Genomic DNA, 66419 nt, shown 5'->3' with positions numbered 1-66419 from the left:
CACCTGCTTCTAACATCTGTTCCTTAACAGCTTTCTGCACTGCTTGAAACCAACTGGCACCATCAGATTTGCATCAGATGAGTCCTGCATACCCCCACGCACATTTCAATATCAATCAGCGGGGAGAGTAGACACCAAATATTACAAACTTCCTCCAAGATAAGAGCTCAACCCCCTCCGTTAATCCCTCAGGCCTGTGTTCAATCAAGAAGGGAGCTGGAGAGAAGAGATAAGACTTTTACAGCCTCATATTTCTAGGTCAATTCTGGCACATTGATGTGGCACCAGATCAGCCTTTAGACCTTCACTTCAGCACTAAGGGTTAATATTTGGAATCACTGCATGCCAGTGGGTTAACTCTATAGGTGCTGTCCCCCAAGACTGAGCGTGGCACTCTGTTGGCTTTTGGGTGGCGGCTGCATCTTGCCCGTTTCCTGGGTCTCTTGAGGGTGCTGCGTTGCGGTGCTCTCCCTGGTGTCTGGGGCGGCGCAGCCCCGGCGCGGTCCGTCGCTCCGTGCCCAGCGACGCGGTTCGGGGCGTGAGGGCCTCCGGGGTGCCCCGTGGTTCCCTCTTCCCTCCCCCTTCCTCCCCCTTGCCGCCTCTCCTCCCCGGCTGTCCTCCGTCTCCCTGTCCCTTCTCTCTCATCACCCTTCCTCCTCCTCCGTCTCCCTGTCCCTTCTCCCTCGTTATCCTTCCCCCTCCTCCCCCTCTCTCTGCTGCCCTGCCACTGCCCCTTGCCCTTCTTGTCATCTCTTGTTCGATTAGGGGGATGTCGTTGATAGTTGTCAACTGTGGGCATGTGAAGCCCTTTGAGACTCTTTTGTGATTAAGGGCTATAAATAAACTTGACCTGACTTGATTATTTTTATTCATTAAAATTTTCTGTGGTTGTTAACATACTTCTCCGAGGTCAGTCATATTTTCAGGGCCTTTAAATGTGTCAGCACACACCTGCATCCATTTAAAGTTCCATGGATTAACAACAAATTCCAGATGTTCTAGTCAGCTTTTCAATTTTGTTTTTGATTGAGAGCTGAATCCTGAAAATTTTGTGGTGACACTAACTTCTATTTTGAACAGTTCATTATTCTCTTCACCTTGTCTCAAGCAATAATCACAGCTTAAGTAAAGTGAAAACAGCACCAAAGCATGTTGCTGCCACCACCATGCTTCCCTGTATGCAGGCTTGGGGAGTAATAGAATACATGTACCGCTGTTACGTAATCAGATTACAGGTTACAGGAAAAAACATGTAATCAAATTATAGGAACATTTGGTAAAACTGGGGATTACTTCAATGGATTACAATTTCTACAATGAGAGAAAGTGCGAAAGAGAGCAAGGGCGAGAGAGAGAGAGCAAGCGAGAGAGCGCGCGTGCACGCCCGCATGAGTGGGACCATTGCTGCATGTCGGGGAGGTGGGGACGAACGAACTGACTAGTCGTGCCCTCCACATGTGAGCAGTTTGAAAAAGTTTCATGGACCAATTCACTATTTAAACATCATACACAACATATACACAGCTAAACTTGTGACTTGGATAAAAGTTCATTTTGCAGTTGTCACGCATCGTCATCCTAATTGGATGAATGTATCTATCTATTGAAAGATATTATAACATTTATGCCCCCACCAACAAAGAAACTGCAAATGCTACCACCAGCAGAGGGACGAGGTGCGGCCATCCCCTGATCAGCACTCCACCTGCTCGGGCTGCCACCTGATGGAGAGCAGAGGTTCCTGGCGCCACCTGATGCCACAATGACTGCACCCTGAACTCATATACAAATGTGATAAAAGAAAACTGCTCTACTACCCAATGCACACAATGACTGCACCCTGAACTCACATGCAAAAGTCTTAAATGAAAAACTGCTCCAATGCACACAATGCTCTGCACAAGCTTCCTTAAAGCATTCCTGCATCCCGAACTGTCCTGGGAAAAACTGCTCCACTACGCTGGTGACTCAGCCCCCACCAACAATGTTTCCTTGAGTTAGTGATACCAGACCATATGATGTGATACTGACTGTTTACACTGCACTCTATATTTTTGACAGATATAAGGAGATAACATTTACAGTAAAACATTTCGTAAAAATAACGAACTGATTGACAACACTATATACACACAGATTTATTACATTTTAAAAACGTTTGATGTCTATTTTGATTTGATCTGATTTGTTTATCTCTGTCTATTTTAAAACAGTCAGCTTTTTGGACAAACATCAACAAGGGGGACTAGCAAGCTTAATGATAACATTAAAACTAAGGGCAACTTTATGTATTAATAATATTTGATGGATTGGCTGAAAACTGAAATTCTTTGTAAAATTCATTGGCTTAAGCTACAATATTTTTATAGTACAAAAGATAATACAGGTAAATTTCGTCTGGTTTCAGAAATTGAAAACAGCTTATGTGAATAAAGATAAGATAAAAAAATTTTCAATCTTAATTATTATATTCTTATTGAATTTAGTCTTTTAATATTTTCCAAATTTTCTTTTGAAATTTGAATAGTTGGTTGGGACGCATGGTCGAATTTACTGGTTAAATGTAAAATTTTCCCCTCTTTCTAAACAAAAAGCAAGCAAAATTTGTTTACTGCAAAACTTTATATATTAGTCTGAAAAATTCTCTAAAGCGATCTTTTTTCAGATGGGGGAATTATTGGTCGGTCTGGGTATATCAGATGGGGGAATTATTGGTCGGTCTGGGTATATTGCGAAGGACACAAACAGTCCATGTTGAATTAAATAAATATAAAATTAAAAGTTAGTCTCAATGCGATAATTATAGATAGTCCGTGAGAATGAATTTTACAGGAGGACAATTGGGGATTTCCTTGACCATGGAGAAGGAGTAAGTTTTGGCAGAGACGGCGAAAATAAGGTGAATATGTTCCATTTCTATTTTTTCCCTGGGGCCCTGGGGTTAGATGTTATTTTTTGATTTTATTTGTTGGCGAAAGTTGCATTTATTTAATGGCTGGAAGCACATTCATACCATATCTATAACAATAAATATTATAATAAAATATTATAATAAAACATTTCAATAATCATTATATTCTGTAAACAAAATTGGCCTCGTCAGATTTGAACTGGCTAAAGATTTTCATTTTTTGCATTTATGAATGTGCTTAGGTCATTAAAGTCAGCCGAAGGCTGGATCCTAATTGAATGTCACAACAAACAGAATTTTTTCCCACAGGAAAGGCCTACAGAACTTTACTAACATTTACTAACTCCTAACTAATAACACTACCAAAATGCTCTTTCAAAAAGAAAGGATGTGAATAAATGTTTATTAGTGACTAAATGAAAATATTTTGCACCCAGATGAGGTGATGAAAAGGTCAATCTAGTCCAGTCCACGGGGCACCTGGTTCCACATCTTGCCTATTAGACCAGCAGGAGGTCCGCCCTCTACTCAACCCCCACCTTCAGGAGCCAGCCACCAGCGGGAGCCAACTGAGAAACCAATCAACTGCTCCAGCCACCTGACGAATCAACAGAGAAACCAGTCAGCTGCTCCAGTGACCAGACGAGCCAGCTGAGAGGCCATTCAACTGCTTCCAGTTTCCACCAGACGACCTGAGGATTACCCAATGGAGATAGGAGGAATGTGTCCCTTTTCCGGGGCGTTCCACAAAGAATGAGTCACACCTTGGGCCCGGTGATCATCTCTGGCAGTTGATGTGGGTTCTAAAAAGGCTGAAGGATCCACCCATCCATCCATTCCCTTGACCGCTTGTCCTCACAAGGATTGTGAGGGTACTGGAGCCTATCCCAACTGGCTTCGGGCAGTAGGCGGGGTGCAACCTGAACAGGTTGCCAGCCAATCACAAAGCTGAAGGACTCGGTTTAAAAAAGCAAACGTCAACAAAAACTTCCCTAGCCCAAACGACTACAAGTCTTCAATCGCGTCTCCAATTGCACGTACATAATGACACTCTTTCTCATATTGACTGTCATGTGCCAATTTGCTATTTCTGGGATCCCCCACCACAATTTTAACATAATCACAACACATTGTCTTCATATATGATATGCTTATTTTACTGAGAAAAAAAACAAAACAAACAAAAAAAAAATCTTTTAATGAATCACATTGTTTTGACATATGACTGACCTCCTCTCCTGCTAAAAAGAATGTTTTTTTCCCCCTTTTATTCTACTGTTGCACCTGCCATTGTGATGATGCAAATCCTGCGGGAATCCTTTGGTAAAAATGTTTAAATATTTAGTTATTGGGCTTTATTTTAAATAAGCCCAAAGGGCGGACTGAAAGATATTATAACATTTTTAATACCTAATTTCATATATCAACCATTGTTACACATTATTAACATTCCAATTCTTTATATTAACCTTGTCGAGATGTTTTGTGTCCTTAGTAGAGCAGAAGGTGTTGATCTCGGTATAATTTGACCTTAAACTGGGTCATACTATTTAGTCTAAAAAGTTCCTTTTCAGCGTTTTGTGCGAAAACACATTTAGCCCTTGAACTAGAATTTGTCTCAAAAACACCCAACTGACCTTGTTTACGCCTTCTGCTCATGGAAAAGTACTCAGAGATATGTTTTGTCTACAAATAAAAGAGAGGAGGTCCTAAAATTATAAAAGCCGTTTGACACCCGGAAGAGGTACATTTGACGCTCTGAATCCCACGATGTTTAAGTGATGATAGAGGCTGTTATTTGTCCAGAGATTCTCTGTTTTTTAATAAATCATTTTTGCAAAGGTGTATTTTTCTTACATTAAATCTATCTTCATTTTTGGAACACGTAAAGAGGACAAAATTCACTTATTCCTCTTCACTATCTATCTATCTATCTATCTATCTATCTATCTATCTATCTATCTATCTAGCTATCTATCTATCTATCTATCTGTCTGTCTGTCTGTCTGTCTGTCTTAACTGTGAGGTGTGGTTGCTTTCATTGACAGTTCAAAAACAGCATATGGCCTTCATTCAATCAATCAATCAATCAATCAATCAATCAATCAATCAATCAATCAATCAATCAATCAATCAACCAATCACTCACTCACTCACTCAATCAATCAATCAATCAATCAACCTATCTATAGCCTTTATGCTTTTTAATTACACAATTTTTGCTATTTGTATGCTGCCCGGGTCCCTATCACCCGCAAATAACAGGGGCACATTGTATAGAACATATATTGTGGTGATATAAATTTTTAGTTTGTCTTCATGAACATACTCGCTATTGGAGAAATTCAAAATTAATCCAAAGTAAGCAAGTTACATTACTTTAATATGGTACTTGGATTACGTTACTAACTACATTTTTTAGCAGGTAACTTGTAACTGTAACGAAATACAGTTGTGTTACCGCCAAACATACTGTGCTTTTTGAAATTAGGGTAAAAAAGATTAGCGTAACACATTTGTGAAATGTTATAGTCTGATGAAATAAATACATAAATGAGATTGCGTAGTTTTATTTCTAACATTAAAATATATGTTTAAATTCCGTGTAAAATAAGTACAGTTCAGTCACCTCTCTCTACTACAGCGCTATCTGCACACATGCGCCTCTGTTTCTGTGTTTGTTGGAAGAGAGAGAGAGCGAGAGAGAGACCCTGCTATTGGCTGAGCTTTATGTGAGCGGGTGGGGCTTGTGGGCGAGGCAGTGATGGTTCTGCATGCCTCACCGTTCAGAAATACCTCAGTGGCGATCTGCTTACCGGTCACCGGATGATGAATAAACACTGAACCAAAGACTGTTTAAGACAGAAGCGTACACTTTGCTCCAACTCAAGCACAGTGTTCCATGCTGGGAAAAATCTGATTTTGAAGGCAGCCTCTTGGTTCCATGCTCTACAGTTTTAGTCAATCTGGTCTGCTGCGGTACCAACACACGTGCGGTTGTGCCTCTCAGTCAGGGGGACAGTTTTATATTTGTGCACAATGTCTGGATTGTAAACAATGCAGCCAGTTCCTGAAAGAGTGATTTTAAGGATTTGAACGGGATCTATGAAGCAAATACATTTTATGGACTAACCAAAAGGAGCAATACTGGGAGTGCAATCGTTAAACTACAGACAACGGTGAGTAAGTTTTATTATTTTAATTATTGTATTTCATTGTAACAGGTAACGGGGCTGCCTCTATTCTAATTTTAGTTAAGAAAATTTTGCTCACATTTTCAGAACATACAAAAGTCTGTTTGGATTTGGTTGACTTTGACGTATGAGCTATGATTGTGTGTGTAGGTCAGTTACAGTATGTACAGTACGAGGAGCCGAGAGGGTGATGAGGATTACCTCACAAACCAATCAGATGTTCTCAGAGTCACTATTCATTTTAAATGATTTTACACACTACTGAAATATTTTTGCTCACACACACACAAATGAAACACTCATATTGCCACTCATATCCACTCTTGAAGTGCTCTAAGCTCATACACTACCGGAATGCTTTCATACACAGGGCTGAATTTCAGTGTATGAAATGTGTATGAACTGAGTATGAGCGGATTTAAATCTGTAAAGGTGATTAATAGAACGTATGTGGAATGTCACATGACAAAACCGTAAGGGAGGCTGGCGGACTTCCTATGTGCGCAGGGATAAATACAATAACAATAGGCTGATGTCATGATGGTTTGAACCCAAATTGGGTATAGTATTGCTGATGTCTTTGGACACCAGTTCAATACACATTATTTATACATATGATCTATGTAAACACTATGGGCTGACTAATTAAAGCAACACTTTTTAACCTGCAAAAAATATGTTCATATCTCTTCTGATTAAACATCTAATTACTAGTTAATTAGTGCCTTTGTCATGGCCTGAAGTGGTCTGTATCACTTTTACTATCACTAAGCAACTTTGAGGAGGATGGCAGGACTCCCCACAGAAAAAACTACAAATGTGGACTGCGTTACAGCATACGTCACTTACCCCTTTCCCCATCCGTTAGGGTTAGGGTTAGATTTGAACATCTAAGTGCAATTGCTGCTGCCGTGACAAAAACAGGAAAACAACCGCAAAGTTTTGTCTGAGACAAAAAAGAAAAAGAAAAAAAGGATGCTACCCAGATAAAAGGATAGTCAATATTCAACATTAGCCCGGCTTTCACTTGCTGACGAGAGCTGAAAAACAATGCCATACACTGGTCCTCATGGGAAATATGGTCTTCCTACAGGCAAAACACTATGTGCATATGGTGTTGCCATAATCAACAAAAACTGAAAGTTCCTTGGAGTTGCTTGAATGAGCTGATATTGGCTCTTTTAAAATCAGCCACATTTTTCCTTAAAAACAACAAAAAAACAAAAACACATTACTACATTAGCAAGATAAAAACATGATTTTTAATGTTTTAATGTAAAATTCCTCTGCACCAAAAAATTAATTGGCAAAGTACTTATGATATACTCTAACTCACCCATAATCCTGAACACGATAAACAGTTGAAAATTAGTGAACACATGGGAACATTTCAATTGTGGCCCTTTTGTATTTATCTGACCTGTCACTGAGAACTGGGTAGCAGAAGTGTTGTACTCAACTTTCTTAATGACTATTATCTGGTGATTACACAATTTGCCCAGTTCCTCCTCCACGAGTCATTGTTTTGATCCCTCTTTCTGCTCAGATTTCTCTTGCTGTTGTGAGATGTAAGAATAAGAAGTAAATAATGTGTTTGACGAAGCAGAAGGAGACTTGAATGGGAGGCATGCTATTTGTCACAGATTAAGCAACACATGGATGCAGTTTTGTGTTTAATGGAAATTGTTGCCAGAGGATTAAATGCAATATTCTGCAGTTTTGTCTGTGTGTCTTATTTTGCTAGTTTTCCTTGCTGGTGCTGCCCTGTAACATGCTAAATTACTGATGATGTAATAACGCCTGAAAATAAAATTTTCACTTAACTCAATGAAAACCCAATAATGTAATAATTTAACCAATAATGTAATAAAAAATCCTGACTCATATTGTAATAACATTTTTAACGATACTGTAATACCTTATGACATTATTGCGTATTTATTACATTTTCAGGTGGATCTTTTTTTCTCAAAACTGATTATGTAAAAGTTGACCGATCATGTAATAATACATATGTTATGTTCATTTTTCAGTCCAAGGTTGTACATTTTGTGGTTTGAGAATCTAAGACTGTTGGATTTGAAACAACAGAATGACTCGGTTAAAGGGCAGACCTTGAGTACAATACAGCCATATGCAGATACTCATAGACTTCCTGGACCTGCTGACTGGGTGATGGACGTACCTCCTTTGGAGACTAGAATTCCAGCTCAGATATATATACAGAAGCTTCTAAGCAGCACTGGAGACCCCAGGTATCACTTGGCTAAACGTACCTCTTTACATTTCCCCAACAAATCGCTACTGCATGAAAGCAAGTCAATGAAACTTTATTTGTTTATTTATGATACCTACATACACATTAAGTGACACCTGACATACATACAGACCCCACTCATAAATGCTTATTACAGTATATCACTTTTAATCAGTGAGATGTCAAGTGAAATAGTGGTCAGTTATAACTATTAATATATTATGAGATTTACTTACCGGTAAATACATATTAAATTATCTTGAGAACTGAAAGAGCAATGCTATACTAAGTTGAAATTCTGCATGTGATGTGATTGCGCAGGAGAAACAATTCTAGAAATAGTCTAGTCATATAATGTTACCAGATGTCTTAAGTGCCATAGTGTAAAACTGGAAGCTCAAACCAGGATATATTTTTTCAATCTGCATTTTATTAACAAACATATTATTGATGTAAACAATGTATTGCAATGAACAATGGTTGATTACTGTAACTTGCGTAACCAGTTACATAACAGTTTCAAAAGTAACAATGAAACGTATAACATGCAAACCCCAGACAGTCATGTAACGGAATGTTTCCGTCAAAGGAGCCAAGAAAAAATGAAAGTACAGCTTCACAAAAACAAAACAACAAACAAACACACACCAGAGAGGGAATGAACTGGTGTGTCCTTCTTCAGCCATGTTCTGCCCCTTTGTGTTTTTTCTTTGGTCTCAATTTGCAAATTTTGTTTCCCGATGTTTATGCTGTTTGCCTTTATGGTTACTGTTTTCCCTTTGATCACCTTGTGTCCCATCTATTTCCAGTATATATCTTTTACTTGATATTTACCAGAACCAGGGGTGAAAGTGGGCCAGAACGGTCCGGTATAACGTTCCGGTTAAAGATTTGGGACCGGAATGATCCTGAACAGTGTTTTAGTCCCGAAAATATGATGGCAACTGTCAAAACCCCTTGTAAAATAACCTGCCAGGCTGACACACAAGAAGAAAACAATCTACTAATGTCAGATTTACATACACAACAAGTCACCAAAAGCAGAGGGAGCATTTAGGCGGCACGATTGCATTTAGACAATTTAGCGCGGATGGGCGCGAAAGTGTGTAAGGCGGCGCGGAGGACACGTTTGGGGTGGTGGGAGGACACGGTGTGGTGCGGCTAAAATCACATATTCGCCAAAGTTGAAAAATGTTATATGTTAGAATGTTGAAATATGTCCTACATCGGCTTTGGGAATGGACTATGTCACACACAGCGTCCTGTCTGTTGTCACCTGGAGCACAACAACACGGGCAGCCATTTACCCCCGTAAAAAAAAAAATTGTATCCCCTCCTGCAGGCACAATGCTTTTTTTTCAATAAATACATGAAAGCACGCGTGTTTTCAGTTTTAGAAACAATGTTTTAAAACAAGAAAAAAATATTCATCGCAGAAAAGCAAAAGAAATGCAAGCACTTGCGCTGCAGTGTAGTCGGCGTGATGCATCATATGACAGCTCTGCCACGCCGGCTACGCCCAGGAACATCAGCTGATAAGACACGTCACAACTGTCAGTTTGAGAGCTTCTGAGGAAGGCGACTAGCCTCGGAATAGCCGGATTAATTTGTGCTTCACTCGAGGGAGTTCTCCACAATATCAGTCTGGGATTGCTCCGCGTTGATTTGCTCGGTAAAGGCAGGCATGCTGTACAGCTGTTTGGAAGAAACAGAATCGTCTACCTAACGTTTGTCTCAACCAATCATGGCAAAGGATGAAAATGTCGTCACCGACATGCGACTGTTGTGACTAGTTGATATCATGGCGTTGAGTTTATGTTGTCGGTTTTGCAATGTGGATATGCAGATACAAGAGACTAATTCAGCGAGAACAGAATTATTTGCAGTGTCCACGCATTCGTCCACCGGTGTGGCTATGTTCGGTTTGTTTCTTCCCACGGCTTTGGCGCTTCTTGTTTTCGTCACAGCTGCCTATCCCGCCCCCCAAATACAATCTTGCTCTGTGATTGGTCCGAACCACCAGTGGTTTGTATCGGTGGAAATCAATGGGAGCGGTACAAGATGGATTCTCGGGAGTTTGTGAACTCATAAATACCGCGAGAATACATCTTGCGAGAGCAAGGCTGGAAGGCCGCAATCGTCGCCAAAACTAGTCAAGGTAAAACACAACCTTTTTTTGTCTTGAAAAACGAAAAACCATTGGATTACAGTAAACTCTAGGTTTATTCAATGACCCAACGTACAAAAGAATTCCCCCTATATTTTGGTGTGAATGTAGCATAAAGTGCTTCTGAATTGTTCCTGTATGCTTGTGTAGCGTTAGTGTAATCCTTTCCCACCGATATCTATTATTTATTTATCCCCCGGAAACACCCACTACCATGGGCGGGCCATAGGGGTCCGTGCCCGCCCATCAAGATGATTGTGCACCCCCATTTGAGGCATGGATCTCTAAAATGGTTCTCCTTTTTTATTATTATATTTTTCATTCATTCTGTTTCACACTCTTATGTCCGAGTGTCAGTAAACGCAACACAGGTCTCGCGGGCGGTGGAGGAAGTACTTTATGTTAGTGTTGGCTCCTTGTGTTCATTGCTGCTATTGACCTTTTGCACATGACGTCACAGCCCTCATGGGAACGCCCCCTCCGGGATGCTGCACGGCAAAAGAGCTACTTGCCTGTATTGTAACCATTGAATCTCGTACAGCGTAAAGTCCTTTATCTAATTGATTATCTCGTAAAATGGTCATATCTTGCTGTGCAGTTGGTTGTACAGACAGACAAAAGAGTAAACCAAATGTTGCTTTTCATCACATACCTTCTTTTTTTTTTTTTAAGAGAGAGCTCAGTGTTGTTCATTCGGTAATCTTACAGATTCGACATGTCATCATCATTGCTCTCTCTCTTTTTCTCTTTTTTTTCTTCTCTTTCTTTTTTTGTATGTGCGTGAGTATGCGCGTGAGTATGTGCATGTGCGGTGTGTAAGTGTGTGCGTGTGAGTGTGTACTCATTAATTCACCTAAAACCTATTAAAGATCCCATACCGTTCACCTAAACCGAATACTTCAGAATCCAGCTAGAGTCGTGAGGTTGTCAGGAGACCCAGGGAAGGATCAAAGAAAAGAAAGGAAAGTGAAATCCAGCACCGACCAGACACCAGGCGTCCCGTAACCCTAACCCTAACCCCCGGCAGGTCTGATAGGCAAGATGTGGAACCAGGTGCCCCCCGTGGACTGGACCATATTGACCTTTTCATCACCTCATCTGGGTGCAGAATATTTTCATTTAGTCACTAATAATATACATATTCACATCCCTTCTTTTTGAATGAGCATCTGGTAGTTTTATTAGTTTGGAGTTAGTAAATGTTAGTGGAGTTCTGTAGGCCTGTCCTGTGGGAAAAAATTCTGTTTGTTGTGACATTCAATTAGAATACAGCCTTTGGCTGACTTTAATGACCTAAGCACATTCATTAATGTAAAAATGAAAATCTAAGCCAATTCAAATCTGACGAGGCCAATTTTGTTTACAGAGTGTAATGATTATTGGAATGTTTTATTATAATATTTACTGTTATAGATATGGCATGAATGTGCTTCCAGCCATTAAATAAATGCAACTTTCGCCTACAAATAAAATCAAAAAATAACATCTAACCCTAGGGCCCCAGGGAAAAATAGAAATGGAACATATTCACCTTATTTTCGCCGTCTCTGCCAAAACTTACTCCTTCTCCATGGTCAAGGAAATCCCCAATTGTCCTCCTGTAAAATTCATTCTCACGGACTATCTATAATTATCACATTAAGACTAACTTTTAATTTTATATTTATTTAATTCAACATGGACTGTTTGAGTCCTTCGCGACGATATACCCAGACCGACCAATAATTCCCCCATCTGAAAAAAATCGACTTAGAGAATTTTTCAGACTCTAATAATATACTGTTCTGCAGTAAATAAATTTTGCTTGCTTTTTGTTTAAAAAGAGGGGAAAATTTTACATTTAACCAGTAAATTCGACAATGCGCCCCAAGCAACTATTCACATTTCAAAAGAAAATTTGGAAAATATTAAAAGACTAAATTCAATAAGTGTAAAATATAATAATTAAGATTGACATAAATTTTATCTTATCTTTATTCACATTAGCTGTTTTCGATTTCTGAAACCACACAAAATTTACCTGAATTATCTTTTGTACTATAAAAATATTGTAGCTTAAGCCAATGAATTTTACAAAGAATCTCAGTTTTCAGCCAATCCATCAATTATTATTAATACATAAAGTTGCCCTTAATTTCAATATTTTACCATTAAGCTTGCTAGTCCCCCTTTTGTTGATGTTTGTCCAAAAAGCTGACTGTTTTAAAATAGACAGAGATAAACAAATCAGATCAAATCAAAATAAACATCAAAAGTTTTAAAATATAATAAATCTGTGTGTATAGAGTGTTGTCAATCAGTTCGTTATATTTACGAAATGTTTTACTGTAAATGTTATCACCTTATATCTGTCAAAAATATAGAGTGCAGTGTAAACAGTCAGTATCACATCATATGGTCTGGTATCACTAACTCAAGGAAACATTGTTGGTGGGGGCTGAGTCACCAGCGTAGTGGAGCAGTTTTTCCCAGGACAGTTCGGGATGCAGGAATGCTTTAAGGAAGCTTGTGCAGAGCATTGTGTGCATTGGAGCAGTTTTTCATTTAAGACTTTCGCATGTGAGTTCAGGGTGCAGTCATTGTGGAAACTTTCCACCAGGTGGCGCCAGGAACCTCTGCTGTCCATCTGTTGGTGGCAGGCACAGCAGGTGGATTGCTGATCAGGGGATGGCCGCACCACGTCCCTCTGCAGGTGGTAGCATTTGCGGTTTCTTTGTTGGTGGGGGTTTTGTTTTAATGACATCTGTGTCCCGCTTGTATCGGTCCAGTTGACCTTGTTTTGAAATAATGATTTTTAATTAAAAAAAATAAATAATAAAAAATATAAAAATATTAAAACAATAAAAGTTTATAATTAAATAATTGCTAATTATATTTCAATATTTGTTATGGTTTACAATATTTAATTTAATATGTTTTCATAAATAAGACTTAAGATAAGAAAGGATAGCTTTGCTCTAAAAATTTACGAATATAATACAGAGTCAATTAACCAGTGTGTAGTTTTCAATTAATATTTCTCAATGGAGGCCGCAGCCCGCCTAGTCAGCCTTTGGTCAAACATCAAAGCAGAAATGATTTTTTAATTACATAGCACCTCAAATTATGTCAAAATGTGATTCTTCCAGATGGTTTCCCCCATGGAATCCAGTCTTCCAGGACTCGCAAGGCCTGCTCCAAACTCTGAAATGGGACTTCAAATGTCGAATTCAAAGGTTAAATACATTCAGGAGAGATTAAAATTATTCTTCTACTTATAAACATGGGAAAAGCCCCTTTTTTTAAATTATAATATATTAATTCACCCCCCGGACCGGAATATGGCATTTGTTGGGAATTGGAATTCTCTCTTTAATGGGTGTGGCTCCTGATTCTGAAAAGATATTCAAAATTAAATAATGTTCTCGCACACAAGAAAAACTATGAAGGAAATACAATCAACTTATAACAAAACATTCTACATTAGTTGCCATTCAAATTATTTGTTTTTTAATTAATTATTATTATCATTCTTATTAAAATGCAGAGTGTGTAGACTTACATATTTTATATAACAAACAATCCCCCAAAAATTTAAATATATATATTCTCATTAAACTTTAAAAGCAGATTTAATTAACACACATACAAACGCAACAATGACACATTTAACAACGTGTCTTTTATAGAAAAAAATTGTATTCTCTATTTGTAAAGGTTTTAAGGCTGTTACCAATTTTAATTTGGAAAAAGGGTGACATCTGGCGGTCAGCTAGAGTCATAGCAATTATATTAAGTCTCCTCTATTTTCAAAATATGCACACCTTTATTGAAAACTTACTCTGTCCCTTCCTTTACCATTCATATACATGCTATCTTATCTGTTCTCCTCCATTAAGACCTACTCTTCCCTTCTATTTCAACATTACGCAAACCACCTTTTCACAATATCCTGCACATTAAAATCAAATGTCTCCTCCATTTTATGTGTTGTTATTCGTTCGATTTGTATTAGGTCGCTATATTATCGCATGTGCTGTGATGCCAGATCATCAACATTAATCGTTTGGAGATGTTATTGAGGGCCTTAGAAAATCAGTTACGGCCACAATTTATGTAATGTCGTCTAATTTATTTAACGTAGACCATGACGCCGCGGTTTTAGTGTTAGAAATTTTATTAGTAATTTTACCGTCTAATTAATTCATCCCGTTCAGCGTTTATTAAACGGTTTCATTTATTTTATTACGTAAATTCAAAATTATACGAGCTGTCTGTACGAAACCATCGAAAGTCAATATTCCAGCATCAATCATCATTTAATACACTTTTCTTAAAGTTACGTCCGGGATTTTCCTCTATATTAAAATACATATAACTCTAATACTTTTTCTAATCCGCGGTCGGCGTTTACGGAAATACAAAGTTAAACTGCCACCTTTGAAACCATCGAACAGATTACATATATTATTAGAATAAACCAACCTTTTTCACAATATAATCAAGTCCCGTCGTTCAATATTAATTACATTTTATATCATTATTCGACGGTCGATTATATAACCTAGAAGCTTTAGTCACGTATAGCGGAAAATCATTTAATCCATCAGAATAAAAGCGCACTGTAGCCCCAACATTATTACTTTATTAAAGTTATATAAATGGTTATAACTTCACAAAAATACCTAAAGCTAGTATTCTAGCATTATTCATCATCTTATCCAAAAATACACGATTATGTCTCGCTTTTGTTCCATTCGAAGAAATTACCGGTTCTATCTCGTATTTTACGTCGAACGCCTGGCGATACAAGTTTTAACGTTTTTCATCAATTTAATTAATTTACCGTAGATTATAACGGCGCCAAAAGATTTATTCCACTGGCCGCATCCATCTTTATTAGTTCTTCAATTCACGGGTGTTTACTGGGCAGAACTACGATAGCAACTGCGCATGCGCTCTCAACTTTTTCATAGCGTCATCATGTTCTCGCTTTACGGGAGCTCATTTGGGTCAAACAATTTTGTTACGCGCTCAAAAAGAGCGTCCTTAATTTCTATTAATTATTGACTCCCGCATTTTATTAGCTTATTATATTATATTATATTGTAGTTAAGTTGTATTAATATTTAGAAATGAAGTGACGTCTCACTTATAACAGAATTAGTCAACAACATATCTCATCGCGGTCCCTTTAAGAATAACCGTGACGTCCGATTATTGTATCACAAGACAAAACATATAAGACAAACAAATATCATGATCTCCTCCTAAAATAATAAATACTGCTTTAAGTCAATCAAGAAGCAGTCTCTCGGCTGCAAGGAGCGAAGCGTTGTTTTCAACTTTGAGGCAGGCCTTATTATAAAGAGACTGCCATGTGTTTGCCGTAATTAATACTGCTTGCAGCCTGAATGCCACAATTCTCTGATTCAATTGTGCAAACCCATCGTAACGCACCATCGTAGCGTTACGCTATACTGCTTTTAATCAATCATGAAGCAGTCTATCGGCATTTTAATAGCGTATCATCTTTGTCAATTAAATTTGTACGTCCATTTCAGCCTGTCTGTTCACAATTATTTGATTCAATTGTGCAGAATCCTCATCTGCGCTGAGAAAAATAATCCATCATTCAAGGATCCCATTACGATCTATTCACAGCGGACGATCTAGCCGCTGCTTCGATCCATAATCTTACCCTAATTCCTTCCAAGAATCTTAGACATTTAATTTATGCCTGTTTGCCATTCAGCGCAGCTCCATTCCATTTTAGCGCAATACCCAACAACGTGACGGCATTTCCGTATACAATGCTTACGTCACCACGTACGTGTACAGTTCAAACACCGTGGTAAAATCCGAAATCTGGGACTTCACGTCCAACCAAACGACTTCAAAATTTATCACTATTTTTCTTACATAAATTCCATCTTCAATATAATTTTGCAAGACGAATTTACTAGCCGCAGCGTTCTCAAACAGACAGAATTCCTAAAACGTGGATAAAGTGTCAACTTACCGTGATTAATGTGGCCGGGAAATTCTATTCGTCTGTGAACGCCCCGCTGCAAAACGTCGTTCTACGTCGGGGTGCACCATTTGAAAGAGGAATAAAAAATATTTTGTCCTCTTTGCGTGTTCCAAAACTTGAAGACAGATTTAATGTAAGAAAAAACACCTTTGCAAAAATGATTTTAATCTAACAGAGATCTCTGGACATCGTAACAGACTCCAATTCATCACTTAACAGGTGGAATTCAGAGCGCCGAATGTGTCTCTTCCGCGTGTAAAATGGCTTCTTATAGTTAAAACCGACCGCCTCTCTTTCATTTGTAGACAAAACATACTCTCTGGGTACTTTTCCATGAGCGATGGCGAAAACAGTCAGGGGTGTGGGTTTGAAGCAAATTCTGTTCTCAAGGACCAAATGTGTTTTCCCACAGAGAAGGAACTTCTAGACCAAATAATATGTCCCAGCTTAAGGTCAAATTATACTGAGTTCAACACTACTTACTTTACACGTCTATAAAACCTTTCAACATGGTTAATATAAAGAATTAAGACGTTAATAATGTATAACAATGGTTAATATATGAAAATAAAGAATTTAAATGTTATTAATATCTAACACCAACCAGAATCTTTCACCAACCCCAGAAACATCTAAATTCCAATTCCCCCCCAAAAAAATTAGGGAGACCTCAAAAGACCAAAGGAAAGACTGAGGAAAGGAAAGTAGGATAGATGAAGCAGAGTGAGATCCACAGACAACAGCCACAACCGATTCAACAACCAGAGGAAGAAGCAGATTGTGCTTGAATTTCAATAGATGCTGGTGTGGTGGATCTGGCATGCATGAAAACCTCCACCAAAGAGGGGAGCCGTCGACCCCGGCCAGGACAGATCTAGACCCCCAGGCTCCCTCAGGCCACGGCAGCGCCACCCCCCACCCACACCCGCCACCCACCACAACCCAGCCCCAGCCGCCCACACACACACACACACACAACCAAGCCACCGCCCCCTAGCAAAACTAGTGCAGTGAGTTAAGAGCAGCGAACAGCAGGGCCTTTCCCAACCGGGCGGGGGCAGGATGCGCACCCGCCCACCAAGCCCCCACCAACACCACCCAACCCCCCCACCGGGACACCGGCGGGGCGATAGGGCTCGACCCCCAGATACTGGGGTCCGCCCGAGGTGCAAGGAGGTTCACCAGAGCGGGGCAGGCACAACACCCCCACCCGCCCGCTCGTCTCCCGGAGCCCCGGGCCACGGATGGAGCCCGCGGCCCAGGGGAGGGGGAGGAAGGCGGACAGAGGAGGGGGGCGGGATGGGGTAGGAGACGACAAGAAGGGCAAGAGGCAGCGGCAGGGCAGCAGACAGAGGGGGGAGAAGAAGGAAGGGTGACGAGGGAGAAGGGACACGGAGCCGGAGAACGGAAGAAGAGAAGCGAGGAGGGAGAGGTGGCAAGCGGGAGGAAGGGGGAAGGGAGTGGGAACCACGGGGCACCAGAGGCCCCCCCGCCCCGAACCGCGTCACCGGGCACGAAGCGACGGACCGCGCCGGGGCAGCGCCGCCCCAGACACCAGGGAGATCACCACAACGCAGCACCCCCCCAAGAGATAATATCTTTAGCTAAAACAGGCGGTTGGAGCGTACCCCGAAGTTTTTGAATTTTTTTCTTTATCATACTTTTAATTTGCAGATAATGTAAAAAAATTCAGTTTTTTATTTTGTATTTTTGGAACAAGGATGTATACGATATAAACATATTATCTGAGAAAGGATGGTGGAGGTGTGTAATTCCTTTCTGCTGCCACACACCTAAATAAAACGGTTGGTTGTTAAGTTGAAAGTCGGGGTTATGCCATATGGGAAAAAGCCTGCAGGACTCCACTTGGGCTTTTGTCAATTCTAGTGCCTTCCACCAGGCAGTCACGGTGGCGTAAATCATTGGGTTTTTAAAACAATTATGTCGCTTAATCGATGTTGTAATAAAGAGTAAAACTCGAAGTCTGAGGTTATTACAATCCTTCTGTTCTAGTTCCAGCCAAGTCAGGGTAGCGGAAATCATTGGGTTTTTAAAACAATTGTGTCGCTTAATCAATGTTGTAATAAAGAGTAAATCTAAAAGTCTGAGGTTATTACAATCCTTCTGTTCTAGTTCCAGCCAACAGTTAGTATCTCTGTTGGGTTGTGCCCATAGAATGATATATTGTAGCTGGTTAGCTATAACGTACTGCATAAAATTTGGTGCCTCTAGACCTCCTTTGGATTTACTTTTCTGAAGAGTAGATAAACTAATCTTTGCTTTTTTTTTTCCAGTAAAACTTTTCCAGTAAAAACCATAACAGTTTGGTCGCTATGAATGGTTGTTGAGATTACTGTTTCTAGTCTAGATGCGAAAGCCTTAGCGATAATTTTAATATCAGTGTTAATTATTGAAATCGGTTGGTAACTTAATGGAAGGGTGGGGTCTTTTTCTGGCTTTAATAAAAGTTTAATTGCTGTTGTATTCATGTGGGGTCTTTTTCTGGCTTTAATAAAAGTTTAATTGCTGTTTAACCATTAGTTTTATTTTCTGTTACTACTCTTAAGAATAATGGAGCAAGCATTAACCAAAAGTGCTTAAAAAATAGAGCCGAATAACCATCCGGGCCAAGTGCTCTGCCATTAGGCATACTATCTAGACAGAGCACTGTACAGCTCGTTTATAGTAAGTGCCGCATCTAACATATGTTTATATTCAGTAGTTAACTGAGGTATATTTAAGATACTGAGGAATGCCTCAATATGCTCAGGGTTAGGCTTGTTAGTTTCTAAATATAGGTTGTGATAATAGTTATAAAAAAATGTGATTAATTTCTTCCGGTGATTGTGTGCATTCACCAGTTATCCCTTTAAAAGCCGTTAAGAGATTTTTCCTGATTGCGTTGAAGTTGGTTTGCAAGAAATGTACCTGATTTGTTATTATATTTAAAGTTGTTCTATCTCAATTCTTGTATTATAAACTCTGTCTTTTTAGATAACATATCGTCTAACTGTATTTTTTTTATTTTGTAAGTCAGTCCATATTTGGTTATTTGGGTTTATTGCGTACTCATCCGTCAGTTGTTTAATTTTATCTTCCAAATCTTTTCCTAATTTTTGATCCTGTTTCTTTTATAAGATGAAAATGATGTAATTTTACCTCTAATTACCGCTTACCCAGCTTCCCAGAGAAGAGATGGAGATAAGTCTAGAGAGTCATTTATTTCCAAAAAGTCTGCCCACTCTCTTATAATTTTGTCAAACGCTGCGTCATTTAGCAGTGAGATGTTAAAACGCCATGTCGGGGGTGGTTTAAAGGTATAATCAACTTGTAGGGTAAGGGAGACTGGTGCATGGTAGCTAATAATAATAGGATGTATTTTTGTACCAATTTTATCAGCAATAGAATTATTTGTAAGAAAAAAATATATTCTTGAAAAAGACCGGTGCACAGCGGAAAAGAAGGTAACTTCCTTCTTAGTTGGGTTTTTAAGTCTCCAGCTTTCTACAAGGCCAAAATCATCCATATATTCCCCTATTACTTCAGTAGATTGTAATCGCCTTATTCATGTTGTATTATTAGAACGATCTATTAATGGATTTAAGACTGTGTTAAAGTCTCCTCCAATTATAATAGTAGAGTTCGCTGCTAAATCAAACAGCTGAGAGAAAAATTCATGGAAAAAGACCGGATCATCATTATTAGGGGCATATAAATTACCAAATGTATATAGTTTATTAAATTTGTTATTTGGATTTATTGCGTACTCATTCGTCAGTTGTTTAATTTTATCTTCCAAATCTTTTTCAAATTTTTGATCCTGTTTCTTATTATAAGATGAATATGTTATAATTTTACCTCCAATTACCGCTTTCCCAGCTTGCCAGAGAAGAGATGGAGAAAAGTCTGGAAAGTCATTTATTTCCATAAAGTCGGCTTGCGTTCGCTATTTAATTCAAACAGACGCCTGCTTGCAGCGGTTTTTTGCTTGCGTAACCACAACATCCTATTTCTGCCATATTCTTTCGGCTTTAATTTTATTTCGGCCGAAAATTTTCGGTGGCTGAATATTCGTTGCATCACTAATATATATATATATATTGAAGAGGTTCTTCTGCCCAGATTTAGTCATAACTGTTTTAATTTCCTTATTTCCTCAGTAGAGCTTTATTCTGCGGATGTATCTTTGTGAGTGTTATCGCAATTTCTGCCAGGTCCCGTCATGACTGAAAAACCTCCTCTATTCCTCAAATGGGCCATTGTCTGTGTTTGAATGAAGTTTTTGAAGTCAAGGTGTTTGAATGATGGCTTTGAAATCAATGTGTTTGAATTATGTCTTTGAAGTCAGGTGTTTGAATGATGACTTTGAAGTCAATGTGTTTGAATGATGTCTTTGAAGTCTTATCTCATGTCCGGTGAACTCCGGTTGGGCTGTTTGCTGGGGGCTTTGTGGTGCCGCCCTTCAAGATAGTATAAGAATGTTGTAAATCCTCTGTAATCGTCGCACTTGTGAGAAGCTACAGCCATTGCCCGTAACTCACTTGTGCCCGGAATTTTCTGTAGAAATAAAAGCTTCGAAATAACTGTTCATTGATCTCCAGCCTGTATTCGGATAACCTACATTCTTACTACCCGAAAGAAAATGAACTCGCGGAGGAAAATATCTGCCTCCACAACAATATATATATATATATATTATAAAGACTCTCTGTTCCCAATTCTGTCTTGTCAACACTGTTCTCTGTCTTGTCTGCATTTGGTTCCTAACACCACACCTCATGTTTGTGTCACGGTGTGGTCACGGAGCGGGGTGGTGACTGTCGACGTGAGGCGTAGAGGACCCAAAATGCCGGGAGGCAGGAGAACCACGGCAGGAGTGCGGGTTAGACTGTTGTATTTTATTGTAAAACTCAAAATCAAAACGACAGAACAAACTCCGGGGGTGACCGTGATAATCGACAATGATCCCACAAGGGACTGATCACCACCCGGGAATTAAATGCACCCACACAAATTAGGGGATTAGTCACACCTGGGGCCAGGCACAAGTGGCTGAGGGCCTGGATTGGTCAGCCTGCGGAAGGGCAGGCATCCACTCAGGACCAATCGGGACCCTCAACCAAAGCCAGCTCTACCCAGACATGACAGTTTGGAAGATGGTCTACTATTGTTCAAAAAGAAAAAAGCAATGCTTACTTTGAGTTGTTTATTGCATCTCCCAGCTTACGGATCCCAGACGTCCTAAACAAAGTCACCGTCTGTAGTGGGACCCGGATGAAGGCTCCGGCGTAGAGTCCAGGGACTGCAGCGGCACAGGCGATGATGCCAGGGGCTGCAGCGGCACAGGCGATGATGCCAGGGGCTGCAGCGGCACAGGCGAATGATGCCAGGGGCTGCAGCGGCACAGGCGAATGATGCCAGGGGCTGCAGCGGCACAGGCAAATGATGCTAGGGGCTGCAGCGGCACAGGCGATTGATGCCAGGGGCTGCAGCGGCACAGGCAAATGATGCCAGGGGCTGCAGCGGCTCAGGCGATGATGCCAGGGGCTGCAGCGCAGGACGTACGCCGCCGGAACTGGAAGCGGGCGCTGTACGGGGGCCGCCAGAACTGGCAACGGGCGCTCAACCAGCGCCGCCGGAAACACTAGCAACGTGCGCTCCGCGAGCGCCGCCAGAAACATCGGCAAGGGCGCTGCCATCAGCGCCGCCGGAAACACTGGCAACGTGCGCTCCGCAAGCGCCGCCAAAAACATCGGCACGGGCGCTGCCATCAGCGCCGCCGGAAACACTGGCAACGGACGCTACACGAGCGCCGCCAGAAACATCGGCAACAAGCGCTGCACGAGCGCCGCCATAACTGGCCACGGGCGCTCCCCACGCGCCGCTGGAAACTGGAAGCGGGCGCTGCATGCGCACCGCCAAAACAGGAATGGTACCTGCCTCTTGATCCGCTGGGTCCGTTTATGGTGGGCTCATTCTGTCACGGTGTGGTCACGGAGCGGGGTGGTGACTGTCGACGTGAGGCGTAGAGGACCCAAAATGCCGGGAGGCAGGAGAACCACGGCAGAAGTGCGGGTTAGACTGTTGTATTTTATTGTAAAAATCAAAACGACAGAACGAACTCCGGGGGTGACCGTGACAATCGGCAATGATCCCACAAGGGACTGATCACCACCTGGGAATTAAATGCACCCACACAAATTAGGGGATTAGTCACACCTGGGGCCAGGCACAAGTGGCTGAGGGCCCGGATTGGTCAGCCTGCGGAAGGGCAGGCATCCACTCAGGACTAATCGGGACCCTCAACCAAAGCCAGCTCTACCCAGACATGACAGTTTGGAAGATGGTCTACTATTGTTCAAAAAGAAAAAAAGCAATGCTTACTTTGAGTTGTTTATTGCATCTCCCAGCTTACTCTGAAACTAATATTACAGCTCAGTAGACATGGTGCTCTTCTGTGTTTCATCATTAATCATTATGTCTGTGTGTTTTATAATGTCCCCTGGTGGCCAAGGTCCACCCACCACAATAAGCAGTACTGTGCCCATTGAATTATCATGATGCACAAAATGTTTAATTCTTTACAGTCTATTAAATTATGTAAGTACAATACTGTAAGGTGCTATTTCTCTTATTAAAACAGGCCAGGCAGAGAGGTGACAGTTTGTTTGGCTGGAACAACTGTGTGTGGGGAGGGTGGGAGTGCAATGTCATATAACTGTCACACTGATGTCACACAAGTCACTTGCTGCAGGAGTTGAATACATGTGGCATAAATTATGCATTTGGATTAGGTTCAAATCTAAAAACGGTAACCACAGTTTTTATATGCAGTGCTGCAACATGACGACACACATGAGCTACTGTTTTACCCACCATTCGTCCAGACTCACAAATATTTCTGTGTGTGTGCACGCATACTTCTGTGTTTGTTTGAGGAAGGGATGCAAACGTTATATCGCAGAGATCAAGTGAGAATCTGAAAAACTACAAAATACAAACCGTTTATCATCTTCCTTCACAGCTCACATGAAAGTCACACAACATTTACTCCTTATGAGTGGAAAAGTGCGAAGTCACCACTGGCTTTAGATTGTCTTTGTAAAAAAGGCATTAAGACAGCATGTCACCATATTATACCTATTATCAACCCGTATATTGTGCATCTATACACCATCTATACACTAGTGCAAAAATAGGCAATTATGCAGTTACATTAATTCAAATCACAGGTTTATCTCATGTATCTAAATAAATAAATAAATAAAACCATTGTAAAACGTAACAACAACAACCAAGCAACTTTATGACAAATGACAATGTGCATGTTGATACTGGAGTTGTGCTGCTTTAAATATGACCCCCCCATCATGTTTAGCACTGAAACTGTTCGTTTTGGCATGTTGACTGCCATTATATTTGAAGTTTATATATTTACACTCATGCCACCAATCACTCATGAAAATAGCTGTAGTCTATAACAGGGTTTGGAACCCCCAGACACTGGCGGAGCCAAAGGGGAGGCCGGGGTAGGACGTGCCCCTGCTCAAATGAGATTGGACCCCGCAGGGGCCAAATGATTGACATTTCACGGCACCGGCGCAGTGGCGTCGCACGTCTTGCCAGTGCAGCCTCCCATTTTTTTCAATCAGACCTTCTACAGCAGTGTTTTTCAACCTTTTTTGGGCCAAGGAACACTATTTTCTTCGAAAAAATCTCAAGGCACACCACCAGCTGACAATGTTAAAAATTAAAACTCTGTTGCCTATATTAACAATATAAAGCCATTCTTGTCAAAGTTACCTCAATATGAATCAAATAAACAAAAAGAAAAAAGTGTTTTGTCATCTTTTTTTATGTTTACTCACTCAGTGTGAAACCTGGGCCTGTTTGGATGAACACAGAGAAGATATTCTGGCAGGAATCGACGAGAGGCACACACGAAGCTCTTCCTCAACAGCTCTCAGTCTCTCTCTGTTCTTTGTTTTTATGGCAGTCAGACTTGAAAAGCTCACCTCGCACAGATATGTCGTGGAAAATGGGAGCAATGTCAAAATAGCTTTGTTTGCCAGAATGGGGTATTCCTTGGCAGTAGCCAACCAAAAACTGTCCAAAGGCAGATCAGCAAAGCTTAGCTTTAAACCACGATTTTGTCTCAGTTCAGTTAGTTGCTCATGCTCCTGTAAAGTCATGTCCTTTCCAACTGATACTGAACTGTATGGGTCCCTGACCCAGTCAAGGCTTTCAGTTGAGGTTGAAGAGAAATAAAATGACATCTTTTCCTCAAGCATTTTCAAATGTTTAACTATTATCTCACACGATGCAGCAGTGTTAAAATCTTGCAGTTTCTTGGTAAGTGGGAACATGTCGAGGTTGCCACGTTCCACATATTGTTGCCAGAGGTGCAACTTTGAACGAAATCCATTTATTTTATCTGTACTTGTAAGGAAGTTTTCATTTCGACCTTGCATTCGTGTGTTCAGATCATTCAGATGATGAAAAATATCTGACAGGTATGCCAGCTTTGCACACCACTCATCACTTGCAAGCAGCTTTGCGTAATCGGACTTCTCATTTGTCAGAAACAATTTAAGTTCCTCTCGCAGTTCGTACACCCTGGCGAGCACCTTGCCGCGCGACAACCATCGAACCTCCGTATGAAACAGCAACGCTTTATGCGTCGCTCCCATTTCTTCACACAAAACTGCAAATATGCGACTTTTCACAGGTCGTGACTTAACAAAGTTCACCATGCGCACAGCATCATCCAACACAGGAACTAGGTCGGCTGGTAAAGTCTTGGCTACGAGGGCCTCGCGGTGTAAAAAACAGTGCGTAACAATCACATCTGGGTTCCTCTGCTTCACTCGGCTTACAAAGCCTTTGATGCGCCCGACCATGGCCGCAGCTCCATCAGTGCAGACACTTGTGCAGTCTTCCCACTTAAGTCTTCCTTTTTCAAGGTATTCTGATGTGACGCGAAAAATTTCCTCTCCTGACGTTTTTTCTGGCAATACCTTGCAAAAAAGGAAGTTTTCTCTGATCGCGTCTCCATCCACAAAACGCACATTGGCCAATAGTTGAGCATGTCCACTAATATCAGTAGACTCATCCAGTTGCAATGCAAATTTCTCACTGATCCGGATCTTTTCCAAAACCACACTTTCAATGTCTGCAGACATGTCATCAATACGTCTGGAAATTGTGTTATCTGAGAGAGGAACTTTGGCTATTTCCTTAGCCGCTTCAGGTCCGAGCATCTCATTCACAATAGCTTTGCAGGCTGGCAGTATCAATGTCTCTGCCACAGTGTGGGATTTTTTTGACTTAGCAACCAGTTCAGCGACGTGGTAGCTAGCTTTCAGGGCTTTCTCGTTTACCTTTGTGGTTTTCCTCATAAAAGTTGTCTGTTTCTCCATGTGTTCACGCAGACGAACAAAATAGCCCACATCCTTGTTTTGGAGAGAAGGGTGTTTCGTTTGGAGATGGCGTTTAAGCTTACTTGGCACCATAGCACTGTTTGATAGCCTTTCACCACACACCAGGCACAACGGTATCGGTTTCGTCTCATCCCCGGTAAAGGTAAATCCAAGTGAAAGATAGCTTTCGTTGTACTGTCGCGCGCTAGAGGCCTTGGTCGAGCTCGCCGTCTTTGCTGTCTTTTGACCACCACTCATACAAGGGCCTTCATCTGGGTCCGAATTCTGTCCAGGGTCCGGTTCGGAGTTAGCATTTTTCCTTTTCAAAAACTTTTGCATCACTGTCACCGTTTTGTTTTGCTAGGCACCTGCCGCCATCCATGCATCACTAATCCTTGTTTCAAAGTAGAGGGCAATCAACAACTAGCGACGTGCTGCCACCTACAGGCGAAGATTTATGATTACTGCCACTCTTCCGCCACACTGCTCTCACAGCCGACAACAACACGTTATTGGCAGATAATAATTAATTTGTTTCTAAAAAATGTTTTTAGACCAATTAAGTGAAATTGGATAATTTCCCATGGCACACCTGACTATATCTCACGGAACACTAGTGTGCCGCGGCACAGTGGTTGAAAAACACTGTTCTACAGTGCTCCGCTCTACCAACTGAGCTATCGAAGGTTGCTGTGTTTTCTCAAGAACATCTGAGGAATGGGGATAACAAAGTACAAAGCGGCAACGAGCGACTGTGACATTTTCAAATTTGTATATTTAGATGAGTTGGAGAAATGTAATTTTATTTCCTATTTTAGAATATGTTTGGGAATTCTCCAAAAACATATTCGAACCAGCGAACCTAAGAATTTTGGCCCAGACACTACAGTGCTCGGCTCTACAAACTGAATTTACAAAGATTGCTGCGTCTTCAGGAATAAACTAGGAATTGGGACATGACAAAGGCTGCTGTGTCTTGAGAAATAAAACAGGAATTGGGAAAGATGACAGGGATGTGGAGAAGAGTTGATGAAAATGCTTTGTGGAACAAGATGTAATTGTGGCATTTTCAAAGTGAGCAAATTCAGATGAATTAGCCACAACTATTTGTATTTCCTATTTTGATCAAGATTGGGAATTCTTCCAAAAACTCCTTCAAGCAGGATTTGAACCAGCAACCTAAGGATTTCAGCTGAGACCTTCTACAGTCCTCCGGTCTACCAACTGAGCTATCGAAGGGTGCTGTGTTTTCTCAAGAACATCTGAGGAATGGGGATAACAAAGTACAAAGCGGCAACGAGCGACTGTGACATTTTCAAATTTGTATATTTAGATGAGTTGGAGAAATGTAATTTTATTTCCTATTTTAGAATATGTTTGGGAATTCTCCAAAAACATATTCGAACCAGATTAGAACCAGCGAACCTAAGAATTTTAGCCCAGACACTACAGTGCTCGGCTCTACAAACTGAATTTACAAAGATTGCTGCGTCTTCAGAAAAAAACTAGGAATTGGGACATGACAAAGGTTGCTGTGTCTTGAGAAATAAAACAGGAATTGGGAAAGATAACGCGGATGTGGAGAAGAGTTGATGAAAATGCTTTGTGGAACAAGAAGTGATTGTGGCATTTTCAAATTGGGTATATTAAGATGAATTTGCCACAATTATTTGTATTTCCGATCAAGATTGGGAATTCTTGAAGAAACTCCTTCGAGTAGGATTTGAAGCAGGGACCTAAGGATTTAAGCTGAGACCGTCTACAGTCCTCCGCGCTACCAACTGAGCTATCGAAGTTTGCTGTGTGTTCTCAAGAACATATGAGGAATGGGAATAACAAAGTATAAAGCAGCAACAAACTACTGGCTATTTCAATTTTGTAAGTTTATAAAAATGCTTTGTGGAAGGAGTAAATGTGGCATTTTCGAATTGGGTAGATTTAGATGAATTAGCCACAATTGTTTGCATTTCCTATTTCTGATAAAGACTGGGAATACTCAAAGACTCATTTGAGCAGGATTTGAACCAGCTACTTATGATTACTGCTCAGACCTTCTACAGTCCTCCGCTATACCAACTGAGGTATCAAAGGTGTTGTGTTTTCTCACGAACATCTGAGGAATTGGGAAACAAAGTATAAAGCGACAACGAGCCACAGTGGCATTTTCAAAATTTATCTTTAGATGATTTGGAGAAATTTATTTTTATTCCCTATTTGTGAATAAGTTTGGGAATTCTACAAAAACGTCTTCGAACCAGATTAGAACCAGCGAACCTAAGAATTTTAGCTGAGATACTCTATAGTCCTCGGCTCTACAAACTGAATTTACAAAGATTGCTGCTTCTTCAGAAATAAACTAGGAATTGGGACATGACACGGATGTAGATCAGAAACTTAATGGAAATGCTTTGTGGAAAGAGAACTAATTGTGGCATTTTCAAATTGGGTACATTAAGATGAATTAGCCACAATTATATGTATTTCCTTTTTTTTGATTAAGATTTCTTCCAATAAGTCCTTTGAGCAGGATTTGAACCAGTGACCTAAAGATTTCGGCTGAGACCTTCTTCAATCCTCCGCTCTACCAACTGAGCTAGAGAAGGTCTGTGTAGCTTTTTGAGAGCATCTGAGAAATGGGGATAACAAAGTAGAACGCAGCAACAAGCAACTGGCATTTTCAATTTTGTAAGTTTATAAAAATGCTTTGTGGAAGGAGTAATAGTGGCATTTTCGAATTGGGTATATTTAGATGAATTAGCCACAATTATTTGTATTTCCTATTTCTGATAAAGATTGTGAATACTCAAAAGAACCATTCAAGTAGGATTTGAAACAGCTACTTAAGATTACTGCTCAGACCTTCTACAGTCCTCCGCTATACCAACTGAGCTATCAAAGGTCAATGTATCTTTTTGAGAACATCTGAGGAATAGGGATAACAAAGTAGAACGCAAATTCACTGAGGTATAGTATCAATTACACCTTGACTATGGGGCAGATGCCATGGACTTCCGACATCCGTAAGTTACACACCCACGCCGTTTCCGACCACTGCTGTGACACACTGGCCACGTCCCAACACTCACACCCATCGACGGGAAGCGCAACTGAGGGGAACAAGGGCATAAGCACAAGCACCGGGACGCGGCCCACATGTCGCAAACAGCAAACGGAAACAGTGCGTCTGAGACAGACGGAAGTCCCGCCTTCTCCGTGGCATATACCCCATAGCAATGCTCATGTACTTAAACGAAATAGACAAGACAGAGAGCTAAATTAAAGAAAACACACTCGTTGTCGGCAGGATTCAAACCCAATGGATTTCTAGTCCATCGCCTTAACCACTCGGCCACAACAACCTTACGCATGTGGTTTTCATATTAATGATAGTGCTTGATGAATAGACCAGTTATAGGTCAGAGTTCAGAAAGAAACAGCACCTCTTGCTGTCCAAAGATGGTCTCACACCTTTAAGTCTAGTCTCTTATTAAGTTCTGAGAAATCAAGTCAACAGACACACCTTAAACAGTACTTATCTAAAGTGGGGTTGAACACAGACTTTAATTTGATCAGAAGTCCCAATTTGCTGAGGAACGAGTCACACCTTGACATCACCATTCATATTGTCATAAATGAAACAAAGAGAATATAGAAGGCTAAATTCCAGAAAGTAATAGCGTTGATTTGAATGCTACGAGGGGAGACCCCAAAGGATTTCATGTCCATCGCCTTAACCACTCGTAACATTAGAATTAGGGTTTCAAACTAGGGTTAGGGTTTCAAACTAGGGTTTTACATTAGGGTTAGGGTTTCAAACTAGGGTTTTACATTAGGGTTAGTGTTTCAAACTAGGGTTTTACATTAGGGTTAGCGTTTCAAACTAGGGTTTCAAATTAGGGTTAGGGTTTCAAACTACTGTTTTACTTAAGGGTTAGGGTTTCAAACTAATGTTTTACTTAAGGGTTAGATTTTCAAACTAGTTAGTTAAAACCCCAACCCTAATGTGAAACCCTAATGTAAAACCATAGTTTGAAACCCTAACCGTAATGTAAAACCATAGTTTGAAACCCTAACCCTAATGTAAAACCCTAGTTTGAAACCCCAACCCTAATTTGAAACCCTAGTTTGGAACCCTAACCCTAATGTAAAACCCTAGTTTGAAAACCTAACCCTAAAATAAAAACCTAGTTTGAAACCCTAACCCTAAATTGAAACCCTAGTTTGAAACCCTAACCCTAATGTAAAACCCTAGTTTGAAACCCTAACCCTAGTTTGAAACCCTAACCCTAATGTAAAACCCTAGTTTGAAATCCCAACCCTAATTTCAAACCCTAGTTTGAAACCCTAAACCTAATGTAAAACCCTAGTTTGAAACCCTAACCCTAGTTTGAAACCCCAGTTTGAAAACCGAACCCTATTGTAAAACCCTTGTTTGAAACCCTAACACTCAAGTAAAGTTAGTAGTAGTATGAAACTTTTATCCTATTTGGAAACTCTAATATAAACCCTAACCCTAATGTAAAACCCTAGTTTGAAACCCTAACCCTAATGTAAAACTCTATTTTGAAACCCTAACCCTAATTTGAAACCCTAGTTTAAAACCCTAACCCTAATGTAAAACACTAGTTTGAAACCCTAACCCTAATGTAAAACACTAGTTTGAAACCCTAACCCTATTTTGAAATCCTAATCCTATTTGGAAACTCTAATATAAAAACCTAGTTTGAAACCCTAACCCTAAATTGAAACCATAGTTTGAAACCCCAACCCTAATTTCAAACCCTAGTTTGAAACCATTACACTAATGTAAAACCCTAGTTTGAAACCCCAACCCTAATTTCAAACCCTAGTTTGAAACCCTAACCCTAATGTAAAACCCTACTTTGAAACCCTTACCCTAATGTAAAACTCAAGTTTGAAACCCTAACCCTAATGTAAAACCCGAGTTTGAAACCCTAACCCTAGTTTGAACCCTAACCCTAATGTAAAACCCTAGTTTTAAACCCCAACCTTAATTTGAAACCATAGTTTGAAAACCTAACCCTAATGTAAAACCCTAGTTTGAAACCCTAACCCTAGTTTGAAACCCTAGTTAGAAACCCTAACCCTAATGTAAAACCCTCATTTGTAACCCTAACCCTAATGTAAAACCCTGGTTTGAAACCCTAACCCTCAAGTAAAACCCTAGTTTGAAATCCTTATCCTATTTGGAAACTCTAATATAAAACCCTAACCCTAATTTCAAACCCTAGTTTGAAACCCTAACCCTAATGTAAAAGACTAGTTTGAAACCCTAACCCTAATTTGAAACTCCCGTTTGAAACCCTAATCCTATTTGGAAACTCTAATATAAAACCCTAGTTTGAAACCCTAACCCTAATGTAAAACCCTAGTTTGAAACCCAAACCGTAATTTCAAACCCTAGTTTGAAACCCTGACCCTAATGTAAAACCCTACTTTGAAACCCTAACCCTAATGTAAAACCCTAGTTTGAAACTCTAACCCTAATGTAAAACCCTAGTTTGAAACCCTAACCCTAATGTAAAACCCAATTTCTAAAACCTAACCGTAATGATAAACCCTAGTTTGAAACCCTAATGTAAAACCCTACTTTGAAACCCTAACCCTAATAAAAAACCGTAGTTTGAAACCCTAACCCTAATGTAAAACCATAGTTTGAAACCCTAACCCTAATGTAAAACCCAATTTCTAAAACCTAACCCTAATGATAAACCCTAGTTTGAATTCCTAACCCTAGTTTGAAACCCTAACCCTAATGTAAAACCCTAACCCTAATGTTAAACCCTAACTAAGGTTAGGGTTTTAAACAATAACCCTAATGTTAAACCCTAACTAGGGTTTCGGGTTTCCAACTAGGGTTTTACATTAGGGTTAGGGTTTCGAACTAGGGTTTCAAATTAGGGTTAGGGTTTCAAACAAGGGTTTTACATTAGGTTTAGGGTTTCAAACTAGGGTTTTACATTAGGATTAGGGTTATAAACTAGGGTTTCAAATTAGGGTTAAGGTTTCAAATTAGGGTTAGGGTTTCAAACTAGGGTTTTACATTAGGATTAGGATTTAAAACAGGGGTTTTAAAGTAGGGTTAGGGTTTCAAACTAGGGTTTTATATTAGGGTTAGGGTTTCAAACTAGGGTTTAAAATTAGGGTTAGGGTTTCAAACGAGGGTTTTACATTAAGGTTAGGGTTACAAACTAGGGTTTTACATTAGAGTTAGGGTTTTAAAGAAGGGTTTCAAATTATGGTTGGGTTTTCAAACAAGGGTTTTATATTAGGGTTTAAACTAGGGTTTTACATTAGGGTTAGGGTTTCAAACTAGGGTTTTATATAAGGGTTTCCAAATAGAATAAGGGTTTCAAATTAGGGTTTCAAATTAGGGTAAGGGTTTCAAACTAGGGTTTTACATTAGGGTTAGGGTTTTAAACTAGGGTTTGATATTAGGGTTAGGGTTTCAAACTAGGGTTTTACATTAGGGTTAGGGTTTCAAACTAGGGTTTAACATTAGGGTTAGGGTTTCAAACGAGGGTTTTACATTAGGGTTAGGGTTACAAACTAGGGTTTTATATTAGGGTTAGGGTTTCAAACTAGGGTTTTTTATAAGGGTTTCCAAATAGGATTAGGGTTTCAAATTAGGGTTAGGGTTTCAAACTAGGGTTTTACATTAGGGTTAGGGTTTAAAACTAGGGTTTAACATTAGGATTAGGGTTTCAAACAGGGTTTCAAATTAGGGTTAGGGTTTCAAACTAGGGTTTTAGATTAGGGTAAGGGTTTCAAAATAGGGTTTTACATTAGGGTTAGGGTTTCAAACAGGGTTTCAAATTAGGGTTAGGGTTTCAAACTAGGGTTTAACATTAGGGTTAGGGTTTCAAACGAGGGTTTTACATTAGGGTTAGGGTTAAAAACTAGGGTTTTATATTAGGGTTAGGGTTTCAAACTAGGGTTTTATATAAGGGTTTCCAAATAGGATTAGGGTTTCAAATTGGGGTTAGGGTTTCAAACTAGGGTTTTACATTAGGGTTAGGGTTTAAAACTAGGGTTTAACATTAGGATTAGGGTTTCAAACAGGGTTTCAAACTAGGGTTAGGGTTTCAAACTAGGGTTTTAGATTAGGGTAAGGGTTTCAAAATAGGGTTTTACATTAGGGTTAGGGTTTCAAACAGGGTTTCAAATAAGGGTTAGGGTTTCAAACTAGGGTTTTACATTAGGGTTAGGGTTTCAAACTAGGGTTTCAAATTAGGGTTAGGGTTTCAAACTAGGGTTTCAAATTAGGGTTAGGGTTTCAAACTAGGGTTTTATATTAGGGTTAGGGTTTCAAACTAGGGTTAGGGTTTCAAACAAGGGTTTTACTTTAGGGTTAGGATTTTAAACAAGGGTTTCAAATTATGGTTGGGTTTTCAAACAAGGGTTTTATATTAGGGTTTAAACTATGGTTTTACATTAGGGTTAGGGTTTCAAACTAGGGTTTTATATAAGGGTTTCCAAATAGGGTTAGGGTTTCAAACTAGTTAGTTTAAACCCCAACCCTAATGTGAAACCCTAATGTAAAAACGTAGTTTGAAACCCTAACCGTAATGTAAAACCATAGTTTGAAACCCTAACCCTAATGTTAAACCCTAGTTTGAAACCTTAACCCTAATGTAAAACCCTAGTTTGAAACCCTTACCCTTAAGAAAACCCTCGTTTGAAACCGTAACCCTAATGTAAAACCAAAGTTTGAAACCCCAACCCTAATTTCAAATCCTAACCCTAATGTAAAACCTTAGTTTTAAACCACAACCCTAATTTCAAATCCTAGTTTGAAACCTTAACCCTAATGTAAAAACCTACTTTGAAAACCTTACCCTAATGTAAAACCATAATTTGAAACCCTAACCCTAATGTAAAACCCTAGTTTGAAACCCTAACCCTAATGTAAAATGCTAGTTTGAAACCCTAACCCTAATGTAAAACCCTAACCCTAATGTTAAACCCTAACTAAGGTTAAAGTTTTAAACAATAACCCTAATGTTAAAGCCTAACTAGGGTTTCGGGTTTCCAACTAGGGTTAGGGTTTAAAACTAGGGTTTTACATTATGGTTAGGGTTATAAACTAGGGTTTCAAATTAGGGTTAAGGTTTCAAACTAGGGTTTCAAATTAGGGTTAGGGTTTCAAACTAGGGTTTTACATTAGGGTTAGGATTTAAAAAAGGGGTTTTAAATTAGGGTTAGGGTTTCAAACTAGGGTTTTACATTAGGGTTAGGATTTCACACTAGGGTTTTACATTAGGGTTAGGGTTTCAAACAGGGTTTCAAATTGGGGTTAGGGTTTCAAAATAGGGTTTTACATTAGGGTTAGGGTTTCAAACTAGGGTTTCAAATTAGGGTTAGGGTTTCAAACTAGGGTTTAAAATTAGGGTTAGGGTTTCAAAATAGGGTTTTACATTAGGGTTAGGGTAACAAACTAGGGTTTATATTAGGGTTAGGGTTTCAAACTAGGGTTTTACATTAGGGTTAGGGTTTCAAACTAGGGTTTAAAATTAGGGTTAGGGTTTCAAACGAGGGTTTTACATTAAGGTAATGGTTACAAACTAGGGTTTTAAATTAGAGTTAGGGTTTTAAAGAAGGGTTTCAAATTATGGTTGGGTTTTCAAACAAGGGTTTTATATTAGGGTTTAAACTAGGGTTTTACATTAGGGTTAGGGTTTCAAACTAGGGTTTTATATAAGGGTTTCCAAATAGAATAAGGGTTTCAAATTAGGGTTTCAAATTAGGGTAAGGGTTTCAAACTAGGGTTTTACATTAGGGTTAGGGTTTTAAACTAGGGTTTGAAATTAGGGTTAGGGTTTCAAACTAGGGTTTTACATTAGGGTTAGGGTTTCAAACTAGGGTTTAACATTAGGGTTAGGGTTTCAAACGAGGGTTTTACATTAGGGTTAGGGTTACAGACTAGGGTTTAATATTAGGGTTAGGGTTTCAAACTAGGGTTTTATATAAGGGTTTCCAAATAGGATTAGGGTTTCAAATTAGGGTTAGGGTTTCAAACTAGGGTTTTACATTAGGGTTAGGGTTTAAAACTAGGGTTTAACATTAGGATTAGGGTTTCAAACAGGGTTTCAAATTAGGGTTAGGGTTTCAAACTACGGTTTTAGATTAGGGTAAGGGTTTCAAAATAGGGTTTTACATTAGGGTTAGGGTTTCAAACAGGGTTTCAAATTAGGGTTAGGGTTTCAAACTAGGGTTTAACATTAGGGTTAGGGTTTCAAACGAGGGTTTTACATTAGGGTTAGGGTTACAAACTAGCGTTTTATATTAGGGTTAGGGTTTCAAACTAGGGTTTTATATAAGGGTTTCCAAATAGGATTAGGTTTTCAAAATAGGGTTAGGGTTTCAAACTAGGGTTTTACATTAGGGTTAGGGTTTAAAACTAGGGTTTAACATTAGGATTAGGGTTTCAAACAGGGTTTCAAATTAGGGTTACGGTTTCAAACTAGGGTTTTACATTAGGGTTAGGGTTTAAAACTAGGGTTTAACATTAGGATTAGGGTTTCAAACAGGGTTTCAAATTAGGGTTAGGGTTTCAAACTAGGGTTTTAGATTAGGGTAAGGGTTTCAAAATAGGGTTTTACATTAGGGTTAGGGTTTCAAACAGGGTTTCAAATTAGGGTTAGGGTTTCAAACTAGGGTTTAAAATTAGGGTTAGGGTTTCAAAATAGGGTTTTACATTAGGGTTAGGGTAACAAACTAGGGTTTATATTAGGGTTAGGGTTTCAAACTAGGGTTTTACATTAGGTTTAGGGTTTCAAACTAGGGTTTAAAATTAGGGTTAGGGTTTCAAACGAGGGTTTTACATTAAGGTAAGGGTTACAAACTAGGGTTTTACATTAGAGTTAGGGTTTTAAAGAAGGGTTTCAAATTATGGTTGGGTTTTCAAACAAGGGTTTTATATTAGGGTTTAAACTAGGGTTTTACATTAGGGTTAGGGTTTCAAACTAGGGTTTTATATAAGGGTTTCCAAATAGAATAAGGGTTTCAAATTAGGGTTTCAAATTAGGGTAAGGGTTTCAAACTAGGGTTTTACATTAGGGTTAGGGTTTTAAACTAGGGTTTGAAATTAGGGTTAGGGTTTCAAACTAGGGTTTTACATTAGGGTTAGGGTTTCAAACTAGGGTTTAACATTAGGGTTAGGGTTTCAAACGAGGGTTTTACATTAGGGTTAGGGTTACAAACTAGGGTTTAATATTAGGGTTAGGGTTTCAAACTAGGGTTTTATATAAGGGTTTCCAAATAGGATTAGGGTTTCAAATTAGGGTTAGGGTTTCAAACTAGGGTTTTACATTAGGGTTAGGGTTTAAAATTAGGGTTTAACATTAGGATTAGGGTTTCAAACAGGGTTTCAAATTAGGGTTAGGGTTTCAAACTACGGTTTTAGATTAGGGTAAGGGTTTCAAAATAGGGTTTTACATTAGGGTTAGGGTTTCAAACAGGGTTTCAAATTAGGGTTAGGGTTTCAAACTAGGGTTTAACATTAGGGTTAGGGTTTCAAACGAGGGTTTTACATTAGGGTTCGGGTTACAAACTAGGGTTTTATATTAGGGTTAGGGTTTCAAACTAGGGTTTTATATAAGGGTTTCCAAATAGGATTAGGTTTTCAAAATAGGGTTAGGGTTTCAAACTAGGGTTTTACATTAGGGTTAGGGTTTAAAACTAGGGTTTAACATTAGGATTAGGGTTTCAAACAGGGTTTCAAATTAGGGTTACGGTTTCAAACTAGGGTTTTACATTAGGGTTAGGGTTTAAAACTAGGGTTTAACATTAGGATTAGGGTTTCAAACAGGGTTTCAAATTAGGGTTAGGGTTTCAAACTAGGGTTTTAGATTAGGGTAAGGGTTTCAAAATAGGGTTTTACATTAGGGTTAGGGTTTCAAACAGGGTTTCAAATTAGGGTTAGGGTTTCAAACTAGGGTTTAACATTAGGGTTAGGGTTTCAAACGAGGGTTTTACATTAGGGTTAGGGTTACAAACTAGGGTTTTATATTAGGGTTAGGGTTTCAAACTAGGGTTTTATATAAGCGTTTCCAAATAGGATTAGGTTTTCAAAATAGGGTTAGGGTTTCAAACTAGGGTTTTACATTAGGGTTAGGGTTTAAAACTAGGGTTTAACATTAGGATTAGGGTTTCAAACAGGGTTTCAAATTAGGGTTAGGGTTTCAAACTAGGGTTTTAGATTAGGGTAAGGGTTTCAAAATAGGGTTTTACATTAGGGTTAGGGTTTCAAACAGGGTTTCAAATTAGGGTTAGGGTTTCAAACAAGGGTTTTATATTAGGGTTTAAACTATGGTTTTACATTAGGGTTAGGGTTTCAAACTAGGTTTTTACAATAGGGTTTCACATTAGGGTTGGGGTTTAAACTGACTAGTTTGAAACCCTAACCCTATTTGGAAACCCTTATATAAAACCCTAGTTTGAAACCCTAACCCTAATGTAAAACCATAGTTTAAAACCCTAACCCTAATGTAAAACCCTTGTTTGAAACCTTAACCCTAATGTAAAACCCTAGTTTGAAACCCTTACCCTTAAGAAAACCCTCGTTTGAAACCGTAACCCTAATGTAAAACCAAAGTTTGAAACCCCAACCCTAATTTCAAACCCTAACCCTAATGTGAAACCTTAGTTTTAAACCACAACCCTAATTTCAAATCCTAGTTTGAAACCTTAACCCTAATGTAAAAACCTACTTTGAAAACCTTACCCTAATGTAAAATGCTAGTTTGAAACCCTAACCCTAATGTAAAACCCTAACCCTAATGTTTAACCCTAACTAAGGTTAAGGTTTTAAACAATAACCCTAATGTTAAAGCCTAACTAGGGTTTCGGGTTTCCAACTAGGGTTAGGGTTTCAAACTAGGGTTTTACATTATGGTTAGGGTTATAAACTAGGGTTTCAAATTAGGGTTAAGGTTTCAAACTAGGGTTTCAAATTAGGGTTAGGGTTTCAAACTAGGGTTTTACATTAGGGTTAGGATTTAAAAAAGGGGTTTTAAATTAGGGTTAGGGTTTCAAACTAGGGTTTTACATTAGGGTTAGGATTTCACACTAGGGTTTTACATTAGGGTTAGGGTTTCAAACAGGGTTTCAAATTGGGGTTAGGGTTTCAAACTAGGGTTTTACATTAGGGTTAGGGTTTCAAACTAGGGTTTTACATTAGGGTTAGGGTTTCAAACTAGGGTTTTATATTAGGGTTAGGGTTTCAAACTAGGGTTAGGGTTTCAAACAAGGGTTTTACTTTAGGGTTAGGATTTTAAACAAGGGTTTCAAATTATGGTTGGGTTTTCAAACAAGGGTTTTATATTAGGGTTTAAACTATGGTTTACATTAGGGTTAGGGTTTCAAACTAGGGTTTTATATAAGGGTTTCCAAATAGGGTTAGGGTTTCAAACTAGTTAGTTTAAACCCCAACCCTAATGTGAAACCCTAATGTAAAAACCTAGTTTGAAACCCTAACCGTAATGTAAAACCATAGTTTGAAACCCTAACCCTAATGTAAAACCCTAGTTTGAAACCTTAACCCTAATGTAAAACCCTAGTTTAAAAGCCTTACCCTTAAGAAAACCCTCGTTTGAAACCCTAACCCTAATGTAAAACCAAAGTTTGAAACCCCAACCCTAATTTCAAACCCTAACCCTAATGTAAAACCTTAGTTTTAAACCACAACCCTAATTTCAAATCCTAGTTTAAAACCTTACCCTAATGTAAAACCATAATTTGAAACCCTAACCCTAATGTAAAACCCTAGTTTGAAACCCTAACCCTAATGTGAAATGCTAGTTTGAAACCCTAACCCTAATGTAAAACCCTAACCCTAATGTTAAACCCTAACTAAGGTTAAGGTTTTAAACAATAACCCTAATGTTAAAGCCTAACTAGGGTTTCGGGTTTCCAACTAGGGCTAGGGTTTCAAACTAGGGTTTTACATTAGGGTTAGGGTTATAAACTAGGGTTTCAAATTAGGGTTAAGGTTTCAAACTAGGGTTTCAAATTAGGGTTAGGGTTTCAAACTAGGGTTTTACATTAGGGTTAGGATTTAAAAAAGGGGTTTTAAATTAGGGTTAGGGTTTCAAACTAGGGTTTTACATTAGGGTTAGGATTTCACACTAGGGTTTTACATTAGGGTTAGGGTTTCAAACAGGGTTTCAAATTGGGGTTAGGGTTTCAAACTAGGGTTTTACATTAGGGTTAGGGTTTCAAACTAGGGTTTCAAATTAGGGTTAGGGTATCAAACTAGTGTTTTACATTAGGGTTAGGGTTTCAAACTAGGGTTTAAAATTAGGGTTAGGGTTTCAAAATAGGGTTTTACATTAGGGTTAGGGTTTCAAACTAGGGTTTTACATTAGGGTTAGGGTTTCAAACTAGTGTTTAACATTAGGGTTAGGGTTTCAAACTAGGGTTTTACATTAGGGTTAGGATTTCAAACGAGGGTTTTACATTAGGGTTAGGGTTACAAACTAGGGTTTTACATTAGGGTTAGGGTTTTAAACAAGGGTTTCAAATTATGGTTGGGTTTTCAAACAAGGGTTTTATATTAGGGTTTAAACTAGGGTTTTACATTAGGGTTAGGGTTTCAAACTAGGGTTTGATATAAGGGTTTCCAAATAGGATTAGGGTTTCAAATTAGGGTTTCAAATGAGGTTAAGGGTTTGAAACTAGGGTTTTACATTAGGGTTAGGGTTTCAAACTAGGGTTTGAAATTAGGGTTAGGGTTTCAAACTAGGGTTTTACATTAAGGTTAGGGTTTCAAACTAGGGTTTAACATTAGGGTTAGGGTTTCAAACGAGGGTTTTACATTAGGGTTAGGGTTACAAACTAGGGTTTTACATTAGGGTTAGGGATTCAAACTAGGGTTTTATATAAGGGTTTCCAAATAGGATTAGGGTTTCAAATTAGGGTTAGGGTTTCAAACTAGGGTTTTACATTAGGGTTAGGGTTTAAAACTAGGGTTTAACATTGGGGTTTTACATTAGGGTTTCGGGTTTCCAACTAGGGTTAGGGTTTCAAACTAGGGTTTTACATTTGGATTAGGGTTATAAACTAGGGTTTCAAATTAGAGTTAAGGTTTCAAACTAGGGTTTCAAATTAGGGTTAGGGTTTCAAACTAGGGTTTTACATTAGGGTTAGGATTTAAAACAGGGGTTTAAAATTAAGGTTAGGGTTTCAAACTAGGGTTTTACCTTAGGGTAAGTGTTTCAAATTAGGGTAAGGGTTTCAAACAGGGGTTTCAAATAAGGGTTAGGGTTTCAAACTAGTGTTTTATATTAGGGTTAGGGTTTCAAACAAGGGTTTCAAAATAGGGTTAGGGTTTCAAACTAGGGTTTTACATTAGGGTTAGCGTTTCAAACTAGGGTTTCAAAATAGGGTTAGGGTTTCAAACTAGGGTTTTACATTAGGGTTAGGATTTAAAACAGGGGTTTTAAATTAGGGTTAGGGTTTCAAACTAGGGTTTTACCTTAGGGTAAGGGTTTCAAATTAGGGTAAGGGTTTCAAACAGGGGTTTCAAATAAGGGTTAGGGTTTCAAACTAGGGTTTAACATTAGGGTTAGGGTTTTAAACTAGGGTTTCAAAGTAGGGTTAGGGTTTCAAACTAGGGTTTTACATTAAGGTAAGGTTTTCAAAGTAGGGTTTTACATTAGGGTAAGTGTTTCAAACCAGGGTTTCAAACTAGGGTTTCAATTTAAGGTTAGGGTTTCAAACTAGGGTTTTACATTAGGGTTAGTGTTTCAAATTAGTGTTTTACATTAGGGTTAGGGTTTCAAATAAGGGTTTCAAATTAGGGTTAGGGTTTTAAACTAGGGTTTTACCTTAGGGTTAGGGTTTCAAACTAGGGTTTACATTAGGGTTAGGATTTCAAACTAGGGTTTTACATTAGGGTTAGGGTTTCAAACTAGGGTTTTACATTAGGGTAAGGTTTTCAAACAAGGGTTTCAAATTAGGGTTAGGGTTTCAAACTAAGGTTTTACATTAGGGTTAGGGTTTCAAACTAGGGTTCTACATTAGGGATAGGGTTTCAAACAGGGGTTTCAAATTAGGGTTAGGGTTTCAAACTAGGGTTTTACATTTGGGTTAGGGTTTCAAACTAGGGTTTCAAATTAGGGTTAGGGTTTCAAACTAGGGTTTTTCATTAGGTTTAGGGCTTCAAACTAGGGTTTACATTAGGGTTAGGGTTTCAAACTAGGGTTTTACATTAGGGTTAGGGTTTCAAATTTGGGTTTAACATTAGAGTTAGGATTTCAAACAGGGGTTTCAAATTAGGGTTAGGGTTTCAAACTAAATTTTCAAATTAGAGTTAGGGTTTCAAACTAGGGTTTTACATTTGGGTTCGGGTTTAAAACTAAGGTTTTACATTAGGGTTAGGGTTTCAAACTTTTTTTTCAAATTAGGGTTAGGGTTTCAAACTCGGGTTTTACATTAGGGTTAGGATTTCAAACTAGGGTTTTACATTAGGGTTAGTGTTTCAAACTAGTTTTTCACATTAGGGTTAGGGTTTCAAACTGTTTTTTTCAAATTAGGGTTAGTGTTACAAACTAGGGTTTTACATTAGGGTTTGTGTTTCTAACTACGGTTTCAAATTAGGTTTGGGGTTTCAAACTAGTTTTTCACATTAGGGTTAGGGTTTCAAACTAGTTTTTCAAATTAGGGTTAGGATTTCAAACTAGGGTTTTACATTAGGGTTAGGGTTTCAAACTAAGGTCTTACATTAGAGTTAGGGTTTCAAACAGGGGTTTCAAATTAGGGTTAGGGTTTCAAACTAGGGTTTATCATTAGGGTTAGGGTTTCAAACTAGGGTTTTAAATTAGTGTTAGGGTTACAAACTAGGGTTTTACATTAGGGTTAGGGTTTCAAACTAGGGTTTTACATTAGGGTTAGTGTTTCAAACTAGGGTTTTACATTAGGGTTAGCGTTTCAAACTAGGGTTTCAAATTAGGGTTTCAAATTAGGGTTGAGGTTTCAAACTAGGGTTTATCATTAGGGTTAGGGTTTCAAACTAGGGTTTTACATTAGTGTTAGGGTTACAAACTAGGGTTTTACATTAGGGTTAGGGTTTCAAACTAGGGTTTTACATTAGGGTTAGTGTTTCAAACTAGGGTTTTACATTAGGGTTAGCGTTTCAAACTAGGGTTTCAAATTAGGGTTAGGGTTTCAAACTAGGGTTTATCATTAGGGTTAGGGTTTCAAACTAGGGTTTTACATTAGTGTTAGGGTTACAAACTAGGGTTTTACATTAGGGTTAGGGTTTCAAACTAGGGTTTTACATTAGGGTTAGTGTTTCAAACTAGGGTTTTACATTAGGGTTAGCGTTTCAAACTAGGGTTTCAAATTAGGGTTTCAAATTAGGGTTGAGGTTTCAAACTACTGTTTAACTTTAGGGTTAGGGTTTCAAACTAATGTTTTACATTAGGATTAGGGTTCCAAATAGAATTAGGATTTTAAACTAGGGTTTTACTTTAGGGTTAGGGTTTCAAACAAGGTTTTTGCATTAGGGTTAGGGTTTCAAACTAGTTTTTCACATTAGGGTTAGGGTTTCAAACTAGGGTTTTACATTAGGGTTAGGGTTTCAAACTAAGGTCTTACATTAGAGTTAGTGTTTCAAACAGGGGTTTCAAATTAGGGTTAGGGTTTCAAACTAGGGTTTATCATTAGGGTTAGGGTTTCAAACTAGGGTTTTACATTAGTGTTAGGGTTACAAACTAGGGTTTTACATTAGGGTTAGGGTTTCAAACTAGGGTTTTACATTAGGGTTAGTGTTTCAAACTAGGGTTTTACATTAGGGTTAGCGTTTCAAACTAGGGTTTCAAATTAGGGTTTGAAATTAGGGTTGAGGTTTCAAACTACTGTTTAACTTTAGGGTTAGGGTTTCAAACTAATGTTTTACTTTAGGGTTACGGTTTCAAACTAGTTAGTTAAAACCAAGACCTTAATGTGAAACCCTAAAGTAAAACCCTAGTTTGAAACCCTAACCCTAATGTAAAATGCGAGTCTGAAACCATAACCCTAATGTATAACCCTTTTTTGAAACCCCAACCCTAATTTCAAAATCTTGTTTGTAACCTTAACCCTAATGTAAAACCCTACTTTGAAACCCTAACCCTAATTTAAAACCTTAGTTTGAAACCCTAACCCTAGTTTGAAATCCTAACCCTAATGTAAAATCCTAGTTTGAAAACACAACCCTAATTTCAAACCCTAGTTTGAAACCCTAAACCTAATGTAAAACCCTAGTTTGAAACCCTAACACTCAAGTAAAACCCTAGTTTGAAACTCTTATCCTATTTGGAAACTCTAATATAAAACCCTAACCCTAATGTAAAACCCTAGTTTGAAACCCTAACCCTAATGTAAAACCCTACTTTGAAACCCCAAACCTTATTTCAAACCCTGGTTTGAAACCCTTACACTAATGTAAAAATCTAGTTTGAAACCATAACCCTAATGTAAAACCCTAGTTTGAAACCCCAACACTAATTTCAAACCCTTGTTTGAAACCCTTAACCTAATGTAAAACCCTACTTTGAAACCTTAACCCTAATGTAAAACCCTAGTTTGAAACCCTTACTATAATGTAAAACCTGAGTGTGAAACCCTAACCTTAGTTTGAAACCCTAACCCTAAAGAAAAACCCTAGTTTGAAACCCCAACCCTCAAGTAAAACCCTAGATTTAAACCCTTATCCAATTTGGAAACTCTAATATAAAACCCTTACCCTAATGTAAAACCCTAGTTTGACACCCTAACCCTAATTTGAAACCCTAAACCTAATGTAAAACACTAGTTTGAAACCCTAAACCTAATTTGAAACCCCTGTATGAAACCCTAATCCTATTTGGAAACTCTAATATAAAACCCTAGTTTGAAACCGTCACCCTAATGTAAAACCAAAGTTTGAAACCCCAACCCTAATTTCAAACCCTAGTTTGAATCCCTAACCCTAATTTAAAACACTAGTTTGAAACCCTAACCCTAATTTGAAACCCCTGTTTGAAACCCTAATCCTATTTGGAAACTCTTATATAAAACCTTAGTTTTTAAACCTAACCCTAATGTAAAACCATAGTTTGAAACCCCAACCCTAATTTAAAACCCTTGTTTGAAACCCTAACCCTAATGTAAAACCCTAGTTTGAAACCCTAACCCAAATGTAAAATCCTAGTTTGAAACCCCAACCCTAATTTCAAACCCTAGTTTGAAAACCTAACCCTAGTTTGAAACCCTAACCCTAGTTTGAAACCCTAGTTTGAAACCCTTACTATAATGTAAAACCCGAGTTTGAAACCCTAACCCTAGTTTGAAACCCTAACCCAAATGTAAAACCCTAGTTTGAAACCCCAACCCTAATTTCAAACCCTAGTTTGAAACCCTAACCCTAATGTAAAAACCTTGTTTGAAACCCTAACCGTAATGTAAAACCCTAGTTTGATACCCTAACCCTAATGTAAAACCCTAGTTTGAAACCCTAACCCTAGTTTGAAACCCTAGTTTGAAACCCTTACTATAATGTAAAACCCGTGTTTGAAACCCTAACCTTAGTTTGAAACGCTAACCCTAATGTAAAATGCAAGTCTGAAACCATAACCCTAATGTATAACCCTAGTTTGGAACCCCAACCCTAATTTCAAACCCTTGTTTGAAACCCTAACCCTAATGTAAAACCCTAATTTGAAACCCTAACCCTAATGTAAAACATTAGTTTGAATCTCTTACTATAATGTAAAACCCGCGTTTGAAACCCTAAACCTAGTTTGAAACCCTAACCCTAATGCAAAACCCTAGTTTGAAACCCTAACCCAAATGTAAAACCCTAGTTTGAAACCCCAACCCTATTTTTAAACCCTAGTTTGAAACCCTAACCCTAATGTAAAAACCTTGTTTGAAACCCTAACCGTAATGTAAAACCCTAGTTTGATACCCTAACCCTAATGTAAAACCCTAGTTCGAAACCATAACCCTAGTTTGAAACCCTAGTTTGAAACCCTTACTATAATGTAAAACCCGTGTTTGAAACCCTAACCTTAGTTTGAAACGCTAACCCTAATGTAAAATGCAAGTCTGAAACCATAACCCTAATGTATAACCCTAGTTTGGAACCCCAACCCTAATTTCAAACCCTTGTTTGAAACCCTAACCCTAATGTAAAACCCTAATTTGAAACCCTAACCCTAATGTAAAACCTTAGTTTGAATCTCTTACTATAATGTAAAACCCGCGTTTAAAACCCTAAACCTAGTTTGAAACCCTAACCCTAATGCAAAACCCTAGTTTGAAACCTTAACCCAAATGTAAAACCCTAGTTTGAAACCCCAACCCTATTTTTAAACCATAGTTTGAAACCCTAACCCTAATGTAAAATCCTAGTTTGAAACCCTAACCCTAATGTAAAACCCTAGTTTGAAACCCTAACCTTAATGTAAAACCCTAATTTGAAACCCTAGTTTGAAACCCTAAGCCTAATGTAAAACACTAGTTTGAAACCCTAACCCTAATTTGAAACCCTAGTTTGAAGCCCTAATCCTATTTGGAAACTCTAATATAAAACCCTAGTTTGAAACCTTAACCCTAATGTAAAACCGTAGTTTGAAACCCCAAACATAATTTCAAACCCTAGTTTGAAATCCTTACACTAATGTAAAACCCTAGTTTGAAACGATAACCCTCATGTAAAACCCTAGTTTGAAACCCCAACCCTAATTTCAAACCCTTGTTTGAAACCCTAACCCTAATGTAAAACCCTAGTTTGAAACCCTAACCCTAATGTAAAACCCTAGTTTGAAACCCTAACCCTAATTTGAAACCCTAGTTTGAAACCCTAACCCTAATGTAAAATTAAAGTCTGTAACCCTAAACCTAATGTAAAACCTTAGTTTGAAACCCTAACCCTCAAGTAAAACCCTAGATTTAAACCCTTATCCAATTTGGAAACTCTAATATAAAATCCTAACCCTAATGTAAAACCCTAGTTTGAAACCCTAACCCTAATGTAAAACAGTAGTTTGATACCCTAACCCTAACGTAAAATTCAAGTCTGAAACCCTAACCCTAATTTGAAACCCTAGTTTGAAACCCTAATGTAAAATCCTAGTTTGAAACCCTAACCCTAGTTTGAAACCCTAGTTTGAAGCCATAACCCTAATGTAAAACCCTAATTTGTAACCCTAACCCTAATGTAAAACCCTAATTTGAAACCCTAACCCTCAAGTAAAACCCTAGATTTAAACCCTTATCCAATTTTGGAAACTCTAATATAAAACTTTAACCCTAATGTAAAACCCTAGTTTGACACCCTAACCCTAATTTGAAACCCTAGTTTGAAACCCTAACCCTAATGTAAAATGCAAGTCTGTAACCCTAACCCTAATGTAAAACCTTAGTTTGAAACCCTAACCCTCAAGTAAAACCCTAGATTTAAACCCTTATCCAATTTGGAAACTCTAATATAAAATAATAACCCTAATGTAAAACCCTAGTTTGAAACCCCAACCCTAATTTCAAACCCTTGTTTGAAACCCTTAACCTAATGTAAAACCCTACTTTGAAACCTTAACCCTAATGTAAAACCCTAGTTTGAAACACTTACTATAATGTAAAACCTGAGTGTGAAACCCTAACCTTAGTTTGAAACCCTAACCGTAAAGAAAAACCCTAGTTTGAAACCCCAACCCTCAAGTAAAACCCTAGATTTAAACCCTTATCCAATTTGGAAACTCTAATATAAAACCCTTACCCTAATGTAAAACCCTAGTTTGACACCCTAACCCTAATTTGAAACCCTAAACCTAATGTAAAACACTAGTTTGAAACCCTAAACCTAATTTGAAACCCCTGTATGAAACCCTAATCCTATTTGGAAACTCTAATATAAAACCCTAGTTTGAAACCGTCACCCTAATGTAAAACCAAAGTTTGAAACCCCAACCCTAATTTCAAACCCTAGTTTGAATCCCTAACCCTAATTTAAAACACTAGTTTGAAACCCTAACCCTAATTTGAAACCCCTGTTTGAAACCCTAATCCTATTTGGAAACTCTTATATAAAACCTTAGTTTTTAACCCTAACCCTAATGTAAAACCATAGTTTGAAACCCCAACCCTAAATTAAAACCCTTGTTTGAAACCCTAACCCTAATGTAAAAACCTAGTTTGAAACCCTAACCCAAATGTAAAACCCTAGTTTGAAACCCCAACCCTAATTTCAAACCCTAGTTCGAAACCCTAACCCTAATTTAAAACCCTAGTTTGAAACCCTAACCCTAATGTAAAACCCTAGTTTGAAACCCTAACCCTAATGTAAAACCCTAGTTTGAAACCCTAACCCTAATGTAAAACCCTAGTTTGAAAACCTAACCCTAGTTTGAAACCCTAACCCTAGTTTGAAACCCTAGTTTGAAACCCTTACTATAATGTAAAACCCTAGTTTGAAACCCCAACCCTAATTTCAAACCCTAGTTTGAAACCCTAACCCTAATGTAAAAACCTTGTTTGAAACCATAACCGTAATGTAAAACCCTAGTTTGATACCCTAACCCTAATGTAAAACCCTAGTTTGAAACCCTAACCCTAGTTTGAAACCCTAGTTTGAAACCCTTACTATAATGTAAAACCCGTGTTTGAAACCCTAACCTTAGTTTGAAACACTAACCCTAATGTAAAATGCAAGTCTGAAACCATAACCCTAATGTATAACCCTAGTTTGGAACATCAACCCTAATTTCAAACCCTTGTTTGAAACCCTAACCCTAATGTAAAACCCTAATTTGAAACCCTAACCCTAATGTAAAACCTTAGTTTGAATCTCTTACTATAATGTAAAACCCGCGTTTGAAACCCTAAACCTAGTTTGAAACCCTAACCCTAATGCAAAACCCTAGTTTGAAACCCTAACCCAAATGTAAAACCCTAGTTTGAAACCCCAACCCTATTTTTAAACCCTAGTTTGAAACCCTAACCCTAATGTAAAAACCTTGTTTGAAACCCTAACCGTAATGTAAAACCCTAGTTTGATACCCTAACCCTAATGTAAAACCCTAGTTTGAAACCCTAACCCTAGTTTGAAACCCTAGTTTGAAACCCTTACTATAATGTAAAACCCGTGTTTGAAACCCTAACCTTAGTTTGAAACGCTAACCCTAATGTAAAATGCAAGTCTGAAACCATAACCCTAATGTATAACCCTAGTTTGGAACCCAAACCCTAATTTCTAACCCTTGTTTGAAACCCTAACCCTAATGTAAAACCCTAATTTGAAACCCTAACCCTAATGTAAAACCTTAGTTTGAATCTCTTACTATAATGTAAAACCCGCGTTTGAAACCCTAAACCTAGTTTGAAACCCTAACCCTAATGCAAAACCCTAGTTTGAAACCCTAACCCAAATGTAAAACCCTAGTTTGAAACCCCAACCCTATTTTTAAACCCTAGTTTGAAACCCTAACCCTAATGTAAAATCCTAGTTTGAAACCCTAACCCTAATGTAAAACCCTAGTTTGAAACCCTAACCTTAATGTAAAACCCTAATTTGAAACCCTAGTTTGAAACCCTAAGCCTAATGTAAAACACTAGTTTGAAACCCTAACCCTAATTTGAAACCCTAGTTTGAAGCCCTAATCCTATTTGGAAACTCTAATATAAAACCCGAGTTTGAAACCTTAACCCTAATGTAAAACCATAGTTTGAAACCCCAAACATAATTTCAAACCCTAGTTTGAAAACCTTACACTAATGTAAAAACCTAGTTTGAAACCATAACCCTAATGTAAAAACCTAGTTTGAAACCATAACCCTAATGTAAAACCTAGTTTGAAACCCCAACCCTAATTTCAAACCCTAGTTTGAAACCCTTACTATGATGTAAAACCCGAGTTTGAAACCCTAACCCTAGTTTGAAACCCTAACCCTAATGTAAAACCCTTGTTTTATACCCCAACCCTAATTTTATACCCTAGTTTGAAACCCTAACCCTAATGTAAAACCCTAGTTTGAAACCCTAAACCTAATGTAAAACCCTAGTTTGAAACCCTAACCCTAACGCAAAATTCAAGTCTGAAACCCTAACCCTAATTTGAAACCCTAGTTTGAAACCCTAACCCTAATGTAAAATCCTAGTTTGAAACCCTAACCCTAGTTTGAAACCCTAGTTTGAAGCCATAACCCTAATGTAAAACCCTAATTTGTAACCCTTACCCTAATGTAAAACCCTAGTTTGAAACCCTAACCCTCAAGTAAAACCCTAGATTTAAACCCTTATCCAATTTTGGAAACTCTAATATAAAATTTTAACCCTAATGTAAAACCCTAGTTTGAAACCCTAACCCTAATTTGAAACCCTAACCCTAATTTGAAACCCTAGTTTTAAACCCTAACCCTAATGTAAAATGCAAGTCTGTAACCCTAACCCTAATGTAAAACCTTATTTTGAAACCCTAACCCTCAAGTAAAACCCTAGATTTAAACCCTTATCCAATTTGGAAACTCTAATATAAAATCCTAACCCTAATGTAAAACCCTAGTTTGAAACCCTAACCCTAAATTGAAACCCTAGTTTGAAACCCTAACCCTAATGTAAAACACTAGTTTGATACCCTAACCCTAATGTAAAACACTAGTTTGAAACCCCAAACATAATTTAAAACCCTAGTTTGAAACCCTTACACTAATGTAAAACCCTAGTTTGAAACATAACCCTAATGTAAAACCCTAGTTTGAAACCCCAACCCTAGTTTGAAACCATAACCCTAATTTGAAACCCTAGTTTGAAACCTTAACCCTAATGTAAAACACTAGTTTGAAACCCTAACCCTAATGTAAAACACTAGTTTGAAACCCTAACCCTAATTTGAAACCCTAGTTTGAAACCCTAATCCTATTTGGAAACTCTAATATAAAACCCTAGTTTGAAACCTTAACCCTAATGTAAAACCATAGTTTGAAACCCCAAACATAATTTCAAACCCTAGTTTGAAACCCTTACACTAATGTAAAACCATAGTTTGAAACAATAACCCTAATGTAAAACCCTAGTTTGAAACCCCAACCCTAATTTCAAACCCTTGTTTGAAACCCTAACCCTAATGTAAAACCCTAGTTTGAAACCCTTACCCTAATGTAAAACCCTAGTTTGAAACCCTATCCCTAATGTAAAACCCTAGTTTGAAACCCTAACCCTAATTTAAAACCCTAGTTTGAAACCCTAACCCTAATGTAAAACACTAGTTTGAAACCTTAACCCTAATGTAAAACCATAGTTTGAAACCCCAAACATAATTTCAAACCCTAGTTTAAAAACCTTACACTAATGTAAAAACCTAGTTTGAAACCATAACAATAATGTAAAACCTAGTTTGAAACCCCAACCCTAATTTCAAACCCTTGTTTGAAACCCTAACCCTAATGTAAAACCCTACTTTGAAACCCTAACCCTAATGTAAAACCCTAGTTTGAAACCCTTACTATAATGTAAAACCCGAGTTTGAAACCCTAACCCTAATTTAAAACCCTAGTTTGAAACCCTAACCCTAATGTAAAACCCTAGTTTGAAACCCTAACCCTAATGTAAAACCCTAGTTTGATACCCTAAGCCTAATGTAAAACCCTAGTTTGAAACCCTAACCCTAGTTTGAAACCCTAACCCTAGTTTGAAACCCTAGTTTGAAACCCTTACTATAATGTAAAACCTGAGTTTGAAACCCTAACCCTAGTTTGAAACCCTAACCCAAATGTAAAACCCTAGTTTGAAACCCCAACCCTAATTTCAAACCCTAGTTTGAAACCCTAACCCTAATGTAAAACCCTAGTTTGAAACCCTAACCGTAATGTAAATCCCTAGTTTAATACCCTAACCCTAATGTAAAACCCTAGTTTGAAACCCTAACCCTAGTTTGAAACCCTAGTTTGAAACCCTTACTATAATGTAAAACCCGTGTTTGAAACCCTAACCTTAGTTTGAAACGCTAACCCTAATGTAAAACCCTAGTTTTAAAAACCAACCATAATTTTATACCCTAGTTTGAAACCCTAACCATAATGTAATACCCTAGTTTAAAACCCTAAACCTAATGTAAAACACTAGTTTGAAACCCTAACCTTAATGTAAAATATAAGTCTGAAACCATAACCCTAATGTATAACCCTAGTTTGGAACCCCAACCCTAATTTCAAACCCTTGTTTGAAACCCTAACCCTAATGTAAAACCCTACTTTGAAACCCTAACCCTAATGTAAAACCTTAGTTTGAATCTCTTACTATAATGTAAAACCCGCGTTTGAAACCCTAACCCTAGTTTGAAACCCTAACCCTAATGTGAAACCCTAGTTTGAAACCCTAACCCAAATGTAATACCCTAGTTTGAAACCCCAACCCTATTTTTAAACTCTAGTTTGAAACCCTAACCCTAATGTAAAATCCTAGTTTGAAACCCTAACCCTAATGTAAAACCCTAGTTTGAAACCCTAACCTTAATGTAAAACCCTAATTTGAAACCCTAGTTTGAAACCCTAAGCCTAATGTAAAACACTAGTTTGAAACCCTAACCCTAATTTGAAACCCTAGTTTGAAACCCTAATCCTATTTGGAAACTCTAATATAAAACCCTAGTTTGAAACCTTAACCCTAATGTAAAACCGTAGTTTGAAACCCCAAACATAATTTCAAACCCTAGTTTGAAATCCTTACACTAATGTAAAACCCTAGTTTGAAACGATAACCCTAATGTAAAACCCTAGTTTGAAACCCCAACCCTAATTTCAAACCCTTGTTTGAAACCCTAACCCTAATGTAAAACCCTAGTTTGAAACCCTAACCCTAATGTAAAACCCTAGTTTGAAACCCTAACCCTAATTTGAAACGCTAGTTTGAAACCCTAACCCTAATGTAAAATGAAAGTCTGTAACCCTAACCCTAATGTAAAACCCGAGTTTGAAACCCTAACCCTAATTTAAAACCCTAGTTTGAAACCCTAACCCTAATGTAAAACCCTAGTTTGAAACCCTAACCCTAATGTAAAACCCTAGTTTGATACCCTAAGCCTAATGTAAAATCCTAGTTTGAAACCCTAACCCTAGTTTGAAACCCTAGTTTGAAACCCTTACTATAATGTAAAACCTGAGTTTGAAACCCTAACCCTAGTTTGAAACACTAATCCAAATGTAAAACCCTAGTTTGAAACCCCAACCCTAATTTCAAACCCTAGTTTGAAACCCTAACCCTAATGTAAAACCCTAGTTTGAAACCCTAACCGTAATGTAAATCCCTAGTTTGATACCCTAACCCTAATGCAAAACCCTAGTTTGAAACCCTAACCCTACTTTGAAACCCTAGTTTGAAACCCTTACTATAATGTAAAACCCGTGTTTGAAACCCTAACCTTAGTTTGAAACGCTAACCCTAATGTAAAACACTAGTTTTAAACCCCAACCATAATTTTATACCCTAGTTTGAAACCCTAACCATAATGTAATACCCTAGTTTAAAACCCTAAACCTAATGTAAAACCCTAGTTTGAAACCCTAACCTTAATGTAAAATGCAAGTCTGAAACCATAACCCTAATGTATAACCCTAGTTTGGAACCCCAACCCTAATTTCAAACCCTTTTTTGAAACCCTGACCCTAATGTAAAACCCTACTTTGAAACCCTAACCCTAATGTAAAACCTTAGTTTGAATCTCTTACTATAATGTAAAACCCGCGTTTGAAACCCTAAACCTAGTTTGAAACCCTAAGCCTAATGTGAAACCCTAGTTTAAAACCCTAACCCAAATGTAATACCCTAGTTTGAAACCCCAACCCTATTTTTAAACCCTAGTTTGAAACCCTAACCCTAATGTAAAATCCTAGTTTGAAACCCTAACCCTAATGTAAAACCCTAGTTTGAAACCCTAACCTTAATGTAAAAACCTAATTTGAAACCCTAGTTTGAAACCCTAAGCCTAATGTAAAACACTAGTTTGAAACCCTAACCCTAATTTGAAACCCTAGTTTGAAACCCTAATCCTATTTGGAAACTCTAATATAAAACCCTAGTTTGAAACCTTAACCCTAATGTAAAACCGTAGTTTGAAACCCCAAACATAATTTCAAACCCTAGTTTGAAATCCTTACACTAATGTAAAACCCTAGTTTGAAACGATAACCCTAATGTAAAACCCTAGTTTGAAACCCCAACCCTAATTTCAAACCCTTGTTTGAAACCCTAACCCTAATATAAAACCCTAGTTTGAAACCCTAACCCTAATGTAAAACCCTAGTTTGAAACCCTAACCCTAATTTGAAACCCTAGTTTGAAACCCTAACCCTAATGTAAAATGAAAGTCTGTAACCCTAACCCTAATGTTAAACCTTAGTTTGAAACCCTAACCCTCAAGTAAAACCCTAGATTTAAACCCTTATCCAATTTGGAAACTCTAATATAAAATCCTAACCCTAATGTAAAACCCTAGTTTGAAACCCTAACCCTGAATTGAAACCCTAGTTTGAAACCCTAAACCTAATGTAAAACACTAGTTTGATACCCTAACCCTAATGTAAAACACTAGTTTGAAACCCTAACCCTAATTTGAAACCCTAGTTTGAGACCCTAATCCTATTTGGAAACTATAATAAAAAACCCTAGTTTGAAACCCAAACCCTAATGTAATACTAAAGTTTGAAACTCCAACCCTAATTTCAAACCCAAGTTTGAAACCCTAACCCTAATGTAAAACATAAGTTTGAAACTTCAACCCTAATTTCAAGCCCTAGTTTGAAACCCTAATCCTATTTGGAAACTCTAATATAAAACCCTAGTTTGAAACTCTAACCCAAATGTAAAACCCTAGTTTGAAACCCCAACCCTAATTTCAAACCCTAGTTTGAAACCCTAACCCTAATGTAAAACCCTAGTTTAAAACCCTAAACCTAATGTAAACCCCTAACTATAATGTAAAACTCGTGTTTGAAACCCTAACCCTAGTTTGAAACGCTAACCCTAATGTAAAACCCTAGTTTGAAACCATAACCCTAATGTAAAATGCAAGTCTGAAACCCTAACCCTAATTTGAAACCCTAGTTTGAAACCCTAACCCTAGTTTGAAACCCTAGTTTGAACCCATAACCCTAATGTATAACCCTAGTTTAAACCCCAACCCTAATTTCAAACCCTTGTTTGAAACCCTAACCTAATGTAAAAGCCTACTTTGAAACCCTAACCCTAATGTAAAACCTTAGTTTGAAACCCCAACCCTAATTGTATACCCTAGTTTGAAACCCTAACCCTAATGTAAAACCCTAGTTTGAAACCCTAAACCTAATGTAAAACCCTAGTCTTAAACCCTAACCCTAATGTAAAACCTTATTTTTAAACCCTTACTATAATGTCAAACCCGAGTTTGAGTTTAAATGCAAGTCTGAAACCATAACCCTAAATAGAAACCCTAGTTTGAAACCCTAATGTAAAACCCTAGTTTGAAACCCTAACCCTAGTTTGAAACCCTAGTTTGAACCCATAACCCTAATGTAAAACACTAGTTTGAAACCCTAACCCTAATTTGAAACCCTAGTTTGAAACCCTAATCCTATTTGGAAACACTAATATAAAACCCTAGTTTGAAACCCCAACCCTAATTAAAAACCCTTGTTTGATACCCTAACGCTAATGTAAAACCCTATGTTAAAACCCTAAACCTAATGTAAAACCCTAGTTTGAAACCCTTACTATAATGTAAAACCCTAGTTTGAAACCCTAACCCTAATGTAAAATGCAAGTCTGAAACCCTAACCGTAATTTGAAACCCTAGTTTGAAACCCTAACCCTAATGTAAAACCCTAGTTTGAAAACCTAACCCTAGTTTGAAACCCTAGTTTGAAACCCCAACCCTAATTTAAAACCCTTGTTTGAAACCCTAACCTAATGTAAAAGCCTACTTTGAAACCCTAACCCTAATGTAAAACCTTATTTTTAAACCCTTACTATAATGTCAAACCCGAGTTTGAAACCCTAACCCTAGTTTTAAACCCTTACCCTATTTGGAAACACTAATATAAAACCCTAGTTTGTAACCCTAACCCTAATGTAAAAAAAAAAATGAAACCCTAACCGTAATCTAAAACCCTAGTTTGAAACCCTAACCCTAATTTGAAACCCTAGTTTGAAACCCTAACCCTAATGTAAAACACTAGTTTGAAACCCTAACCCTAATGTAAAACACTAGTTTGAAACCCTAACCCTAATTTGAAACCCTAGTTTGAGACCATAATCCTATTTGGAAACTATAATAAAAAACCCTAGTTTGAAACCCAAACCCTAATGTAATACTAAAGTTTGAAACTCCAACCCTAATTTCAAACCCGAGTTTGAAACCCTAACCCTAATGTAAAACATAAGTTTGAAACTTCAACCCTAATTTCAAGCCCTAGTTTGAAACCCTAATCCTATTTGGAAACTCTAATATAAAACCCTAGTTTGAAACTCTAACCCAAATGTAAAACCCTAGTCTGAAACCCCAACCCTAATTTCAAACCCTACTTTGAAACCCTAACCCTAATGTAAAACCCTAGTTTGAAACCCCAACCCTAATTTCAAACCCTAGTTTGAAACCCTAACCCTAATGTAAAACACTAGTTTGAAACCCTAACCCTAATTTGAAACCCCAGTTTGAAACCCTAATCCTATTTGGAAACACTAATATAAAACCCTAGTTTGTAACCCTAACCCTAATGTAAAAAAAAAATTTGAAACCCTAACCGTAATCTAAAACCCTAGTTTGAAACCCTAACCCTAATGTAAAACCATAGTTTGAAACCCTAACCCTAATGTAAAACCCTAGTTTGAAACCCTAACCCTAATTGTAAACCCCTATTTGAAACCCTAATCCTAATTTTATACCCTAGTTTGAAACCCTAAACCTAATGTATAACCCTAGTTTGAAACCCTAACCCTAATGTAAAATTTAAGTCTGAAACCCTAACCCTAGTTTTAAACCCTAACCCTATTTGGAAACACTAATATAAAACCCTAGTTTGTAACCCTAACCCTAATGTAAAACACTAGTTTGAAACCCTAACCCTAATGTAAAACACTAGTTTGAAACCCTAACCCTAATGTAAAACACTAGTTTGAAACCCTAACCCTAATTTGAAACCCTAGTTTGAGACCATAATCCTATTTGGAAACTATAATAAAAAACCCTAGTTTGAAACCCAAACCCTAATGTAATACTAAAGTTTGAAACTCCAACCCTAATTTCAAACCCGAGTTTGAAACCCTAACCCTAATGTAAAACATAAGTTTGAAACTTCAACCCTAATTTCAAGCCCTAGTTTGAAACCCTAATCCTATTTGGAAACTCTAATATAAAACCCTAGTTTGAAACTCTAACCCAAATGTAAAACCCTAGTCTGAAACCCCAACCCTAATTTCAAACCCTACTTTGAAACCCTAACCCTAATGTAAAACCCTAGTTTGAAACCCCAACCCTAATTTCAAACCCTAGTTTGAAACCCTAACCCTAATGTAAAACACTAGTTTGAAACCCTAACCCTAATTTGAAACCCCAGTTTGAAACCCTAATCCTATTTGGAAACACTAATATAAAACCCTAGTTTGTAACCCTAACCCTAATGTAAAAAAAAAATTTGAAACCCTAACCGTAATCTAAAACCCTAGTTTGAAACCCTAACCCTAATGTAAAACCATAGTTTGAAACCCTAACCCTAATGTAAAACCCTAGTTTGAAACCCTAACCCTAATTGTAAACCCCTATTTGAAACCCTAATCCTAATTTTATACCCTAGTTTGAAACCCTAAACCTAATGTATAACCCTAGTTTGAAACCCTAACCCTAATGTAAAATTTAAGTCTGAAACCCTAACCCTAGTTTTAAACCCTAACCCTATTTGGAAACACTAATATAAAACCCTAGTTTGTAACCCTAACCCTAATGTAAAACACTAGTTTGAAACCCTAACCCTAATGTAAAACACTAGTTTGAAACCCTAACCCTAATGTAAAACACTAGTTTGAAACCCTAACCCTAATTTGAAACCCCAGTTTGAAACCCTAATCCTATTTGGAAACACTAATATAAAACCCTAGTTTGTAACCGTAACCCTAATGTAAAAAAAAAAAAAAATTAAACCCTAACCGTAATCTAAAACCCTAGTTTGAAACCCTAACCCTAATTTGAAACCCTAGTTTGAAACCCTAACCCTAATGTAAAACACTAGTTTGAAACCCTAACCCTAATGTAAAACACTAGTTTGAAACCCTAACCCTAATTTGAAAACCTAGTTTGAAACCCTAATCCTATTTGGAAACGCTAATATAAAACCCTAGTTTGAAATCTTAACCCTAATGTAAAACCATAGTTTGAAACCCTAACCCTAATGTAAAACCCTAGTTTGAAACCCTAACCCTAATTTGAAACCCCTATTTGAAACCCTAATCCTAATTTTATACCCTAGTTTGAAACCCTAAACCTAATGTATAACCCTAGTTTGAAACCCTAACCCTAATGTAAAATTTAAGTCTGAAACCCTAACCCTAATTTGAAACCCTAGTTTTAAACCCTAACCCTAATGTAAAACCCTAGTTTGAAACCCTAACCCTAATTTGAAACCCTAGTTTTAAACCCTAACCCTAATGTAAAACCCTAGTTTGAAACCCTAAACCTAATGTAAAACCCTAGTTTGAAACCCTAACCCTAATGTAAAACCCTAGTTTTAAACTTTAACCCTAATTTGAAACCCTAGTTTGAAGCCATAACCCTAATGTAAAACCCTAATTTGTAACCCTAACCCTAATGTAAAACCCTATTTTGAAACCCTAACTCTCAAGTAAAACCCTAGATTTAAACCCTTATCCGATTTGGAAACTCTAATATAAAACCCTAACCCTAATGTAAAACCCTAGTTTGACACCCTAACCCTAATTTGAAACCCTAGTTTGAAATCCTAAACGTAATTTAAAACACTAGTTTGAAACCCTTACCCTAATTTGAAACACTAGTTTGAAACCCTAACCCTAATTTGAAACCCTAGTTTGAGACCCTAATCCTATTTGGAAACTATAATAAAAAACCCTAGTTTGAAACCCAAACCCTAATGTAATACTAAAGTTTGAAACTCCAACCCTAATTTCAAACCCGAGTTTGAAACCCTAACCCTAATGTAAAACCAAAGTTTGAAACTTCAACCCTAATTTCAAGCCCTAGTTTGAAACCCTAATCCTATTTGGAAACTCTAATATAAAACCCTAGTTTGAAACTCTAACCCAAATGTAAAACCCTAGTTTGAAACCCCAACCCTAATTTCAAACCCTAGTTTGAAACCCTAACCCTAATGTAAAACCCTAGTTTAAAACCCTAAACCTAATGTAAAACCCTAACTATAATGTAAAACTCGTGTTTGAAACCCTAACACTAATGTAAAATGCAAGTCTGAAACCCTAACCCTAATTTGGAACCCTAGTTTGAAACCCTAACCCTAGTTTGAAACCCTAGTTTGAACCCATAACCCTAATGTATAACCCTAGTTTAAACCCCAACCCTAATTTCAAACCCTTGTTTGAAACCCTAACCTAATGTAAAAGCCTACTTTGAAACCCTAACCCTAATGTAAAACCTTAGTTTGAAACCCCAACCCTAATTGTATACCCTAGTTTGAAACCCTAACCCTAATGTAAAACCCTAGTTTGAAACCCTAAACCTAATGTAAAACCCTAGTTTTAAACCCTAACCCTAATGTAAAATGCAAGTCTGAAACCATAACCCTAAATAGAAACCCTAGTTTGAACCCATAACCCTAATGTAAAACACTAGTTTGAAACCCTAACCCTAATTTGAAACCCTAGTTTGAAACCCTAATCCTATTTGGAAACACTAATATAAAACCCTAGTTTGAAACCCCAACCCTAATTAAAAACCCTTGTTTGATACCCTAACGCTAATGTAAAACCCTATGTTAAAACCCTAAACCTAATGTAAAACCCTAGTTTGAAACCCTTACTATAATGTAAAACCCTAGTTTGAAACCCTAACCCTAATGTAAAATGCAAGTCTGAAACCCTAACCGTAATTTGAAACCCTAGTTTGAAACCCTAACCCAAATGTAAAACCCTAGTTTGAAACCCTAACCATAGTTTGAAACCCTAGTTTGAAACCCCAACCCTAATTTAAAACCCTTGTTTGAAACCCTAACCTAATGTAAAAGCCTACTTTGAAACCCTAACCCTAATGTAAAACCTTATTTTTAAACCCTTACTATAATGTCAAACCCGAGTTTGAAACCCTAACCCTAGTTTTAAACCCCAACCCTATTTGGAAACACTAATATAAAACCCTAGTTTGTAACCCTAACCCTAATGTAAAAAAAAAATTGAAACCCTAACCGTAATCTTAAACCCTAGTTTGAAACCCTAACCCTAATGTAAAACCATAGTTTGAAACCCTAACCCTAATGTAAAACCCTAGTTTGAAACCCTAACCCTAATGTAAAACACTAGTTTGAAACCCTAATCCTAATTTGAAACCCCTATTTGAAACCCTAATCCTAATTTTATACCCTAGTTTGAAACCCTAACCCTAATGTAAAACCCTAGTTTGAAACCCTAAACCTAATGTATAACCCTAGTTTGAAACCCTAACCCTAATGTAAAATTTAAGTCTGAAACCCTAACCCTAGTTTTAAACCCTAACCCTATTTGGAAACACTAATATAAAACCCTAGTTTGTAACCCTAACCCTAATGTAAAACACTAGTTTGAAACCCTAACCCTAATGTAAAACACTAGTTTGAAACCCTAACCCTAATGTAAAACACTAGTTTGAAACCCTAACCCTAATTTGAAACCCTAGTTTGAAACCCTAACCCTAATGTAAAACACTAGTTTGAAACCCTAACCCTAATGTAAAACACTAGTTTGAAACCCTAACCCTAATTTGAAAACCTAGTTTGAAACATTAATACTATTTGGAAACTCTAATATAAAACCCTAGTTTGAAATCTTAACCCTAATGTAAAACCATAGTTTGAAACCCTAACCCTAATGTAAAACCCTAGTTTGAAACCCTAACCCTAATTTGAAACCCCTATTTGAAACCCTAATCCTAATTTTATACCCTAGTTTGAAACCCTAAACCTAATGTATAACCCTAGTTTGAAACCCTAACCCTAATGTAAAATTTAAGTCTGAAACCCTAACCCTAATTTGAAACCCTAGTTTTAAACCCTAACCCTAATGTAAAACCCTAGTTTGAAACCCTAAACCTAATGTAAAACCCTAGTTTGAAACCCTAACCCTAATGTAAAACCCTAGTTTTAAACTTTAACCCTAATTTGAAACCCTAGTTTGAAGCCATAACCCTAATGTAAAACCCTAATTTGTAACCCTAACCCTAATGTAAAACCCTATTTTGAAACCCTAACTCTCAAGTAAAACCCTAGATTTAAACCCTTATCCGATTTGGAAACTCTAATATAAAACCCTAACCCTAATGTAAAACCCTAGTTTGACACCCTAACCCTAATTTGAAACCCTAGTTTTAAATCCTAAACATAATTTAAAACACTAGTTTGAAACCCTTACCCTAATTTGAAACCCCTGTTTGAAATCCTAATCCTATTTGGAAACTCTAATATAAAACCCTACTTTGAAACCCTAACCCTAATGTAAAACCAAAGTTTGAAACCCCAACCCTAATTTCAAACCCTAGTTTTAAACCCTAACCCTAATGTAAAACACTAGTTTGAAACCCTAACCCTAGTTTGAAACCCTAACCCTAAAGTAAAATCCTAGTTTTAAACCCCAACCCTAATTGTATACCCTAGTTTGAAACACTAACCCTAATGTAAAATGCAAGTCTGAAACCCTAACCCTAAATAGAAACCCTAGTTTGAAACCCTAACCCTAATGTAAAACCCTAGTTTGAAACCCTAACCCTAGTTTGAAACCCTAGTTTGAACCCATAACCCTAATGTAAAACCCTAATTTGACACCCTTACCCTAATTTGAAACCCTAGTTTAAAAACCCTAACCCTAATGTAAAACACTAGTTTGAAACCCTAACCCTAATTTGAAACCCCAGTTTGAAACCCTAATCCTATTTGAAAACTCTAATATAAAACCCTAGTTTGAAAACATAACCCTAATGTAAAACCAAAGATTGAAACCCCAACCCTAATTTCAAACCCTAGTTTGAAACCCTAACCCTTATGTTAAACACTAGTTTGAAACCCTAAGCCTAATTTGAAACCCCTGTTTGAAACCCTAATCCTATTTGGAAACACTAATATAAAACCCTAGTTTGTAACCCTAACCCTAATGTAAAAAAAAAAAATGAAACCCTTACCCTAATGTAAAACCCTAGTTTGAAACCCTAACCCTAATTTCAAACCCTAGTTTGAAACCCTAACCCTAATGTAAAACACTAGTTTGAAACCCTAACCCTAATTTGAAACCCTAGTTTGAAACCCTAATCCTATTTGGAAACTCTAATATAAAACCCTAGTTTGAAATCTTAACCCTAATGTAAAACCATAGTTTGAAACCTTAACCCTAATGTAAAACCCTAGTTTGAAACCCTAACCCTAATTTGAAACCCCTATTTGAAACCCTAATCCTAATTTTATACCCTAGTTTGAAACCCTAACCCTAATGTAAAACCCTAGTTTGAAACCCTAACCGTAATGTAAATCCCTAGTTTGATACCCTAACCCTAATGTAAAACCCTAGTTTGAAACCCTAACCCTAGTTTGAAACCCTAGTTTGAAACCCTTACTATAATGTAAAACCCGTGTTTGAAACCCTAACCTTAGTTTGAAACGCTAACCCTAATGTAAAACCCTAGTTTTAAACCCCAACCATAATTTTATACCCTAGTTTGAAACCCTAACCATAATGTAATACCCTAGTTTAAAACCCTAAACCTAATGTAAAACCCTAGTTTGAAACCCTAACCTTAATGTAAAATGCAAGTCTGAAACCATAACCCTAATGTATAACCCTAGTTTGGAACCCCAACCCTAATTTCAAACCCTTGTTTGAAACCCTAACCCTAATGTAAAACCCTACTTTGAAACCCTAACCCTAATGTAAAACCTTAGTTTGAATCTCTTACTATAATGTAAAACCCGCGTTTAAAACCCTAACCCTAGTTTGAAACCCTAACCCTAATGTGAAACCCTAGTTTGAAACCCTAACCCAAATGTAATACCCTAGTTTGAAACCCCAACCCTATTTTTAAACCCTAGTTTGAAACCCTAACCCTAATGTAAAATCCTAGTTTGAAACCCTAACCCTAATGTAAAACCCTAGTTTGAAACCCTAACCTTAATGTAAAACCCTAATTTGAAACCCTAGTTTGAAACCCTAAGCCTAATGTAAAACACTAGTTTGAAACCCTAACCCTAATTTGAAACCCTAGTTTGAAACCCTAATCCTATTTGGAAACTCTAATATAAAACCCTAGTTTTAAACCTTAACCCTAATGTAAAACCGTAGTTTGAAACCCCAAACATAATTTCAAACCCTAGTTTGAAATCCTTACACTAATGTAAAACCCTAGTTTGAAACGATAACCCTAATGTAAAACCCTAGTTTGAAACCCCAACCCTAATTTCAAACCCTTGTTTGAAACCCTAACCCTAATGTAAAACCCTAGTTTGAAACCCTAACCCTAATTTGAAACGCTAGTTTGAAACCCTAACCCTAATGTAAAATGAAAGTCTGTAACCCTAACCCTAATGTAAAACCCGAGTTTGAAACCCTAACCCTAATTTAAAACCCTAGTTTGAAACCCTAACCCTAATGTAAAACCCTAGTTTGAAACCCTAACCCTAATGTAAAACCCTAGTTTGATACCCTAAGCCTAATGTAAAACCCTAGTTTGAAACCCTAACCCTAGTTTGAAACACTAATCCAAATGTAAAACCCTAGTTTGAAACCCCAACCCTAATTTCAAACCCTAGTTTGAAACCCTAACCCTAATGTAAAACCCTAGTTTGAAACCCTAACCGTAATGTAAATCCCTAGTTTGATACCCTAACCCTAATGTAAAACCCTAGTTTGAAACCCTAACCCTACTTTGAAACCCTAGTTTGAAACCCTTACTATAATGTAAAACCCGTGTTTGAAACCCTAACCTTAGTTTGAAACGCTAACCCTAATGTAAAACACTAGTTTTAAACCCCAACCATAATTTTATACCCTAGTTTGAAACCCTAACCATAATGTAATACCCTAGTTTAAAACCCTAAACCTAATGTAAAACCATAGTTTGAAACCCTAACCGTAATGTAAATCCCTAGTTTAATACCCTAACCCTAATGTAAAACCCTAGTTTGAAACCCTAACCCTAGTTTGAAACCCTAGTTTGAAACCCTTACTATAATGTAAAACCCGTGTTTGAAACCCTAACCTTAGTTTGAAACGCTAACCCTAATGTAAAACCCTAGTTTTAAACCCCAACCATAATTTTATACCCTAGTTTGAAACCCTAACCATAATGTAATACCCTAGTTTAAAACCCTAAACCTAATGTAAAACCCTAGTTTGAAACCATAACCTTAATGTAAAATGCAAGTCTGAAACCATAACCCTAATGTATAACCCTAGTTTGGAACCCCAACCCTAATTTCAAACCCTTGTTTGAAACCCTAACCCTAATGTAAAACCCTACTTTGAAACCCTAACCCTAATGTAAAACCTTAGTTTGAATCTCTTACTATAATGTAAAACCCGCGTTTGAAACCCTAACCCTAGTTTGAAACCCTAACCCTAATGTGAAACCCTAGTTTGAAACCCTAACCCAAATGTAATACCCTAGTTTGAAACCCCAACCCTATTTTTAAACCCTAGTTTGAAACCCTAACCCTAATGTAAAATCCTAGTTTGAAACCCTAACCCTAATGTAAAACCCTTGTTTGAAACCCTAACCTTAATGTAAAACCCTAATTTGAAACCCTAGTTTGAAACCCTAAGCCTAATGTAAAACACTAGTTTGAAACCCTAACCCTAATTTGAAACCCTAGTTTGAAACCCTAATCCTATTTGGAAACTCTAATATAAAACCCTAGTTTGAAACCTTAACCCTAATGTAAAACCGTAGTTTGAAACCCCAAACATAATTTCAAACCCTAGTTTGAAATCCTTACACTAATGTAAAACCCTAGTTTGAAACGATAACCCTAATGTAAAACCCTAGTTTGAAACCCCAACCCTAATTTCAAACCCTTGTTTGAAACCCTAACCCTAATGTCAAACCCTAGTTTGAAACCCTAACCCTAATTTGAAACGCTAGTTTGAAACCCTAACCCTAATGTAAAATGAAAGTCTGTAACCCTAACCCTAATGTAAAACCCGAGTTTGAAACCCTAACCCTAATTTAAAACCCTAGTTTGAAACCCTAACCCTAATGTAAAACCCTAGTTTGAAACCCAAACCCTAATGTAAAACCCTAGTTTGATACCCTAAGCCTAATGTAAAACCCTAGTTTGAAACCCTAACCCTAGTTTGAAACCCTAGTTTGAAACCCTTACTATAATGTAAAACCTGAGTTTGAAACCCTAACCCTAGTTTGAAACACTAATCCAAATGTAAAACCCTAGTTTGAAACCCCAACCCTAATTTCAAACCCTAGTTTGAAACCCTAACCCTAATGTAAAACCCTAGTTTGAAACCCTAACCGTAATGTAAATCCCTAGTTTGATACCCTAACCCTAATGCAAAACCCTAGTTTGAAACCCTAACCCTACTTTGAAACCCTAGTTTGAAACCCTTACTATAATGTAAAACCCGTGTTTGAAACCCTAACCTTAGTTTGAAACGCTAACCCTAATGTAAAACACTAGTTTTAAACCCCAACCATAATTTTATACCCTAGTTTGAAACCCTAACCATAATGTAATACCCTAGTTTAAAACCCTAAACCTAATGTAAAACCCTAGTTTGAAACCCTAACCTTAATGTAAAATGCAAGTCTGAAACCATAACCCTAATGTATAACCCTAGTTTGGAACCCCAACCCTAATTTCAAACCCTTTTTTGAAACCCTAACCCTAATGTAAAACCCTACTTTGAAACCCTAACCCTAATGTAAAACCTTAGTTTGAATCTCTTACTATAATGTAAAACCCGCGTTTGAAACCCTAAACCTAGTTTGAAACCCTAAGCCTAATGTGAAACCCTAGTTTAAAACCCTAACCCAAATGTAATACCCTAGTTTGAAACCCCAACCCTATTTTTAAACCCTAGTTTGAAACCCTAACCCTAATGTAAAATCCTAGTTTGAAACCCTAACCCTAATGTAAAACCCTAGTTTGAAACCCTAACCTTAATGTAAAAACCTAATTTGAAACCCTAGTTTGAAACCCTAAGCCTAATGTAAAACACTAGTTTGAAACCCTAACCCTAATTTGAAACCCTAGTTTGAAACCCTAATCCTATTTGGAAACTCTAATATAAAACCCTAGTTTGAAACCTTAACCCTAATGTAAAACCGTAGTTTGAAACCCCAAACATAATTTCAAACCCTAGTTTGAAATCCTTACACTAATGTAAAACCCTAGTTTGAAACGATAACCCTAATGTAAAACCCTAGTTTGAAACCCCAACCCTAATTTCAAACCCTTGTTTGAAACCCTAACCCTAATATAAAACCCTAGTTTGAAACCCTAACCCTAATGTAAAACCCTAGTTTGAAACCCTAACCCTAATTTGAAACCCTAGTTTGAAACCCTAACCCTAATGTAAAATGAAAGTCTGTAACCCTAACCCTAATGTTAAACCTTAGTTTGAAACCCTAACCCTCAAGTAAAACCCTAGATTTAAACCCTTATCCAATTTGGAAACTCTAATATAAAATCCTAACCCTAATGTAAAACCCTAGTTTGAAACCCTAACCCTAATGTAAAACACTAGTTTGATACCCTAATGTAAAATCCTAGTTTGAAACCCTAACCCTAGTTTGAAACCCTAGTTTGAAACCCTAACCCTCAAGTAAAACCCTAGATTTAAACCCTTATCCAATTTTGGAAACTCTAATATAAAACTTTAACCCTAATGTAAAACCCTAGTTTGACACCCTAACCCTAATTTGAAACCCTAGTTTGAAACCCTAACCCTAATGTAAAATGCAAGTCTGTAACCCTAACCCTAATGTATAACCTTAGTTTGAAACCCGAACCCTCAAGTAAAACCCTAGATTTAAACCCTTATCCAATTTGGAAACTCTAATATAAAATCCTAACCCTAATGTAAAACCCTAGTTTGTAACCCTAACCCTAATTTGAAACCCTAGTTTGAAACCCTAACCCTAATGTAAAACACTAGTTTGAAACCCTAACCCTAATGTAAAACACTAGTTTGAAACCCTAACCCTAATTTGAAACCCTAGTTTGAAACCCTAATCCTATTTGGAAACTCTAATATAAAACCCTAGTTTGAAACATTAA

The 66419-nt window shown here is 37.7% G+C and overlaps 1 protein-coding gene and 1 non-coding gene across 2 annotated transcripts; both read right to left on the bottom strand.

Moving 5' to 3' along the window:
* Nucleotides 1-24410: 24410 nt before the first annotated feature.
* LOC144050268 (zinc finger BED domain-containing protein 5) lies at nucleotides 24411-26300 on the bottom strand. The gene has a single exon (XM_077563386.1). It carries the CDS (start codon nucleotides 26298-26300, stop codon nucleotides 24411-24413), a length of 1890 nt encoding a protein of 629 aa, XP_077419512.1.
* Nucleotides 26301-27112: 812 nt separating this feature from the next.
* trnay-gua (transfer RNA tyrosine (anticodon GUA)) lies at nucleotides 27113-27200 on the bottom strand. The gene is given in 2 exon segments: nucleotides 27113-27148; nucleotides 27164-27200. It is a non-coding gene; the product is annotated as a tRNA-Tyr (tRNA).
* Between the last annotated feature and the right edge of the window lie 39219 nt (nucleotides 27201-66419).

This window comes from Vanacampus margaritifer, chromosome 4, assembly GCF_051991255.1.
Source record: "Vanacampus margaritifer isolate UIUO_Vmar chromosome 4, RoL_Vmar_1.0, whole genome shotgun sequence".
Lineage (NCBI taxonomy): Eukaryota > Metazoa > Chordata > Actinopteri > Syngnathiformes > Syngnathidae > Vanacampus > Vanacampus margaritifer.
Note: the sequence above shows the minus strand (reverse complement) of the source record. Positions and strands in the feature narration are given on the sequence as shown.

What these genes read in the sequence shown, in the direction of transcription:
- LOC144050268 (XM_077563386.1), bottom strand. Translation starts at nt 26,300, where the DNA reads ATGCAAAAGTTTTTGAAAAGGAAAAATGCTAACTCCGAACCGGACCCT.